Source organism: Amphiura filiformis, chromosome 14, assembly GCF_039555335.1.
Source record: "Amphiura filiformis chromosome 14, Afil_fr2py, whole genome shotgun sequence".
Lineage (NCBI taxonomy): Eukaryota > Metazoa > Echinodermata > Ophiuroidea > Amphilepidida > Amphiuridae > Amphiura > Amphiura filiformis.
Genome location: NC_092641.1, coordinates 22,009,594 through 22,072,719, shown reverse-complemented (window position 1 = coordinate 22,072,719; position 63,126 = coordinate 22,009,594). Strand labels below are relative to the sequence as shown.

The following is a 63,126-nucleotide window of genomic DNA, read 5'->3' as shown; positions in this document are numbered from 1 at the left end:
TTTTGAGACAGCTCTTGATATTTTGAGAAAATGAATTTGGACTTTTCATGTTGAAGCCTATAACCAGCACGCAGAGCATTGAACACTAACACTATAATATGTCACACCACAAAATACAGTCGGTGGAGGACACAATGTTGAATTAGCCATTGGTTAGACTATGCCATAGTCGATATTTAATAAATAGAAAAAGACGTTATTAATCATGATGAGCGCAATCAGTTGAACTCGAATGACCGTACACCACGAATGATCCATAAATATCCTAAATTGTATTCTGAGTTAAAGTGTAAAATGTACATGAAGGTGGTATTCATAGGCAGCGCACTGAATGGTCTATTGTTTTATTGTGTCCGATTTGAGCGCTGACATATTGGAAAATGTTGCCAATCAATATTCATGAGAGTGTACATTCAACGTCCAATTTTCGAAATTGGGTGACTTGTGCTTGGCAGGTGTAAAATACATCTGACTGGGCGTTTTAAATACGTAACGCATAAAGGCATTGACATCATCGAATGGCTGCCTATAGTGCTGTTAGTGTTAGGCCTATGTGGGGGGGCTGTGTTTAGTTTCTATAATAATTATTATAAGGCCTACATTTATTTGTCATTCCTTTCTTTTCCTTTCTCTGTACTTATTCTTTCCTTGCTAAAGTATCACTCCCTCTTTTTATCTCCCTTCCTTTCTCCATCCCCTCATACTTTTTGTCCCTCTTTCTCTCTTCCTCCAGCCCCCTCTCATTCTTCATGTCCCCTCCTCCACCTCTTCCTCCCTCATCCCCTCCCAAGACCTCTCACAAAAGAGCTGCCCCCCCGTCAGTACGCAACTGTTTATGACATTCTCCTTCTTAAAATAAAATAAAATGTCAATTTGTGAAACAACTTTTATATAGGCCTATACCGGTATAGGCTACTTATTATATGTTACATGCATACGTAGCTATTACCATTAGACAGTAATAGACATGCAGACATGGCAGCCTTGATGTTTAATCATTCAGCAAGCGCATTCAATTTATTTAAATGAAGCACCTACAGTCAGTGGGGTGACAACGAACTGCATCAGCGGCTAATGTGTGCCTTTTGAGCTATACGGCTACTCAATTACACCCTTGAGTGGTATGACTACAAAAGGTACTTTTCGTTATAGTAAGCGCTTTCACGCGACTTTCGTTTGATCACTTATTGACAGTAGTCTGCTAGGTAAAGCGTTAATACACTGTCGGGTCAGCTTACCGATTTAATGGTGGAAGCCCTTTGTCCCAAACAAAAGGTACCTTTCGATGAATAGCTTGTCAGATTTCAAATCGGCACAAGCGTACAATGCGTTACATAATCTATTGCCTCTCCATTCTTAATAGCTCCATGTTCATAGGTACCTGAAGTTGGTGCTACGTGTATCTCATTTTGATAGCGCTAGTCACACATTTTATACCAATCAATAATAATATTGGTGAAGAGGATAATGAGCTTCAACCTATGTCTATAGAATTCTTAAATAGCTCTAGCCTTCATTTGCTTTGGCTAAATCCTGTTCAAGCGGTGGGTTACAAAGCATTATATTTTGTCTAGGTATGTATAACCAACAATTAACAATGACAGGACAGTCCTAAACCTCGTTGACTTGGGGATGATTTGATATGACCGCCAATTATGACTGTTTGAGATCAATTACCAGCAATGTGGGAAAAGAGTATACCATGTGGAAAAAGGTATACCATTTTGTTGAAGGAGCCATATGTTCAACAAACCATAACCCCGCTTCTGGATATAGTTTGAAGTCAAATGATATTCCATTTTAAAGCTTATGATATATATTGTCTAAACACGAAATAAAACAAAATTAACCGGGCCGACTTTACGGCTCATTCGTGGTGTACGGCTACAATTATGCAGCTTTTTAATTACCACAAGTAATTTATTCAATAAATGGTCATAAAAATGTTTATACAATTTTGAAATTTTATGTTAAAAATCAAAAAGAGGGGTCTTTGGTGAAAAAGAATATTCGTACTCCCACTTCAGTCAATAATAAAATTGATGTTCCCCCTGTCTTTACAGATATTTTTTATGTGTTCCCCACTCATCTCCTCCATCCCCCCTGGCGTAAATAATGACCCCTCCCAAATACTGCTTTTTGTAGAATAGCAAAGCTAAAACCACACAAGAAAAGTGTGAAAAAAGCGCCAATAAATCAAAGAACTCATCCAAACCCAAGTACATATGACACAGATAAGCAAACCAAATAAGTAATAGCAAACATGGTGCCTACTAAGAATGTAGCACATAGTTCATATTCCTCTTCTTTTGTACAGATAACCAAACCAAATCAGATTGCACAACTGATTTACCTGACTGTTACTTGGGAATCACACCTCGCTCACCAAAGCACGTGGCAGGCTTTTACTATAAAGACGAATGGAATTCATTAGTTTGCAAAAACAGGGTCTTCCAAAGTGCCGAAACTATGAAATGCTTACAGAACAAAACACTTCATTTCTGGGGTGACTCCACATTACGACAATGGTATGAATATTTAGTTGCTGTACTACCCTTCAATGAAACCAAAGGTACGAATGTTAGATTCGGGCCACATATAGCCGTCAATGAAGTGAATAATGTAACGCTATATTATCGACATCATGGATACCCTATCAGGAACTCATGGACACCTGCAGTTGATATATACTATATACCAAATCTAATAGATGCAATACGCGACACTGGTGACGATATAGTCTTGTTAACATTATGGGCTCATTTTACGGCAACAAATTTAAACTATTATCAAAACCGTTGGGAAGCAATCAAACAATCTATTTTACGTTTGAAAACAAGAAAGCCAGGAACACGAGTCATTATCAAGTCAGCAAATACGAGGGAAAAGACATCTCTTGATCATGACAGTTGGTATGCTTGGGAGCTGGATAAACTGATGAGAAAAATAATGTATGGAGTTAGTGACGTCCAAATAATAGATGTATGGGACATGACCTTAGGTCACCGAACTGGATATCGAATACATCCGGTACGAGAGGTTATATCGCAAGAAATAGGAATGCTACTGTCTTTCATATGTCCTGCTGGATCAAATAAAGCACATTAGAAATGGGTACTTTATATATACTTATTTTTCATATCCTGGAAAAACAGTGCACTTTAAGTGTAATTGTATGTGCTTTATATGACTTTAATTATACTTTCTGAATATGTTTGATAAGTATGTGCCATTTTTATGCTTTAAATATACTTTATTTTGACTTAGTTTTTCCCTCTGTCAGTGGGTATACTTTAATTGTACTTATTTTGGACAAATTTTGAAGACCAGTGTGTACTTTAACGCGGCTGTGTACTCTAGCCATTGTTTCTTTCTCAAAATTGAGTTTTTATGATATGTTTGTACCTTGTTATGTTTTTTATAAATACAAGGAATGAAAATCCAGATTTGTAAACTCCAACTGCAATATTTTAAGGATTTTATTTCACTATTCCACTCGTGTTTGAAATTGAAAAGGAAAGAAAATCTTTGTTGTACCAGCAAGGTACACGCGCGCAACAACTCATCGCGTTGCGTATCGCGCAATTTGTTAACGCACAAATACGCGACGCATACGCAACGCTTATCTACATGCGCGGCGCATCTGATGGAAACACCACGGAAGCACTGATTTCACAAAAACCTAGTGGTCAAATGGCTCCGTTTTAGCTGATAAAATGTGGGTTTTTTCAAGTTCTTTCCCCGATTTAAATATCAAGTTATGAATGGATTTCGCTCAAACTTCTCAAGGGGCTGTGGATTAACCCGATGTTCACGTAATATAAGTTTCAAAAACGAAAACTGTCGCATTCTCCTGTGAGATTCGATGAAAGTGCAAAATGTGACCACTTTAAACTTCAACGGCCATTATTTCAATGTTCATTTTCTCGGTAAAATGACGATTTAGGTACACGATAACTCAATAAATACAGCATCTATAGGTAAGCAAATATGATCATCGTAAAAAGCATGATCGACTCAAGAAACGGTTTTCTCATTTTTTATATTTTGGTCTATTTCCGATTTTGGGCATCATTTTGTGCAAATAGGCGTTTTTGAATTTTAAAAGTTCATTTTGATGCCTTATATGGTCAATATCTCAAAAAATAAGGCCAATATCAAAAAAATAAAAAAAAGTTTTTGGAATGGAGCCTCAAGATTGAGCTAAAAACTAAATAAAATATTTTGGAAAGAGTGTTTTTTGTTATGATGTACCTAACAAATATTGCCAAAAACTCACTTTTTGTGATTTTCTTCAAAATTGTTGTTTTTACCCCAAATCTGTATTTGTATTAAGATTTATTGATGTCTTGCCTTCATAAAAATGTATACTTTTATATGTTTTGCGCAAATAATTACAAAGTTATTGCACTTTTACTACATGCATGTCTGAGAGTACACAGCCACCTTAAATATACTTTCTCAGTACTTTATTTATACTTTCCTTGGACTGGCTTTCCCAGTGGTATTGTCAGCAATATAAGAGTACTTAAAATGTGCTTTTCAGTGTACTTTAAATGTACTTTAATGTGGTCCTGTGATGTTTACATGTATAAGTCACATGACTACATTCTTTTAGATTTGAAAAATACCAACGGCCATCTTAATTGTGCAAAGGATTTAATGGACTTCGATAAGCAAATATGGTAAGCTTATAACCTTATGGGTGTATGATGTACCGTTTATGTTGAACCTCTTTAACACAAAATAATATTGTCAGGGCTCAGATTTTAGTGTGTGTTAACAGGATTTTGTGTTATCATGTCTTAATATAATGTATAAAATATTCAGGAGCTTGAATATTAACGTGTTATCAAGAATTGTGTGTTAACAGATTTCGTGTTAAAGAGTTTCCACTGTACATAAATATAATTCGCTGTAGAAGTGACGTCATAATAACGTATTAACTACCATAGCAGTAGATTAATAGAAATTTTGACTATATCGCCCTGCACTTCAAGCAAGTTGCACTCATCACATGTGTATACCGGCAATCATGGATTGAATACAATACCGCTCTTTTCAAAGATACTAAACATACAGGTGCGAGTGATCAACATGATATGGTTCAATGCATAGGTACCGCGTGAACGTTGTAGTGTATGGCGATATAGTCAAACATTGTATCCATCTATTGCTATGGTAGCCTTACGTCACTTCTACAGCGAATATGGATATAAACATTGCATTATACTATTACCATATTCATGGAGGGGCTTGACTAGCTTTAGGTTAGTCAAGCCGACTTAACTAGCTTTAGGTTAGTCAAGCCGGCTTGACTAGATCTAGGTTTGTCGGCTTTCGTAACTTTCATTTCGCAATTGCGCAACCGCTTTGAACAGGCATGTTTATTGTTCAACATTGCTTTGAAATTACTGCCTCAATATGTACCTAGTTGTCTAATAGTTAGATAATAATCGGAATGGGAAGTTTAGGATCGACAACCTGGCACTAGTACTGTTAACAATTCCAAGAGCGATGGTTTTTAACGTATAGGCCAATATTTTGGATATTGACATGCTATTGCAGAGTAAGTAAATATGGTAAGTACAGATAATAAGATTCATAAGTTTTTAAGGACATGTCCACGAAATGGTAAATTAGCTCATATCTCTTATAGTACCCATGTAGAGTTTTGTAGCTTTTACAAGCAAGAACCTCAGACTCTCCACTTTCCATACGATGGCGAAGTTATGGAATAATCGGATTAACTACCATAGCAATAGGTGAAAACAGTTTTTGAATATACCGCGCTGCACTGGTACGTCCACGCGGTACCTCTGCATTGAATTATGTCATGCTGAAACTCGCACCTGTAAGATTAGTATCATTTGAAAAGACCGGTATTGTATTCAATCTACGATTGTAGACATCCACATGTGATGAGTTAAACCGGCTTGTAATGCAGCGCGATATATTCAAAATTGTTTTCACCTATTGCTATGGTAGTTAATCCGATTTTTTACGTAACTTCGCCAGCGTATACCCAGCAAACACAAAACGTTTTCGACATCATTCGCAAAAGCTTATTAAAAAGGTTGTCAGAAAATGTTTAAATATCGGGTTATATAAAGGGTATATTAAGAGTATAAAACGTTTTCATAACATGAAAAAACATTTTTTTGATAATCTATTGCCCAACAAACACAAAATGTTTTAAAGAAAACGTTTAAATGTCGTGTTATATAAAGGGTATAAAAACGTTTTAAGAACATTCCAAAAACATTTTTAAAAACTTGATACCAAACATTCTAAACAAAATGTTATTTTGGGGTTGAGAAAATATTTTGCGAAAAATATTTGCCCAAAATATTTGCAATAACGTTTCAAAAACGTTTTCATGACCTTTATATAACCCGACATTTAAATGTTATTAAAACGTTTTGAAAAAAAAAAAACACATTGTAAGGACATTTCTGTGTTTGCTGGGTGCAAATATTTTAACATAATAGGGAGATTGCGATATCAAAACGTACGTATCGAACGTACGTGGAATCTATTCAAAATATCTCTCCTGTGACGGGCTTTTGAATAGATTTTGAATAGATTCCACGTACGTTCAATGCTACGTTTGGAAATCGCAATCTCTCTAATGTTATTTATAGTGTTGACAAAATATTTGGCAAAAAATGTTTGCAAAAATAGTTTACAATAACATTTTGAACACATTTTAAAAATATTGTTGTAGTGTGTTTTCATACAAAACGTTTTAAAACGTTTTCATGACCTTTATATAACCCGACATTTTAATGCTATTAAAACGTTTTTACCTAAACGAAAAGCCAAAATATAACGTATTTAAAACGTTTTTAAAACGTTATTATGTTTGCTGGGTACACACCAAAATATGGATGTTGTGCGACCGTTGCCGGTTATTCGTTAACTAAACCTCTTTCCCCACCCGTCCCGCTTAACTATACAGCCTTTCTCAGTTGTGCAAGTGAAAAGCGCCCTCTTTGGCAATTAGAAAATACCGTTGTGACATAATGCTTACATCAACGTCAAGGGCGTAGTCTTAAGGCTCTCAAATACCGTATGTTCTGTTCAATTTGCTTGTTTTAATCTCGAGATATGCTTAGTTAACGACGAAAGGGTAAAATCACAATTGTGCCACTTTTACGAGGGAAGAGGGCTTTGCATGTAAATCAGCAATAGCAAGTTTATCAAGAGTTCCTTCGTGAAATCAAAAGAATGCATCAATTACACAAAACATTTTTTTACTGTTTTTACTATTTTATCATGATGCAGGTATAATGATTCTCTTTTTCCACAAAAAAGATAAATACATATTTCACATTCTACTGTAAAATTAAATATAATTATGTGCACGTCAATGATTTTATCATGGTAAATACTTTTCTCTTAGTCACTCAAGACATGTTAAAAGACAAACAAATATTGCACACTAAGGTCCGTATGCACAAAACAGTTAGAGAGGTTATCAAGTTAGATCTGGTCTAACTGGAATTAAGTTCCACCAGGAATTGTTCTTTACTCTTATTTCCTTCCTAGAATAGTTAGCAAATTCTAAAGATTTTAATGCAACGTTCAAAAATAATACAAAATAACTTAAGCAAATGTAAAGGAAAATATCCTTTCTCATGGTACTAAATTCCACTTAGATCAGGTCTAACTTTTGTGCATACGGACCTTATAAGTTTATATTACTTGTTGGGAGAGAAGTTAGACAAAATAATGCACGCGCGCTGATGTTGATGCGAATAATGCGTCTAATGCACGAGCCCGAAGGGAGAGTGCTTTAGACTAGGGATAACCATCAAAATTTCATGTTGACCCTATTGCTACAAAAGATTGTTTTCTGAGTAGAACTAATCAACAGAAGTATTTTGGTGGTTTAATGGTCAAAATCGGTCAAAAACTTTTCGAATTATGAATTATCAAAGTTTCCCATTCTGACCGGTCATTGGAACGAAATAAAATGACAAGGTCCAAAAATAGCAGTTGGGAGCAAAATTGGCATAAGCATATATTTACCTTTATATATTTCTTTATTTTAACATATTTGCAAACATGAAACAAGCATATTGTGAAAGTATCAAAGGGTTTCTTATGAAATGGCACTTAACTAGTCACTGGCATAACTTATTTTTTCAAACCAAGGCATTGAAATCATGCATTTAGAGGACATTTGCCAAAAATCATCCAAGATAGCCGATATGGCACAAAATCAAAATTGCACTAAGTAGGTGAACTTTTTTTTCACAACCAAGAATTTCAATGTTATTGGGTTTAATATGACCAATTAGTAGGTGTATGTAAACAAAATCTTAAGTTTTGAAGGTCATTGACTCATTCACAACAATAGAGATTATCCTCATCATGCTCATGTGTATTCCTGTAGTATTCCTCATTCAAACCAAAGTAGCACTCAATACATTATGAGTATCTTTGTTCAAACCAATTCAATGCTTGACCTCGGAGTTACCTGCATGACTATCGCGGGCTATTTTGAAACAGTTATGGTTGCACATTCAGGTACTTCTTTTGAAAGTCCTAAACAAGGTATAGCCAGCAGCAAGTTGTAGATGTTATAGGCCTAAATATAAGAAAACGTTTAGGGTTAAGATCAGGTGAACAATACATCGAATGAGCACGAAACTTCACATTTATGTTCAGAAAGGTGTCTTCTTAACATGATTTGAAAGGAATATAAAAATTCCAAAGGGAAGCTGGTGATTTAATTTGTAACTCGAGATCTACTTGTTCAATTTTTAACCTTTTTACAGAGGGTATGATAGAGGTATTACTGGCAACTCTGCCAAATTACAGCTCAGTAGGCCACGTTTTTCACCTGATCTTACTGATTTGAATATTTTGTGCCATTCTTGAGCAGTGCTAAACTCAGCCACTGGCAATTAAGCGCACTGTGGCGATGGACCAATTTTGACTCGCACTTACAGAAAAACAAAATAAGTTACGTTGCTGTAATTTGCAAGATAGTTACAAAATATAATTGGCAGTAACTTCCCCAAATTTTACAGAAAAATATTGAAAAATAAAAGAATGAGATCAATTTAGAAATGTATGTGCAAGCAGTGCACAGTTGAGCTCCCTGCATGTCTATGGGCGTGTTCTAATCAAGTTGATGGTTCATTGGTCATCCCTATTTAGACACATCAACATCAGCTATATCATCGAATTTACATGTACAGCTCTCTTCCCTAGTAAAAGTGGCACAATTGTGATTTTACCCTTCATTGTTAAATAAACATATCTCGAGATTAAAACAAGGAAATTGAAAAAACAAACGGCATTTGAGAGCTAAGACTGCGCCCTTGACGTTGACGTAAGCAGAATGTCACAACAGTATTTTCTAATTGCCAAAGAGTGCGCTTTTCACTTGCACAATTTTTTTGAGACAGTCTGTATATGTACAAATGTCCTAACTTATACGAATGGAATCAGCAATTTTGACATAATACCATAATTCATACATTAGATTCCAATATAACTCCATATTACCCGGCCACCCCCCCCCGTATATTTCCATGTAGCGATATGCACACAGATTATACGTCAAGACGGACAGCGCTAACAATGTGTGTATAATCTCGCCGATGGTATTATCATCATGGCAGAGCTACACGCAGCTGATGTGATGTATATACAAACATAAGACGAATAGCGATATTCATACAGTTACTGATTTAATGATTCAATGGTAATCACGCACGGGATGTGCTTATCCAGCACTCGATCAGTGAGCTCAAAATAAAACCGGAGATCTCCGGTTTAATTAGAAATGTTAAATGTTACTGTAATTAAAGCACTTCTGGCTTAGTCTTTCACAGGGCAGTCATGTACAAAAAAATTGAAGGCGTTGCTGTGAAGCAAATCACACATATTGACCCTAGGAACCTATCCGTCTCTACTCAAGTTGAGTATTCTTCCTTGGGATAAGTCGGTAAGATTTGATACATGTTTCTTCATTAGTGCCATTCCCCCTAAACAAAACGGTAGAAAATGATTGAATATCGATCCAACAGAAACACATCGGTATCATGCCGTTGATCAATAGATGGATAGGAGCGTGTGTATTTGCCGACGACTCTTCAGATTTGTTACATATGTTAAATCAGAGTCACAAAGTCATCCAATTCTTCTGGTTGAACACCCTCAGGTAGTAAGCGTCTTGTGAACCTATGGGGAAATCATGATTAATAAAGACAAGTATATATTTATATTAATTGCAGTTCTTGACATTGTAGAGTAACGTTAAAATTGGTAATTTGCTTCGTACCAGTTGTGTTTATAGTGTAATATGTAAACACTATGCGAATAAAACAAAGTGATAGTTTAAGGTGGCACGCAGGCAAATTATTATGCTTGGTTACTAGTATTCAATATTATTTCCGCATTGCTTGCTGTCAATTACGCTTTTTTTTCTACGCGTATGTGTGCCACATTGAGGTAATAAAATATAGAATACAAATATATGGTATAGCACTATCCTTTACACTCAAATAATGTCTCCTCGGCAGTAAAAACGTTTAAATAATGGGTTCGACTGCGCCTCATCAATTATTTACATTTTTATTGCCTCGGAAACGTTATTTTTTGGTGTAAAAGATAATGAATTACCCTTTGTTTCTTAATTAAGGTGTCGTGTTCTAATTTTCATTTCATGTTATACTTCCTCCTGTCTGATTATATTTAAAAAATAATGCTTACATTAACACATGCAGGCAATTCCGACGACTCAGTCTTATCAGCTCCCAAAAGGACACCATGTCTAGATGTATTCCACCAAGATGCAACGTCTTGATATTCCTTGCTTGCTGCATTCCCTCCATGAATATCTCCACACAATCCTCAGGAATCAAATCATTGCAAGAAGAAGATCCTAGTGAAAGCCAGTTCAAGTAAGTACATGATATCAATGCTAGGCCACCGTACTTCACTAAGTCACCTGGATACAAACTGTCTTTGATTAATATATTCTGTAGACGTATGAGTTTACTAGATATTGAGTGCAATAACTCATTGTGCCTACTCTTACTCAGATTATCTACACCGATATACAACTCAGTCAAATTCTGAGTAAGAGTACCCATAAGGTGTGAAGCTACTGCATCGCTCACCATGTTACCTGTAATGCGCAATCCTGTCAGCTGTGATGGTAAGTTCTTTGCCAATAATTCCATATCTTGAGATGGCGCTTCCATGTTATTCAAATACAACGCCTTTAATGCTTCACAATGGCTGAGATTGTTAGCAAGGACCGGGATGCTTCTTCCTGCCTCAGCTTTATTGTATGAGATATCAAGTACACGCAGTAATGGCATCTTGTGAAGGGATGACACAAGTTTTGTGATTTGTTCCTCTGTGGAAGCAATTGACCTCGCACTCATTACCAAGAGTGACTGCATATCACCTTCCTTTATTGATTCTTGCAAGTGATCGAAATTATTTCCAAGTTTGAAGAAATCTACATTTAGTCTTTGTAATTTGATGTACTTCAAGCTGTGTATAATAGGTACAATGTTTGTTTCTGACGCAGACGGTAATCCCTCGTATGCCTGAATGCATGTAATGTAAGATACAGCCTCAGCAGGTGTATACTCACGAATCCAGTTCTCGTGTAAGTCTGAGTTTGACTCAATGAATGACTCCCGTATTTGTTGTATTTTGTCATTAGATAGATATTTCATCCTACGCAAAGCAATGTTGAACATTTTCTCAGATGGTCCAAACCAAACACTTGGATCACAGACGTGTGCGATTGGCTGTAATCTAATGTCAGAGATAGCCTCAGGATCACAGTAACACATGAAGTACGCGAGTGCGATCACAGCCTTCGGTGATATTCCAAGAAATAACACCTTGCCATCCACGAATAAACTTTCAAGAATAGAAACGAACTCATCTTTGGAATCGGCTTCAAAGTTGCATTCTAGGCACAACTCAATAAACTGTTGAACAGGTCCAGAATCGTCTAAGTGCAGTTCTTCGTCGTAATATTTCTGTGCTTGAATTTCAGATTTGAAAATCTTCAACAGTTTTTGCAACACATACTTGGCGGCTATTTTTGATCTAGACGCAAATATCAGGACAGGAGCAATGCTCAAGGCATCTTTGACAGATTTTACGCTTTGCAAATAGATGCTACCTTTCTCAGATCATTTTGAAGATTATTGCCAGCACAAAATTCCTGTCCTGATTTGTGGAAGAATTATTGTAATGTATGTTCTCCTCTCTTACATAAAATTCCCATGCCGCGTGCTTGGTCTAGGTATTTCTGGCCACAAGACTTCTTGACTTCTTCTTCTGTAAATACGATCTTTGTCGTTGTCGGTGTCAATCCACCGACTGCCAATTCTCCGAGATTTGAATATAACACTTCCTGTAACATAATTTATCCAAACATTTTCAGAAATCTTTATTCCTATCATGACTATTGTCTATATCTAGCTCCAGTCAGCGGCACTAGCTTTGAAGTTCAGCGTGTTCTACGTTTGCTTAGAGTTTTTTCTAGCGTGTACATATGCGCCACTTTGATCACGCGAGTAAAAGTATGTACACGCACCAAGTAATGCTAAGCTAACGCAGAACGCGCTGAACTTCAAAGCTGGTGCCGCTGACACTGGAGGTAGATATATAGACTATAAAGAATAAATAGGATATATTTTGACTATGTTATGCTTTAACATATTCAAACTCCCTTATCTCTACAAGGCTGCAAAAAACAACAAAAAATCGAAAGACACTAACGTAATACAACATAATAGGAATAAATTACACAATATTATTAATTATAATTATTATACAGCAACGAGTTCGGGTAGAATAACAAAAGGAGTTCTAAAACTTTCAACAAAAACCAATGAAGGATACATTGCAAATGTTTTCCGTAACGACCTTTTACCGTCTTCAGTCAGTAGTGACTGACCCAATGTCCATTTTTAATTTTAATTATTATCGCTAAGTATATTACGTCATTGATAGCTTAAATATAACTTTTTTCAATTGGAAAGTACCAAGCAATGACCAAATAATCAATTTTTCCATAATAAAAACAAGCCATGCTAACCTTTTGTGACATGTTGTTACTTTTTCTGAATGTTGTTAGTAACAGTCTAGGCGCTGATATAAGAATCGTATCAACTATTGTTTGTAACAGTCCATAAGCTGACGTACGAATCCAGTCAACAAAGCCGGGTTGCAGTTCCTGGTCACTTTCAGCATTCTACAGAAACAGAATAGTCAATTAAAACAAAAGCAACCCTAACATATGTTTCTAATTTGCTGTGCGATATTGCAATGGGTTGTGATGCTAAAGGTATAGTGATTTCAGTTGGATGCACCATTACAAATCAAATAGTGGAGGAATGCACAGTATTAATAATGTGTGAGTCCTTTGGTTCCCAAATGAGAACAATATTCTGCATATTGTTAAGCAGCGTTGTTGTAGTATATAAAGCCTTGATGGTGGTACAACCATCGTTGCTAATGCCAAACCTAATTGTGAATGTATCACACAAGTAAATGAGAAACACGTGGTTTTGGACATGGTTTGGAAACAAGCTCTTCATATCATTACCCACCTGCTGTGTGCCCCAAAATATTCCATAACATTTATTAGACGAAGTTATATAGTTTGTCATCAGACATCTCTATTGGTTTGTACGTGGAATATTCTTCTAGATTCTTCTTCTAAATTCAGTGGAAATGCTTTCTGAAAAATCAAGTGGTGGCTTTATTACAGTAGTCTTCAGGACTAAGACTGAGACTGTGGGAGACCAGGAGTTTTCCTTGGGTAGACAGGATCTTGGACATTACCGGATCTTAGATCAAGAACTGAGACTATCCAAGGAATTGTATCAGAAAGTCAGCCAATCAAGATCTCCAGGCATAGATACTATAGCAAAAGGAAGTCGTTGTAGTAATTTTTAAGTTTAAATCTTGAATGATTTTGAATTGTGATTTGATTGATAGCCATACTGCACGTATAAATAATCATAAGTTGTTCTACTCGTATAATAAACAGTGTGTTTGGTGTTGAGTGAACTCGGTAGCAGGTTATTTTGGGCTGGGTCATTTTAGTGACCTTATCCAACACTAAATGAATAGGATTGCTGACTCAACCCTCGAAGAAAACGACAAAGACAAAATTGATAAATTGTTCGTGCTTCGTGAGCAATTACCCAGTATCACTGAACAAAAACGATGCTTACCGTGGTTTTTGCTGTTTTTGCTGTCTTTACCGTTACCCACATCTGACCATGGCACCTTTGACCATGTAAAATACTTCCCCCCCCCCCGATATTTACAAAGACCACACTGGTCTATATTACTTATGTACTGGCAAGCAATTGTATTTTCAATTAATACCAATCAATTAAATAATAACAAAAACAATAATCCACACCTTCTGTGACATCGGGTTCCTTTTTGTGAGTGTTGTTGGTAACAGTCCAAAAGCTGACGTTAGAATCCTGCCAACAAGGCTTGGTTGCAGCTCTTTGGCACATGAAGCATGCTAAAAATGACAACAGTAAAATAATAGGAAGACATAATAAAATGAAATAAATTCAATTCTTATTAATAATAATATTAAATCGGTCTAAAATTTTAGTGTTCCAGTTTCTGATATTTTTGTATGTTTAACTAAAAATATAAAATAAATAAAGGAATAAATAATAAATAAATAAATAAATAAATAAATAAATAAATAAATAAATAAATAAATAAATAAATAAATGAATAAATAAATAAATAAATAAATAAATAAATAAATAAATAAATAAATAAATAAAATCGTTTCTCTGACCTCATCTGGATTAGATTTCATGAAGCTATCATACATGGTTGTGAATATATCGTCATAGAATTCACTGATTCTGTCTGGTATGCCCTTTTTGCCATTTGTAACAGCCCAGTACCACGAAATTAATAATACCATTAATGGTGTAGAAGTATCCCATAAGAGTTTATTGTCGTCGATATATTGAATTAAACTCTTTCCTAATGCTATTGTTGTCAGATCTGTGGGATTCTGTCCAAAGAGTTTCTTAACGTATGCTCTAACATCAGATCGCTTCATCTTTTGTAACTCTAAGCGTCTATATACAGGAATTTCTGATATGATTTCAGTTTCCCTCCACGGCCTTGTCGTTACAAGGACACAACATTCTCGGAATTGTTTGAATCGAATAATTTGTAAAAGATTCCCGGTGATTTCATATTTGAATAAATCAGGAGGAGCTTCGTCTAACCCGTCTAGTACGATAACAACCCTTTTACCAAGAGCACGAATGGTTTTACCAAGGGTGGATCTATCCACATTCGACGACAGTAACTGCGAACATATAGCATCTTCAATATTGCTTGAATGTTTTAATGTAGCTAACTGTATAATGAATAATAGTTGTACGTCTTTGAGGGGAGACATGCTAGATTTGTGACACCAGTCAAACGCCAATTTCGCGCAGAATGTAGACTTTCCTTGACCTGGACTACCTGTCAGTATAACGGGTATCTTCGTCGCTGTCGAAAATCTTTTGATATGATTTCAAACGCTCTTTTATAGGTCGCATTCCAGGTATCGTAATGTCAATAGTCACTGGTACATAGATGCTATCCAAGTCCACATAATTTCCCGGTTTCCATGGGTACATTTGCTTTTTGCAGTAACTATTGAGGTAGTATTTCCTTAAATCAGCAGCTAGTGATTGCACAAAATCTGAAAACAAGAAGTAAATAAAATAGTAAATAAAATAAACACAGTCTTCCAAAGATACTTGAAAATACACTTAGTGGGTAGGTTGTTGAATGATTACAATACGAGTATATGTTTTGATATTCAAGACGGAGTGATTCTTAAGGGATCTAAAATGAGCGTTTATTGCGTTTCGACAGTATTTTTGTGGGACATGAGAGCACCTCAGACCTATCGAATTGCATTCTGAATACGAAGCATGTCTTTCTGATATCAAATAATTTTCATTTTTGAAAATCACAATTTAATACAAATTTTATGACAAATTAAAAAAAATTGATATTTTTCACATTTTTGATATATAACAGTCCTCGAAGTAAATCATATAAATCTAATGATATATTCTTAAAGTGTATGTAGCAGGGAGAAAAAGCCGACGGTCAATTGAAAATTTTGACCTTTCATATTGAAGATATGGATTTTTTCCCAAAAGACCTAATTTTTTTTGGTGTTTTGGGAAAAAAATCCATATCTTCAATACGAAAGGTCAAAATTGTCAATTGATCGTCGGCTTTTCATCCCACCCACATACACTTTATGTATAAATCATCAGTTTTATAAAGTTTACTCCAAGTACTGTTAAATATCAAAAATATCAATTTTTATTGATTTGCCATAAAATGTGTATTAAATTGCGAATTTCAAAAATCAAAATATTTGATATCAGAATGACATTCTTCGTATTCAGAATGCAATTCGATATGTCTGATGTGCTCTAGTGTCCCAAAATAAACGTTCATACCCCAGCCCTTAATGCACGTTTCAAAACTTACCGTCATAATGTTCTGAAGTGTCGGACAGAGTATGTTCTTTGTCAGACTTAGGAAAATCTTCATTGACATTAGTCTGGTTACCAGACACAATGGGTTCATTTGGAAATTCGGTGTGACGACTGGCAACATCTGGTTTTCCATTCGCATAAGCAGCTAAGATAATATACGGATATAAAATAAATAATAAATAAATAAATAAATAAATAAATAAATAAATAAATAAATAAATAAATAAATAATGTTTAAGACATTTGTTTTTGTACATCAATATAGAATCAAAAATCTTTGAGGACATACTTACATTATGACATCATATTGACGTCATATTAGATGGAAGTTTCTACTTATTTTGTTGGAGCAGCAGAATAATACACTTAATGTGGCCATAGCCATTATTTATTTAGGGGTAGGGGAAGGGGTCAAGGCAAAACAATTTATTCAAAACCTGTCGCGATTTAAAATGCTATTGAGGAACGCGAAATCCATATATTCATGAAAGCTTTGTCATTTTATGTAATTGACCACCAAACATTTGAGACGAGCTACTAACTCAAGCTACATGAACGTTTTTAAACCATTTCATTGCATGTAATATATTGTTCGCTTACAGTCCGCTATACCAAACATAAATAAAGTTTGCTATGCCCAGCAGTGCAGCTATAACACAACATAAATACGGTTCGGTATGTAGAATGCCCGCTATGTCGAATATGAAATAAGGTCCGCTAGGTTGAAAGTCCGCAATTTGGTACCTTGTTCAATGATGTGCTCTTCACATGGAGAATCTGCAACAAAATGCCTTTGACATAGAAACCCCATACAGTCAGGACACGCTACGAATACCTCTTCTGTACAACCATGGACTTGACACAGTTCCACTTCTCCCGGACGGGAAGCTAAAATTAAGCAATTTAGTTCATATCTTAAGCAAGCTTATTAAGAACATCCCAGCAAACACAAAACGTTTTCGACATCATTCGCAAAAGGTTATAAAAGGTTGTCAGAAAACATTTAAATGTCGGGTTATATAAAGGGTATATTAAGAGTTTAAAACGTTTTCATAACCTTAAAAACATTTTTGATAATCTACTGCTCAGCAAACAAAAATGTTTTACAGAAAACGTTTAAATGTCGGGTTATATAAAGGGTATAAAAACGTTTTAATAACATTCCAAAAACATTCTTGAAAACTTGATACAAAACATTCTAAACAGAATGTTATTTTGGGGTTGAAAAAATATTTTGCGAAAATGTTTGCCCAAAATATTTTCAATAATGTTTTAAAAACGTCTTCATGACCTTTGTATAACCCGACATTTAAATGTTATTAAAAGGTTTTAAAAAAACATTTTAAGAACATTTCTGTGTTTGCTGGGTTCAAGCATTTTAACATAACGTTATTTAAGTATTGACACAATATTTGGCAAAAATGTTTGTAAAAATAGTTTACAATAACATTTTTTTTTTACATTAAAAAATATTGTTGTAGTGTGTTTTCATACAAAACGTTTTAAAACGTTATCATGACCTTTATATAACCCGACATTTTAATGTTATTAAAACGTTTTTACCTAAACCAAAAGCCAAAATATAACTTATTTAAAACGTTTTAAAAACGTTTTTGTGTTTGCTGGGATGTTTGTTGACCAACACTTGCTATGTACAACATGATGGTTATATGTACTAGATACCGCGCTTAAAACTCCGTCACTGATGATGTAACCAAGTAAAAATAATGTATTGATTAATGTGTTATGTATTCTTTATTTTCATATTTAATGCTTCAATAATATCGTATTTAACAGTAAATATTTAAACACGAACACGAACCCACGAAATAACAGGTGTATTTACGAAAAGGAGGCTTATTAATCAATAATTGACTGATGCTGCTGGATATCTTCATTCAGTGTTTCTTAATTGATTAGACTAAAAACATTTTGACGCTGATATTTTAAAACCATCATACATGGGTCACATTTTAGGATATTTGGTATATCAATGACAGTTTCTAGACCAATTTTTGTATATGCATGGGTTCTTTTTTAAATGTTCTTAATTATATTGAAGGGACCAATTTTCAAATCCTCAGCCGCATATACTTACCCAAACCATTATATGAGTACCTCCACAATAAAAAATCTCTTTTATGGAAACGGACTACGTGTTTATTTCTTCAAGAACAACATACCTGCTAATGATCCTTTGTTCGTTTGAGGAGATTCTTCCTGCTTCATTTCAAGGACGATGTCTTTCACGAGAGGGCGCACTATATCCTTATCAATATGTGATTGCGTGACATGTGCCTTAATCTAATATTAATAAATCAAGAGAGTGATACAGGATATGTCGTATACATATATCTGGTGTGATCAAGCAAAATCGGTCTGAAGTCGGACATGTTTCTTATAGGATTGCAAACAGTGCAAAGCTACATTTTGCAGAAAAATCCATTGAATTTGGACAACCAGTTCAAAAGATATGAACAGTTAAAGAGTTTCCAAAACAACAGGAAACAAACGGGAATAATTCAAAATCAATATATTTCCGACTTCGACAGATTTTGCTTGATCACATCACATACAGGGTTCAAAAGAAATAACCCCTCCCCCCTAAAACTACAAAACATTTCTTTGCATAACTTGACATACATTTAGTTGATTTAAAAAATTAAAAAACCTGTGAATAGAGGAATCTTTTTGCTACCCTCTCAATTTTCTTCTTTTTGAAAATCATTTTTTGTTGGTCAAAAATTATCACATTTTCCAAAATGATACTTTCAGAAAAAGTTGCACTTTTCAATATCCTATACATGTAATGTACAAAAACCTTTTCGATATCAACGTGATCAATGTTTAGATTGATTTAATTGTTAGTTAATTTTCTTAAATTTTATGTATCCGATTACTCAGTCACCCATGCAATCATCTTTCAGTATAAAACAATGATTCATTGACATTAATTTTGTTTGAAATAAATGGGGCTTTAGTCAGTGTTTCAAATTTGGTAAAATCACTATAGGAGTAAAAATAAGGTTTGTAGTGTGATGCTTATTTCTTTCGTTGACTAGAAGAGATGAAAATTTTACATGCAAATGGTAGACTAAAACAGTTGCAAAGATCTATATCAACGGCTCTCTTGAATAAAGGCGTACATGACAAAGAAGAAATGGCCAACAAAGATTGGAGGTTGGAAGTCATCATCCAGCTAATTAACTGCATGCAGCCAATATCTAGTGGCCGCATCATGAATGTTACATCTTTATCCAAGAAATCCAACATTTTAAATCAAAATGCAAGATGCTTCAACTAACCCACTACAGGTAAATGTTCACCTTTTGGTCAAATTAATGCATGGAGAGCTCATTTCTCCACCCTAGTGATTTTATCATTTTGATTTAAAAAACATCAAAGAAAATCTCATTTTACGCCAAAATTAAGTTCAACAAATCTTTGTTTTCCACTGAATGATGGTTGCATGGATGGCTGAAGCATCAGAGACAGAAAGGTGAAGAAAAAAAAAACAGAATTAAATCAACCTTAACATTAATATCGAGAACGTTTTGTACATAATGTGGTAAAGTGCAACTTTTTCTGAAAGCATCATTTTGGGAATATTAGTTATTAGGTGAAGCGGAGGTATGGTACGGGAAATTATCATGCGCGAAGTGTCATACTGGGTGAAGCCGAAGGCTGAACCCAGTATGACACTGAGCGCACGATAATTTCCCGTACCATATCGACGCTGAACCTAATAACGAATTTATCATACCACTAAGTCATTCTAAATATTGAAATAATTACGTTTTTAAACATTTTAATTGCTGCTAAATTGGAAAAAAAAACATTACAAGAATATTCGTCTCAGCAAGAAATAGATGACTGTTCCGCGTATTACAGATTGCGTGCATTTTACGCGCCCGGTTTACGCGAATCGCCTTTATACGCGTACCTCGCCGTAAACGCGTACCGGGCTTGCGAAATACGCTCTCACTGATTAGATATAAAGCGTAAAATACGCACTCACTGACTAGATACGAAAATATATCAGGTTAGCGGTGTTCTTTGATGTTTCCCTTAGTGGTATGATAAATGTGAAAATATTTGACCAACAAAAAATTATTTTCAAAGAGAAGAAAATTGGGAGGGTAGCAAAAAGATTCCTCTATTCACATGTTTTTAAATTTTTCAAATCAACCAAATGTATGTCAAGTTATGCAAAGAAATGTTTTGTACTTTTATGGGGGGAGTTATTTCTTTTGAACCCTGTATATTAATTTCATAGCAATTCATTAAGGGCTGGGGTATGAACGTTTGGACAGTATTTATTTTGGGACATTAGAGCACATCAGACATATCGAATTGCATTCTGAATACGAAGAATGTCATTCTGATATCAAATAATTTTGATTTTTGAAATTCGCAATATTTATTTAATACACATTTTATGGCAAATCATTAAAAATTGATATTTTTGATATTTAGCAGTACTTGAAGTAAACTTTATAAATCTAATGATATATTCTTAAAGTGTATGTAGGTGGGATGAAAAGCCGACGATTAATTGAAAAATTTGACCTTTTGTATTGAAGATATGGATTTTTTTCCCAAAACACCAAAACAAATTGGGTCTTTTGGGAAAAAAAATCCATATCTTCAATATGAAAGGTCAAAATTTTCAATTGACCGTCGGCTTTTCCTCCTGCTACATACACTTTAAGAATATATCATTAGATTTATATAATTTACTTCGAGGACTGTTATATATCAAAATTTGAAAATATCAAATTTTTATAATTTGTCATAAAATTTGTATTATATTGTGATTTAAAAAAATGAAAATTATTTGATATCACAAAGACATGCTTCGTATTCAGAATGCAATTTGATAGGTCTGAGGTGCTCTCATGTCCCACAAAAAATACTGTCGAAACGCAATAAACGCTCATTTTGGATCCCTTAATAGACTCAATGATTTCAAAGGTTACATTATTTTGTAAGGTTGATGTAGAATCAAAATCCTAAAAAAACCGCAAACTATATACAATTTATGAGAAAAGTTTTTAACACAAGTCTCCACATACATAGACAATTTGTTTGCATATTTTTCACATTTTAATATTTAAGCGCCAGAAATATAAAGTATATCAGGACCGTATGTATTTTTATACATAGAGATTACTTAGAAATAATGTGTGATTTGTTCCACAGCGACGCCCTCATTTTTTGTTGAATTTCTACTTTTTACATGATTGCAATGCCCAATGGTGTACCAAAATACCATGCGAAAGACTAAGACTGAAGTGCTAGAAAATTTAAGATTTTACAATAAGACCCGAGATCTCCGGTTTTATTCAGAGTTCACCAATCGAGTGGTGGCTAAGCACACCGCGTGCGTGCGTTTTATTGAATCATTGAATCAGTGACGTATAAACTGTGTGCATATCGCTATTCGTCTTACGTCTTGACGTATAAACTGCGTACATATCGCTTTTAGAATTACGTCTTGTTTGTTTGTGCTAGATGTGTGAAGCTACGCCAATATTTATGATAATCGATCGGCGAGCTAATACACGCATTGTAGTGGCTGGGATGAAATAGCAGTTTTCTTCGTTTTAACTCATTTGTTTGGTTCGAAAGTAAAAGCGGGCAGCGTGATCAATGAAAACTAACATTTAAATAGCAATTTATTCTTTATGCAAATTACACATAGCTTTAAGTGTTAAACTTAAATTCACCATTATGAAATCTAACAAGTGCCTTCTAACTAACAGTTTCTAACCTATTTCCTAATACAAAAATAACATCAGTCGTACCTCTATCAGCTTTTGACGCAATTCGTCTGCTGTTTGCTGTGTGAAATACTGCCGGCCTAAACTTTGAAGTGCGTCCACGAGATCCGTGATATCTTTCCAAAATGCGTTAAACGCCTGGTCATTAAGCTGTAGCTTGTTTTTTTTTTTTTTTTTATCAAGGATATTCCGAACATTGATTACCTGTAAAGGTATAAAAAGAAGGGCACATAAAACTATTAGAGAGATTGCGATGTTCCAAACGCAGCACGTGGACCGTACGTTTTCGCGTACGTTTTTACGTACATTAATACGGTGTTAAATATTGCTAGTCTCGGTTCCAAACTGGATTGTGCTCATTCGTCACGAAGGAGAACAAGTCGGCTGAAATAAAGACTATAATATTTGATTTGATCTAATCTAATCTAGGTCGATAGAGGGCATAGTGATTGAAGAATTAACAGTAAGGTCCAGGCTACTGATTCACTGCCTAATTCAAACAGCCCGCTTTTGATTTTGACTAAAATTTTGACTTTACATGCTGCTTAAACTTGATTGTATTTTTGTGCTCCCCAAATATTATAGTTGCCAAAAAACATATATTTTGGTAGATTAAAGATCACTACATCCATATACCAAGACTTAAATTTCAAAATGAGACTTTTTCGTCCTGAAAATTGGGCGCGTTGCATGAACTTCGACATGAGGTAAATCAGCATATTTCAACGTAGCATCTGCGTTTTATTCTACGTTGGAATCCAAAATGTGAAATCGCAATGTCATTTTGTTTACGCAAAGTATCACACACATTTCAATGGACAATCTCTGTGTAAGAATATTGCATTTAAATTTAGTCCATTTTGAACACATCGCTGTACCTTTATTATAATGATTCGTTACAAACAAAAAGGATCATAATAATAATAAGACTTTCCTTCGTATGTTCATTATCTTTGACTGTTTTTAGGGGAACTGGAATGAGCGTTTTGAGCGTTTCAACAACATTTGTTGTGGGACATGAGAGCACATCAGACCTATCGAATTGCATTCTGAATACGAAGAATGTCTTTCTGATATCAAATAATTTTCATTTTATGAAATTCACGATATAATACAAATTTTATGACAAGTTATTAAAATTTGATATTTTTCACATTTTGGAGATATAATAGTCCTCGAAGTAAATTTTATAAATTTAATGATATAGTCTTAAAGTGTATGTGTATCTAGCTGGGAGGAAAAGCCGACGATCAATTGAAAATATTGAAGATATGGATTTTTTCCTAAAAATACCTATTTTTTTGGGTGTTTTGGGAAAAAAATCCATATCTTCAATACGAAAGGTCAAAATTTTCAATTGATTGTCGGCTTTTCATCCCACCTACATACACTTTAGGTAGAAATCATCAGATTTATAAAGTTTACTTCGAGTACTGTTAAATATCAAAAATATCAATTTTTAATGATTTGCCATAAAATGTGTATTACATTGCGAATTTCAAAAATCAAAATTATTTGATATCAGAAGGCCATTCTTCGTATTCAGAATGCAATTCGATATGTCTGATGTGCTCTAATGTCCCACAATAAATACTGTCCAAACGTTCATACCCCTTCCCTTAACATATTGTGAAATGGACAAATTTTGTGCATGATTTTCAACGCTGTATCTACGTCGATTTCGCACGTGGAATATCTTCAAAAATAATGTAGCTTAATACGTGACCTCGCTTCGATACAGGAGAGTGGTTTTGAATAGATCAACTTACGTTCGATGCCTACGTTTGGAAATCGCAATGTCTCTATTATGTATCAAATACAAACGTAAATGTATATTATTTCCTTTCTGATTTACTCTTCCTTTGCATTTTTTTTTCAGTCTTTGTTCTTTTTTTCTGAATTTCTTTCTGTATTTCTTTCTGTATTTCTTTCTGAACTTCTCTCTTTCTTAATTTCGGACTTTCTTTCTGAATGTCCGTCTAAATTTCTTTTCTTTTTTTCTCTCTCTATGTAATAAACTCCGGGAATAAACTTAGTCTGGTAACTAGTTAAATATGTATAGCGGATGTGCATGGCGAAATGGGTAGTTTTTCACGTCATTTTTACAGTGTGACATTGTTAGATAAAGGACAGGACGTAGTCTGAGAGAAGCACAATGCTTATGGAACTGTAGCTACAATCACAAATATTTCTTACCTTGGTTATTTTGTCAAATACATATTGATCGCCACCGTGAAATCCTTTGAATTTACTCATAATCATGAGTAGCGAAGCTGCATCAAAATCCGCTAAGAGTGAGAAAGTCTTCTTGGCTGGTTTTCGAAGTACAAACAGTTTGATGACTTCTAAAGGATCTTTGTTGAATAACGTTGGATTGGCATTTGTCCATTGGAGAGATCCAAAAGATGGATACACCTCTGCTTCGATGGCTGCCACCCAGTCAATACATCCTTGACACGCTTTGTTTTTGGTGGAGGGTTTCTTGTTTTGTGGGCATTGGTTAGGAGTGGCACAAGGCGGGATAGTTTGTTTGGTTTGATAATGCCAAGTATCAAGTGCATGTTGAATACTTGGAAGAACATACTCCAGTAAAGTTTGTATTGCAGCTATGCAGGTCACAAAATTGTCACGCGACTTCGATCCCATTTTGTAACCGATGTGTAAATATTATCTACAAAATACAAAAAGAGTATACGAATTAAAGAAAAAGTTTACTTCATTCTTCCTATTTTATCAATCTATAAAGGTGGAGTGGAGCTCATACTTCAACTTCATAATTATGTCCAAGACTCCTTTTTCCATGCTCTTAGCCTTTATTTCTTGTACAATTATTCATTTCAAAGTTACAGTTACGTAATTATGATATCATTAAGACTGTTGTTAGTAAATGCAATATGACTGAAAATAAAAAATATTTATTCTTATGTACATTAGTTACGTTAGTGGCATGTTATAAAGGTGTCTAGTGTTATTTCATAACCTTCAAATAATTCATAAATGTGTGTAAGGCCTCGTATCCATAGGCTGTTCCCTTGTGGCGTGTGCCCTTGTTCCGTGTTTACTTTTTCCCATGTGACCTACCACACAGACAACGAACCGTAGCGGCCACTAAGCAAAACAAAGGTTCGTTGTCTGTGTGGCAGGTCACATGGGAAAAGTAAACACGGAACAAGGACACACGCCACAAGGAACAGCCTATGGATACGAGGCCTAACATTGATTTTGTACTCAGTTTATATCATACTTAGTCACGCAATCTTTGCACAGTATTTTTTATTGGACCTGAGAGCACATTAGCCTACATGTAGATACACCAAATTGCATTCGGAATAAGAGAAATGTCCTGATATCAAATAGTTTTTATTTATTAAAATTCGCGATATAATATAAATTCCATACCAAATTATTAAAAATTAATAATTGTCCTCGAAGTAAATTAGGTAGAATTTATATATCTAATGTTACATACTTAAAGACGCATTCAGTGATCCCAGCGTAAGGGAAACGAAATCAAAATTGTTTATCATTACGTTTTGTTAGCTGGAGAGATTTGATCATGTCTCACCTCCTATTTCAACCAAATCGACTTTAATAACTTTTGTAGTGAGGGATCAACATTTAACCACTAATTGTCTCAGGCAAAAAACTCACTTCCTGAGAACCAAATACCACACAAGGTCATTTTTATGTAACTTATTGACCCATGTGTGTCATATACTGCCTCTAGCTATACTGACAGCCTGATATGGTCAACTCATTGACAGATACCAAACTCAGGAGGGAATTCAATTTTTTTTTTTTCAATTCTCTTCAGGTAGTGAAATGTAATGGTAAATTGCCTAAAAGATAAGGATATAAGTCATCACAAATTTGGTACAAAAAAAACACACAATTACAACAGCAGTATTGACAAAGATGAAGCCCCATTCAAATCCATGTAGATTTAGAGAAATTACAGATTCGTATAAAATGTCACTGAATAGGTAGGCCTATATAAAACAATAATGTGTGATTTGCCCCACAGAGACGCCCTCAATTTTGCCCTCGAATTTTGCATGATTGTATTGTCTAATGGTGTACTAAAATACTAGTAGCACATGAAAGACTAAGCCTGAAATGCTCTAATTACAGTAAAATTTTAATTTGTATATTAAATCCGCAGATCTCGGGGTTTATTCCGAGTTCACCGATCGAGTGTTGGCAAACACATCGCGTAAATGTGTATCATTGAATCATAGAATCAGTAACGATTACAATTATGTGCATATTCGTTTTACGTGTTGACGTATAACCTATTTGAACGTCCCAGCTGCGTAACGCTACGCCGCGCCAATCGCCTAATCATGATAATAATACGATCGGTGAGCTATTCACGCATTGTAGGCACTATAATGAAACATCAATTTTCTTCGTTTGACCTCATTTCTTTGGCTCAAAATTAAAAGGGGGAAAATATGATCATTTAAATAGGAAGATTTTCTTTATGCAAATCACACATTATTGCTTTAAGTAAACATGGTAAATGAACCTTAAAAGTCAGTACAGTCTCGCGCATACAGTGTTGCTCCACCCCGGGATCCACTCACTACGAACAGTCATATTAACCGTCCCATATGTAATGCACGTATGGCAACGGAAGATGATTTCTATACACATATATATGGATAGCAATATATCTGGCCGCCATCCTGCACGTGTATTAAATCACTGATGCCGAGAACAAGAACTAATGATTTTTTTGTTTTTTGCATTTGGCATCATATTCATCATAACTATTCTCTTCATAAAACATGTGTAATGACTAAAATATCGCTAATTTTGGAGATCAAAGATAAATGAATTAACATCATTATCTGCTTCATGAACGTGCCATTAATTTCTTTCATTTGGCAGATAAACACACTGTAACACAGTATACGGAATACGCGTATAGCGGCTGGGCTGGTGGGGTTTTCCGGCCTAATATAAATAATTATGACTCACGCCCATACCATGACAAAACGTGTATTATGCCACGTATCAGTCTGAGGACAAAGTTCAAAGTGAAACTGGTGATCTGTATCATTTATTGACATCGGTTTTTGTATAGAGTAGCAAAACCGACACAAAGTTCAAACCTTAGTGGTAGTTACGCTAATTACAATAAAATTTCGCATTACTGAAACCAAAAGCAAATGAAGAGAATGGATTAAAATTGTTTTTAAAATGGGCAACACTAAAGGTATGGCTGCTGTGGATCAGATTTACGCACATGTCTTCTGTCTTAAGGGCTCTGGTTACAACGTCTGCACAGTATTTTCTGTGGGACATGAGAACACATCAGACATATGGAATTACATTCTGAATACAAAGAATATCCTTCTGATATCAAATAATTTAGATTTTTATAAAATTCGCGATATGATATAAATTTGATAAATCTAATGATATTTACTTAAAGTGCATGTAGCTGGGAGAAAAAGCCGACGATCATTGAAAATTTTTATCTTTCGTATTGAAAATTTACGTCTTTTTGGAAAAAAAATGTGTATCTTTAATACAATATGTTAAAGTTTTCAAATGATCGTCTGCTTTACCTCCCATCTACTTACACTTATAAGCATATACATATCATTAGATTTATAATTTTTACTTCCAGGACGGTTAAATATGAAAAATAAGAAAAATATTAATTTTTGATAATTTTCCATAAAATTTGTATTAAATCGTCAATTTCAAAAATCTAAAATTACTTAACATCAGAAGGACATTTCTCGTATTCAGAATACAGTTCAATATGTCTGATGTGCTCTCATGTCCAACAAAACATATTGTGCAAACGTTGCTATCCGAGCCCTTAATATTTTTGGTTTCTTTTTTAGAACATGGGGGGGTCGAAAAAAAATAGACCATATAAAGGGAGTACAAAATAATTCCACCCTTTTTAAGTTGAATCAAACAAATTTATGTCCATACAAATTTTGTCTAGAGTTTTATCATCAAATGCAATAAAGTAATGCACAAACGTACATATTCTTTTATTTCAGGAAGCTTTATTGTAAATTTGGCAAAATTGGAAACAAACTCAAACTTTTTTGCACTGAGTCAAAATGTTCTACACAACCTCCTCTTTTTTATTTGTTTATATCCAATGATAAATATATTCACGCATTGTAGGCACTATAATGAAACATCAATTTTCTTCGTTTGACCTCATTTCTTTGGCTCAAAATTAAAAGGGGAAAATATGATCATTTAAATAGGAAGATTTTCTTTATGCAAATCACACATTATTGCTTTAAGTAAACATGGTAAATGAACCTTAAAAGTCAGTACAGTCTCGCGCATACAGTGTTGCTCCACTCCCGGGATCCACTCACTACGAACAGTCATATTAACCGTCCCATATGTAATGCACGTATGGCAACGGAAGATGATTTCTATACACATATATATGGATAGCAATATATCTGGCCGCCATCCTGCACGTGTATTAAATCACTGATGCCGAGAACAAGAACTAATGATTTTTTTGTTTTTTGCATTTGGCATCATATTCATCATAACTATTCTCTTCATAAAACATGTGTAATGACTAAAATATCGCTAATTTTGGAGATCAAAGATAAATGAATTAACATCATTATCTGCTTCATGAACGTGCCATTAATTTCTTTCATTTGGCAGATAAACACACTGTAACACAGTATACGGAATACGCGTATAGCGGCTGGGCTGGTGGGGTTTTCCGGCCTAATATAAATAATTATGACTCACGCCCATACCATGACAAAACGTGTATTATGCCACGTATCAGTCTGAGGACAAAGTTCAAAGTGAAACTGGTGATCTGTATCATTTATTGACATCGGTTTTTGTATAGAGTAGCAAAACCGACACAAAGTTCAAACCTTAGTGGTAGTTACGCTAATTACAATAAAATTTCGCATTACTGAAACCAAAAGCAAATGAAGAGAATGGATTAAAATTGTTTTTAAAATGGGCAACACTAAAGGTATGGCTGCTGTGGATCAGATTTACGCACATGTCTTCTGTCTTAAGGGCTCTGGTTACAACGTCTGCACAGTATTTTCTGTGGGACATGAGAACACATCAGACATATGGAATTACATTCTGAATACAAAGAATATCCTTCTGATATCAAATAATTTAGATTTTTATAAAATTCGCGATATGATATAAATTTGATAAATCTAATGATATTTACTTAAAGTGCATGTAGCTGGGAGAAAAAGCCGACGATCATTGAAAATTTTTATCTTTCGTATTGAAAATTTACGTCTTTTTGGAAAAAATGTGTATCTTTAATACAATATGTTAAAGTTTTCAAATGATCGTCTGCTTTACCTCCCATCTACTTACACTTATAAGCATATACATATCATTAGATTTATAATTTTTACTTCCAGGACGGTTAAATATGAAAATAAGAAAAATATTAATTTTTGATAATTTTCCATAAAATTTGTATTAAATCGTCAATTTCAAAAATCTAAAATTACTTAACATCAGAAGGACATTTCTCGTATTCAGAATACAGTTCAATATGTCTGATGTGCTCTCATGTCCAACAAAACATATTGTGCAAACGTTGCTATCCGAGCCCTTAATATTTTTGGTTTCTTTTTTTTAAAAAATGGGGGGAAAAAAAAAAAAAAAAATAGACCATATAAAGGGAGTACAAAATAATTCCACCCTTTTTAAGTTGAATCAAACAAATTTATGTCCATACAAATTTTGTCTAGAGTTTTATCATCAAATGCAATAAAGTAATGCACAAACGTACATATTCTTTTATTTCAGGAAGCTTTATTGTAAATTTGGCAAAATTGGAAACAAACTCAAACTTTTTTGCACTGAGTCAAAATGTTCTACACAACCTCCTCTTTTTTATTTGTTTATATCCAATGACCACCCCCCCCACCTCTTGTTAACGATATGCCTCTACTTCCCGACGCAGGTACGCACATACCCGCCACTCTAAGGTGTGAGTGCCTCCCGGAAGGCGTCAAGGTTTTATATATTCCTTGGTGGAACTGAAACCCTATGGAAGTTTCAAAATGCAATAAAATAATGGATATTGCTGCAATTCCCATAAATAAAACAGCACAAAATGTTCGAATATCACGTATTCCCTTGAAACACACTGGTATTATGACGTTGATCAACAGATGCATAAGAGAGTGTGTATTTACCGACGACTCATCAAACTTGCTACAGGCTAAATAAGAGTCACAAAGTCGTCCAATTCTTCTGGTTGAACACCCTCAGGTAGTAAGCGTCTTGTGAAACTGTAAATATAGGTAAATAATTACGTTTATACAAATATGTTATTTAGATAAGATCAGGATAAAACAAGTTACAACATATATTAATTAAATATCTTGACATCTGAATATTGTAGCGATAAAACTGATTATTATATTTGTTTCCTACCGGATTTTGATTATATTAATAGGTAAACACTCTATAAACAATGATAAATATAAAGTACAAAAATCCGAGTGGTGAGCTAAAAGATTATTTGTATAAATTTTAAATAAATCCAATAGGGAAACTAAAGAATACTTAATAGAATAGAAAAAAGTGTGAAATAAAAAATGGGACTCATTTTTTAATAAAACTATACTTTTATTCAATTTATTTCATGTTACACTTTCTCCTGTCTTGATTAAAGAAATAATTCTTACATTAACAGATGCAGGCATTTCCGACGACTCAGTCTTATCAGCTTCAAAAGGACACCCTGTCTAGACGTATTCCACGTAGATGCAACGTCTTAAGATTCCTTGCTTGCCGCATTCCCTTCAGGAATATTGTCACACAATCCTCAAGAATCAAATCATAGGAAAAAGAGTGCAGTAAGAGCCAATTAAGGTCAGTGCATGATGATATCAATCGACCACCGTGTTTCACTAACTCACCAGGATATTCACTGCCGTCGACACGCAGTTTCTGTAGACATGTGAGTTTGCTATCAATTGAGTGCAACAACTCATTGTGCTTACTCTTACTTAGAGTAGTCACACTGATTTCCAGGAGTGTCAAATGCCGAGGTAGTGTAACCATAAGATGTGAAGCTAATGCATCACTCATCTCATTACCACAAATATGCAATCCTGTTAGTTGTGATGGTAAATTCTGCACCAATAATTTCAAATCATATGATGATGCATGCATGTTGTACAAAATCAACTTCTTCAATGCTTTACATTGGTTTAGTTTGTTAGCAAGGACTGGGAAAGTTTTTCCTGCCTCAGCTTTATTTTCTGAGATATCAAGTACGCGCAGTAGTGGCATCTTGTGAAGGGATGACACAAGTTTTTTGTGATTTGTTGCTGTGTGGAGGCAGTTGATCTTGCATACATCACCAGCAGTGATTGCATATTACCTTCTTCTATTGATACTAGTAAATCATCGAAATTACTACCAAGTTTGAAATAGTTTACATTTAGTTTTTTTAATCTGATATTCTTGAAGCTGTGTATAAGATGTACAATGTTTCTTTCAGATGCAGACGGTAATCCCTCATATGCCTGGATGCATGGGATGTATGCAGCTAGCTCTGTAGCAGAATGCCCAAGAATCCACTTCTCGTGCAAGTCTGGGTTGGACGCAACAAATGAATCCCGTATTTGTTGTATTTTGTTATGAGAAAGATATTTCATTCTACGCAAAGTATTGTCGAACATGTTCATAGATGGACCATAGCCAACAGTTTGATCACTGACGTCCGCAACGGGCCGTAAAGTTATATCAGAGATAGCCTTAGAATCACAGTAATTCATGAAATATGCGAGTGCGATTGCAGTTTTCGATGAAATCCCATGAAATAAGACCTTGCCATTGACGAATAAACCCCTGTGAATTGAAACGAACTCAGCCTTGGCATCAGCTTCAAAGTTGCATTCTAGACACAACTCGATATACTTTTGAATACATCGCAAATCGTCGAAGGGTAGTTCTTCATCATTATATTTCTGAGCTGGAATTTTTGACTTGAAAATTTTCAACAGTTTATGCACAATCATTTTGGCAGCAATTTTTGATCTAGACGCAAATATCAGGACAGGACTTATGCTTAAGGCATCTTTGAGAGTTTTTACACTTTGTAGATAGGATGCTAGCTTACTGAGATTATTTTGAAGATAATAGCCAGCAAAAAACTCCTGTCCTGATTTGTGGAAGAAATGTAATGTATGTTCACCCCTCCTGCATAAGATTCCCATGCCGCGTGCTTGGTCTAGGTATTTCTGACCGCACGATTTCTTGACTTCTTCTTCTGTAAATACGATCTTTGTTATTGTCGGTGTCAATCCATCGACAGCCAATTCTCCCAGATTGAAATATGTGATTTTCTGCAACATAATTATTTACAAAACGGTAATTTAAGAAGGTATCATTTTATGATGAAACAATATGTGGCATTTATGTCGTGTTTTAAAATGTGGCAATTAAAGTAATGAAAGTTGTCTTGTGACCCATGTATGAGTAGTATACTAGTCTTTAGAGCCTACTTAATATTCATGAGGTCACGAGGTCAAAGGTCAACCTAGGTCAAAGGTCAACTTGGGTTACTTCCGGGTCACGAGGTCAAAGGTCAACCCTGGTCAAAGATCAACAGGAAGTGGTCAAAGGTCAACCGGAAATACCGCCATGTTGAAAAGGTCAACCGGAAGTGCCGCCATTTTGAAAGGTCAACCGCAAGTGGTCAAAGGTCAACCGGAAGTACCGCCATTTTGAAAAAGTCAACCGGAAGTTCCGCCATTTTGAAAAATATCAAAATCAAAATTTCGAAAAAAAATTTTGAAAAAAATTGTGAAAAAAATTTTGGAAAAAAATTTTGAAAAAAATTTCAAAAAAAAATTTTAAAAAAATTTTTAAAAAAAAAAAAAATTTCCAAAAAAAAATTTTGAAAAAAAAAAAAAAAATTTAAAAAAAAAAAATTTTAAAAAAAAAAATTCAAAAAAAAAAAACTTTGAAAAAAAAAAAAATCAAAATAAAAAAAACACAGAAGAATATGAATGAGCGAATGTATATAAAATACAGCCATTTTGAACCGAGAGAGTTGATTTTTTACCAGCGTTCATATTTAGGTACGGAAGCATATTAGTGCCAAAAAAAAAAAAAAAAAAATAGAAATATTATTGCGAATATTCGCAATAATTATTGCGAATATTCGCAATGTTATTGCGAATATTCGCAATAACATTGCGAATATTCGCAATAAATTGCGAATATTCGCAATGTTATTGCGAATATTCGCAATAACATTGCGAATATTCGCAATAATTATTGCGAATATTCGCACATAATTATTGCGAATATTCGCAATAATTATTGAGTATAAAACTATCGACAGTATATAGCTGGTGCAAAGTGTGAACATACCACTATCTAGAGTAGATAGTGTGTGAGTAAAAACCTTTCTAAAGTAGATAGCAAAGTATGAATAAAACTATCAACAGTAGATATCAGGTTATAAGTATGACAGTAGGCCTATATATAGCAGATATCAGTGTGTGGGAATAAAAGTATCTTCAGTAGATAGTAGGTGTGATTATAAAACTATCTAGAGTAGATAGCAAAGTGTGAGTATAAAAGTATATTCAGAAGATAGCAGGGTATGAGTGTAAAACGAGCTAAAGTAGATGGCAGGGTGTGCGTATAAAAGAATCTTAAGTAGATGACAAGGTGTCCGTGTAAATATATATACAGTAGACAGCAAAGCATGAGTATAAAAATATGTAGAGTAGATAGCAGGGTGTGAGTACAAAACGTTCTAAAGTAGATTTCAAAGGGTGAATAAAACTCCCAACAAGTAAAAATCGGGGTGTGAGTATTTATAGTAGATATTAGAGTTTGAGAATAAAAGTATCTTCAGTAGTAGGCTGTGAGTATAAAAGTATCTTCAGTAGATTAGAGGGCGTAATTATAAAACTATCTAGAGTAGATAGCAAAGTTTGCGAATATTCGCAATAATTATTGCGAATATTCGCAATAACATTGCGAATATTCGCAATAACATTGCGAATATTCGCAATAATTATTGCGAATATTCGCAATAATATTGCGAATATTCGCAATAATTATTGCGAATATTCGCAATAATTATTGCGAATATTCGCAATAATCACACCACCAGTTTGATTATGTAGGCCTACTTATTAATGCAATCGGTGTTTCATGCTTCGGCGTCACGGTTCTATAACTTTATAGATAGTTTGATACTCACACTTTATTACCTACTGAAGATAGTTTTATACTTGCATGTTGCAATCTACTGAAGATACTTTTATTCTCAAACCCTGATATCTACTCTAGATATGTCATCTACATCAGATTCTTTAATACGCATACCCTGTCATCTATACTTTAGCTCGTTTTACACTCATACCCTGCTATCTACTGAAGATACATTTATACTCAAACTTTGCTATCTACTCTAGATAGTTTTATAATTACGCCCTCTAATCTACTGAAGATAATTTTATACTCACAGCCTACTACTGAAGATACTTTTATTCTCAAACTCTAATATCTACTATAAATACTCACACCCCGATTTTTACTTGTTGGGAGTTTTATTCACCCTTTGAAATCTACTTTAGAACGTTTTGTACTCACACCCTGCTATCTACTCTACATATTTTTATACTCATGATTTGCTGTCTACTGTAGATATATTTACACGGACACCTTGTCATCTACTTAAGATTCTTTTATACGCACACCCTGCCATCTACTTTAGCTCGTTTTACACTCATACCCTGCTATCTTCTGAATATACTTTTATACTCACACTTTGCTATCTACTCTAGATAGTTTTATAATCACACCTACTATCTACTGAAGATACTTTTATTCCCACACACTGATATCTGCTATATATAGGCCTACCGTCATACTCATAACCTGATATCTACTGTTGATAGTTTTATTCACACTTTGCTATCTACTTTAGAAAGGTTTTTACTCACACACTATCTACTCTAGATAGTCTTATGTTCACACTTTGCACCAGCTATCTACTGTCGATAGTTTTATACTCAATTATTATTGCGAATATTCGCAATAATTATTGCGAATATTCGCAATAATTATTGCGAATATTCGCAATAACATTGCGAATATTCGCAATAACATTGCGAATATTCGCAATAATTATTGCGTATATTCGCAATAATTATTGCGAATATTCGCAATGTTATTGCGAATATTGGCAATGGTATTGCGAATATTCGCAATAATTATTGCGAATATTCGCAATAATTATTGCGAATATTCGCAATAATTGTGCGAATATTCGCAATAATTATTGCGAATATTCGCAATAATCACACCACCAGTTTGATTATGTAGGCCTACTTATTAATGCAATCGGTGTTTCATGCTTCGGCGTCACGGTTCTATAACTTTATAGATAGTTTGATACTCACACTTTATTACCTACTGAAGATAGTTTTATACTTGCATGTTGCAATCTACTGAAGATACTTTTATTCTCAAACCCTGATATCTACTCTAGATATGTCATCTACATCAGATTCTTTAATACGCATACCCTGTCATCTATACTTTAGCTCGTTTTACACTCATACCCTGCTATCTACTGAAGATACATTTATACTCAAACTTTGCTATCTACTCTAGATAGTTTTATAATTACGCCCTCTAATCTACTGAAGATAATTTTATACTCACAGCCTACTACTGAAGATACTTTTATTCTCAAACTCTAATATCTACTATAAATACTCACACCCCGATTTTTACTTGTTGGGAGTTTTATTCACCCTTTGAAATCTACTTTAGAACGTTTTGTACTCACACCCTGCTATCTACTCTACATATTTTTATACTCATGATTTGCTGTCTACTGTAGATATATTTACACGGACACCTTGTCATCTACTTAATTGGGATTCCAGGTAAAAACCACATGTGCCTGCTCACGGTCAAAATTTTTTTATTGCATGAGGCGAAGGGGCTTTGGTAGTAGGTTACAAAAAGTCACATCAAAAATTCATCCGGAGCTTGTTGCCATAGCAACGGTAGATTTTATGATTTTAGCGGTTTTTGCTTATTTTGGGGTGAAAATAAGAGAAAATATACACTTTTCTGAATTGCTCTTGACTTAAAATTTGAGGTCAAATTAAAAAAGCAACCTTATCACCATAAAGTACCATCTTTGCACTTTTCAGAGGTGTAAAAATATTTCAATAACATTTCCCCATGTGCAATTTTAGGGATGGGCAACATAGACATTTTTGCACTTTTGAAAAAATGACATTTTTACCCTATCTTTGAAGTCAAAAAACTAATTTTGCTTGAGCACCCAGAATTATTTTCTCTTTGGTGGTACTTGAGCAGACATTGCCCCTTCCAAATCTGGTAAAAAAACTCTGGGGCTATTTGTCCTGTAAAGCCAGTGTTGCCAGCAAGTTTACCAATTTTCAAAAAAATGCATTTTTCGAAATAATGCATTTTCTACATATTTTCTCATATAACTTTTTATACGACCAACTTAATTGAAATATTGACCCTTTGCGTACAAGATTTGACACACAACTGCTTCCGGAAGCAACACTTAGAGGATGCAGAAGAGTGTTCTGCAAAAACCGGTATTGCCAGAAAATCCGACTTTTTAAATCTATAGATATTTCCAATAACCGCATTTACTACAGGCTCTAGGGAGGAGTTCGTGTACATGACTCTTTTACATGAGCATTTTCATGTTATATAAAGTATGCAAAGACCTTCAAAAATTTTGAGTAAGAAAATCAGATCAAGTGCAATCAAAAATGGCGTCCAAAATGGCCGCCAAATAGGGATTTTCCATCAAAACACACTATAGCAACATACAAATGATCTAATGATGAAAAAATATTGATACAATATGTTTCTAATCAACGGAAATACATAATATGCCCATTTTGTTTCATTCGGATTTTTAGAATTCAAAATGGCGTCCAAAATGGCCGCCGGAATAGCCTATTTCCATTGAAATACACTACAGCAACATGAAGTTGATATAATAATAAAGTATTCTCAGTGGAATTAATTTTTATAACCAAAGGAAATAAATATGCACACAATTTGTTTCATTGGTATCTCTCAAATTCAGTGTTGCCAGAAGTTTCCCAATTTTTAAACTGCATTTTTCAAAATAATGCATTTTCTACATATTTACTCATATAACTTTTTACACGACCAACTTAATTGGAATATTTACCCTTTGCATACAAGATTTGACACCGACGGCAACTGCATCCGGAAGCAACACTTAAAGGCTGCAGAAGAGTCGTATTCTGCAAAAACCGGTATTGCCAGAAAAGCTGACTTTTTAAATCTATATTGCCAATAAGTGCCTTTTACATAATTAAATTTATTTAATTATTTTAACTGTTACCGTTATTTTATCTAGCTTTATCTGTACATATGCTAGCACGATCTCATACAGGTTTTGAAACTTGGGCTTGGTGTTGCCAGATAGTATGAAAAACTGCTGTCACCCAAAGACCCCTGAATTTTCCTTTCAATTTGTCACCCAAATACCCTTATATATCCATTTGAACAGCTAGCAACCAGTCACATATCACTGATTTTGTTACTTCTTTTGAAATAACAAAGCCATCAAAACCATTTGAAGCCATTTAGAACTAGTTTTTTACATTTAATTTGACTTTTTCTTTTGTCTTTTCAGTTCGGTGAAAAGTATGGAGAGTGCAGAGGTGTAGCCTAGTCAACCTCCGTAGCATAGCCGTATAGTCTAGTCAAAGTTCCTATATAGCCTTTTCCTAGTTAACTTTATAGCTATAATAGCCTAGTTAACTTTTTCAACATAGCTGTAGCCTATTAAACTTTTGTAACGTAACTGTAGCCGACTCCACTTTCCTAACATATTACTACTAGTAGTACTTACAATCGTTTTGCAAGGATGGATTATGTATTACTAATAAAGCCATGACCATGCATGTTACCAAGAAGCTGGTTGATGAAGACACATTTATCACGGTGACTAATCAATGTCAAGAAGTATACCATGAAATCCATTCTAGAAATAATATCAAAACGGAATCCTAAGACTCAAGACCAAAAAGCATCTCAGTAGAACAACATAGGTGTTACAAAACCCAGTTATCCGACATCCGCCTAGAACAGTTTAATTGTCTCTAGACATTGCTAGAATGGATTTTAGGCTATTATTTCTGATACATTGATTAGTCATATGATAAAATAAACGTGTCTCAATCAACTAGCATTGGCCTCTTGGTAACATGTCATTATGTATTTCACCGACTTTGGCATTCCTTTACCATTGCTGGTACTTGTAACATTGCTGGTGCTTAGTGTTATCACCAGTTACCCAAAAAAATACCCTGTATTTGGACATAGACCCTATAAACTCATATCTAGGGTATATGGTGTGGACCGCGCATACGAAAGTAGAGTTCTGAAAGACTCCTGATTTTGATAATTTCAGCTGTAAAAGACCCTAAATTGGTCATTCCTTACATTATCTAGGTTATTCCAGACGATTTTCAACCAGAAAGTTAAGAAAGACCCTTGATTCTAACCGTTTGCAGGTCCGAAAGGCCCCCGTTTGAAGTCAAATGATATACCATTTTTAAGTTTATGATGTTTATTTTTTAAACACGAAATAAAACAAAATTGACCGGGGGAGGAATTTACGGCTCATTCGCCGTGGACGGTCACTATTAGCCAGAATCCATCCTTGCAAACAGATTTTAGGTACTAGCACTCAGAAGTTGGGAAAATTGACTCTGCTACATACCAGCTACGTTACGAAAGTTGAATAGGCTACAGCTATGTTGAGAAAAGTTAACTGGGCTATAGCTATAATAGGAACGTTGACTAGACTACAACTACTAAAGTTCACTATGCTACAGCTTTGTACTCTCCAAATAAGTAATCAGGGCATCACACTGCTTATTCCATTTGGCTCACGAATCGGAAATATGAAAAATTTGTATTTAATTATTACTGGAAATATCCTCATTTGGCGGCCATTTTGGATTCCATCTTGAATTGCAGAGATTCAAATGAAACAAATTGTGTGCATATTTATTTCTTTTAGTTATAAAAATTAACTCCATTGAAAATACTTTATTATTATATCAATTTCATGTTGCTCTAGTGTATTTCAATGGAAATATGCTATTCTGGCGGCCATTTTGGACGCCATTTTGAATTTTAAAATCTGAAACAAAATGGGCACATATTTATTTCCGTTGATTAGAAACATCAATTGCATCGATATTTTTTCATCATTAGATCATTTGCATGTTGCTATAGTGTGTTTTAATGGAAACTCCTATTTGGCGGCCATTTTGGACGCCATCTTTAATTGCACTTGATCTGATCTTCTTACCCAAACTTTTTTTGAAGGTCTTTGCATATATAACATGAAAATGCAAGGTAAATTTCTGAAAAAGTCATGTACACAAACTCCCCCCTAGAGCCTGTAGTATGCGCTTATTGGAAATATAGATTTAAAAAGTCAGATTTTCTGGCAATACCGGTTTTTGCAGAACACGACTCTTCTGCAGCCTTTCAGTGTTGCTTCCGGAAGCAGTTGTGTGTCAAATCTTGTACGCAAAGGGTCAATATTTCAATTAAGTTGGTCGTATAAAAAGTTATATGAGTAAATATGTAGAAAATGCATTATTTCGAAAAATGCATTTTTTTGAAAATTGGCAAACTTTCTGGCAACACTGGCTTTACAGGACAAATAGCCCCAGAGTTTTTTCACCAGATTTGAAAGGGGCAATGTCTGCTCAAGTACCAGCAAAGAGAAACTAATTCTGAGTGCTCAAGCAAAATTAGATTTTTGACTTCAAAGATAGGGTAAAAATGTCATTTTTTCAAAAGTACTAAATTGTCAATGTTGCCCATCCCTAAAATTGCACATGGGGAAATATTATTGAAATATTTTTTGCACCTGGGAAAAGTGCAAAGATGGTACTTTATGGTGATAAGGTTGCTTTTTTGATGTGACCTCAAATTTTAAGTCAAGAGCAATTCAGAAAAGTGTATATTTTCTCTTATTTTCACCCCAAAATAAGCAAAAACCACTAAAATCATAAAATCTGCCGTTGCTATGGCAACAAGCTCCGGAGGAATTTTTGATGTGACTTTTTGTAACTTACTACCAAAGCCCTTTCGCCTCATGCAATAAAAAATTTTTTGACCGTGAGCAGACACATGTGGTTTTTACCTGGAATCCCAATTAAGATTCTTTTATACGCACACCCTGCCATCTACTTTAGCTCGTTTTACACTCATACCCTGCTATCTTCTGAATATACTTTTATACTCACACTTTGCTATCTACTCTAGATAGTTTTATAATCACACCTACTATCTACTGAAGATACTTTTATTCCCACACACTGATATCTGCTATATATAGGCCTACCGTCATACTCATAACCTGATATCTACTGTTGATAGTTTTATTCACACTTTGCTATCTACTTTAGAAAGGTTTTTACTCACACACTATCTACTCTAGATAGTCTTATGTTCACACTTTGCACCAGCTATCTACTGTCGATAGTTTTATACTCAATTATTGCGAATATTCGCAATAACATTGCGAATATTCGCAATAACATTGCGAATATTCGCAATAATTATTGCGAATATTCGCAATAATATTGCGAATATTCGCAATGTTATTGCGAATATTCGCAATAACATTGCGAATATTCGCAATAATTATTGCGAATATTCGCAATAATATTTCTAATTTTTTTTTTTTTTTTTTTTTGGGCACTAATATGCTTCCGTATTTAGGGACGTATTTAGGGATGTTAATATTTAGGGACGGTGATATGAGTCAATGAGCATTGAAATGAGCGAATGAGCATTGAAATGAGCAAAATGAGCATTGAAATGAGCAAATGAGCAGGAAAATGAGCAAATGAGCATGGAAATGAGCAAATGAGCATCGAAATGCGCGGGGAAATGAGCAAATGAGCATCGAAATGAGCAAATGAGCATGGAAATGAGCAAATGAGCGGGAAAATGAGCAAATGAGCGGCGAAATGAGTCAATGAGGAGTGAAATGCGTCAATGAGCATGTCATTGAGTAAATGAGCATTTAAATGAGTAAATGATCAGGGAAATGAGCCAACGAGCTGTGAAATGAGCGGGGTAATGCTATATCATAGAACCGGATAAAACCGGTTCTCCTCTCCCCTCCCATCACCTCCAAATATACAACAAAATGCACAAATGCGTCTAAATGCGTCAATTGCGTAACAACATGCGTCAAAGCGTTACGAATCACGTCAAAAATGCGTCATTTCGTGAGTCAATGAGCAGTGAAATGAGTAAATGAGCGTGTGAAATGAGCGGTGAATTGAGCAAATGAGCTGTGAAATTAGTCAATGATGAGTGAAATGAGTCGATGAGCATGTCAATGAGCGTGTAAATGAGTAAATGATCAGGGAAATGAGCCAACGAGCTGTGAAATAAGCGGAGTAATGCTATATCATAGAACTGGATAAAACCGGTTAGAACCGGTTCTGCTCTCCCCTCCCATCACCACCAAATATACAACAAAATGCACAAATGCTGCAAAATGCGTCGATTGCGTAACAAAATGCGTCAAAGCGTAACGAATCGCGTCAAAAATGCGTCATTGCGTCGTGAAATGCGTCAAAGCGTTGAAGATTGCGTCACCAAATGCGTCATTGCGTCGTAATTTGCGTCAAAGCGTAACGAATCGCGTAAAAATGCGTCATTGCGTCGTGGTCAAAGCGTAACGAATTGCGTCCAAAATGCACCATTGCGTCGTAATTTACGTCAAAGCGCAACTAATTGCGTCGATTACGCGACGAAATGCGTCAAAGCGTTATAGATTGCGTCAAAATGCGTAAATTGCGTCGTAAACAGCGTCGATCGCGCAAGAAATGCGTAACGCAAAAGGGAGGTTAAAGGTTTAAAATTTGAGTAATAACGAGTAAAAGAGCCAATTGTATTTTGTTTCTCTACTTTATTATCGTGAGTATTAGCGGGTTAATCATCGCCGCCTTCATCCGTGGCAGACTCCTCAACGTTATCATCTTCGTCGTACTGGAACAGCCCGTCAAATTTAGACCGATGTTTGGCCATCGTTCTCTTCACGGCTTTGTCCACGTCGACCCCTTTTCCAGTTTGTCCTCGAGATCGTCCGTGATCTCCGTATAAAAAATTTCAAAAAAAAATTTCAAAAAAAAATTTGAAGAAAAATTTAAAAAAAAAAAAATTTCAAAAAAAAAATTTTGAAAAAAAAAAAAATTTTGAAAAAAAAATTTTTGAAAAAAAAAAATTCAAAAAAAAAAACTTTGAAAAAAAAAAATTCAAAATAAAATGGCCACAGATGAATATGAATGAGCGAATGTATATAAAATACAGCCATTTTGAACCGAGAAGTTGATTTTTTTACCAGCGTTCATATTTAGGGACGTATTTAGGGATGTTAATATTTAGGGACGGTGATATGAGTCAATGAGCATTGAAATGAGCGAATGAGCATTGAAAGCTGCACAGTGGATTAATTGAGGACATTTACGGCTCATTCGTGGTGTACGGTCACATTTATGAATATTAATGAGCTTATTTGCATATTTTGCCTACATTTTGCAGCTACATTTTCATTAATTCACTCTGCAGCTTAAACGCAATAACCGATCAACTTCAAACTTGGTGATTGGATATGGTGGCCTGGTGTGCTGTATAGTTTGTGTCATGTTATTTGTATATCAATGAATATTAATTAGCTTATTTGCATATTTTGCCTAAATTTTCATTCATCCACTCTGCAGCTTAAACGCAATAACCGATAAATTTCAAACTCGGTTTGGTGATTGGATATGGTGGCCTGATAAGCTGTATAGTTTTGTGATATTTATGAATATTGATGAGCTGATTTGCATATTTTGCTTACATTTTCATCAATCCACTCTACAGGTTAAACGCAACAACCGATCATCTTCTAACTTGGTCTTGCGATACATGTAGTATATGGTGGCCTGATGTGCTGGATAGTTTTGTGTCATGTTATTTGCGTATATTTTATTGATATTAATGAGCTTATTAACATATTGCATATTATTTGTTGTTTACACACCTTTGGGTGGGGGCCACCTTAATTATGAACCGCGTTAGTATTATTAACAATCTGGCCTAATTACCTTTGATCTATAATAACCGTTTGGTCTATTAACCGTATGGTCTAATAACCAGTTATAATCTAATACTATGTCGTGTATTTGCCAATTCATCAAAAAAAATCGTCTACAACTGGTTCTGTAAATATATGTAAATGAGACGGGCATGTGTATAAACATACTACATTCATCAAATATAGTGTACCCAAAAAATTAAGAAGAAGACATATGCGGCCTGCATGTATTGAAAGTGACATTTTGCCGGGCTATTTGTTCTTCTTTTCCGGTCTTTACATGGTATATAAATAATATAACCGGTATAGGCTCATCATGCATCACCGGGGGTGCCACAGGCATGGGACATGGGCCAGTATGAGTTATCTGTCACTCCAAACTTTAAAACGAAATAGGTTTCTATGGGTTGACCCATAATTTTCATGTCAAAAAGGGGCCTTTGAGGTCTGTAAAGGGTGGCCCTGAAACCGAAATTTTTTTTCGCGATTTGCATCAGCCCCCCACCCACAAGTGTTTGTGAACGGTCCCTAGACTATTGGGTTTTGGTCTAAATGGTAAATAGGACCAAATGGTTATTGTACCAAATGGTAATGGGACCAAGTGGATGCAGTAAAATCTAACACATTCTCACGCATCATCAAATTTAATTTAGGGATTCATTCATGAAAACCACGCTTATACCAGAACATTTTGTGATACTATACTATTTCTTCATCATATACCATTATTTCTCCAACTGAAATCCCTACGCAGATCAGCCGGTCCTAAACGCTGGGCCATATCGCCGTTGTTTAGTCTCAAACAATCAAGCGCGCCGTTAGGTAGCGCCATGTATGTAGACATATATGAATGTAAATTATTGACCAAATACAGCCAAAAATGGGATATTTGGACATTAAAAAGTCACTTCTAGGTAAAAACTTGCATTATTAATAATCTACATACTGATGTTATATAATATTTTCTTTCTGATTAATACAGATTGTACATAGTATTTGACAATATTAATATGCTCATTTTGATTTTGTTGATTTACGAACTAATGCAAAATGCAATATTTTAAAGACCCCTCATAATAAATTGGAAAAAGATCCCACAATAAAAAAAGCATTTTCCTATAGTCAAAGGATGGGAAATGTTTATCTAAAAGGTCATATCAAACTCAGCCTGAATAAAGGCAATAATTAAGTTAGAAATTAGGTAAAATTTGCATTTTTTCTCATTTTCGACATTTTGAAAATATGGCTATATTGAGTTTACGAAAAATCCACCTTAATGAAATTGCTGGCTTCTGCAAATTTGTGAGGAGATTCACCAATATATGTATTTTCAATGCCAATTTGTTTGGGACCTGTTGAATTATGGAGTTTCTTACAATATTTCCTTGAAATGCGATGAAAACTGCTTTTTAAAAACATATTTTAGGTGATTTTGGAGCGATTTTTAGGGGGTGGTCATATTTTTTAATGGGGGGCTCCAGAGAATTTTTTAGTGTCGTGATTGAAAAGTGTTATCAAAACCTATCAATGTCCCAAAATATTATTGATGGCGGCCGACCTTCATCTTTCACGTCTGCAGGAAATTAGAAAATATGCCACTTAAATGCTCATTTACTCAATGACATGCTCATTGACGCATTTCACTCCTCATTGACTCATTTCGCCGCTCATTTGCTCATTTTCCCGCTCATTTGCTCATTTCCATGCTCATTTGCTCATTTCCCTGCTCATTTCGATGCTCATTTGCTCATTTCCCCGCGCATTTCGATGCTCATTTGCTCATTTCCATGCTCATTTGCTCATTTTCCTGCTCATTTGCTCATTTTCCTGCTCATTTCAATGCTCAATATGCTCATTTCAATGCTCATTCGCTCATTTCAATGCTCATTCGCTCATTTCAATGCTCATTGACTCATATCACCGTCCCTAAATATTAACATCCCTAAATACGTCCCTAAATATGAACGCTGGTAAAAAAATCAACTTCTCGGTTCAAAATGGCTGTATTTTATATACATTCGCTCATTCATATTCATCTGTGGCCATTTTATTTTGAATTTTTTTTTTTTCAAAGTTTTTTTTTTTTTTAATTTTTTTTTCCAAAATTTTTTTTCAAAATTTTTTTTTTTTTTGAAATTTTTTCAAATTTTTTTTGAAATTTTTTTTCAAAATTTTTTTTCAAAATTTTTTTTTTCGAAATTTTGATTTTGATATTTTTCAAAATGGCGGCACTTCCGGTTGACCTTTTCAAAATGGTGGTACTTCCGGTTGACCTTTGACCACTTGCGGTTGACCTTTCAAAATGGCGGCACTTCCGGTTGATCTTTTCAACATGGCGGTATTTCGGTTGACCTTTGACCACTTCCTGTTGATCTTTGACCAGGGTTGACCTTTGACCTCGTGACCCGGAAGTAACCCAAGTTGACCTTTGACCTGGGTTGACCTTTGACCTCGTGACCTCATGAATATTAAGGAGGCTCTAAAGACTAGTATACTACTTATTATCAAGGCATTTCTCAATGATCACATAAACATTGTACCTTTGTCTTTCAAACAACATATGTAAAATCTATATCGCACACTTCGTCGGCCGCATCACATACTGACGTATTCGACATTTTTAACATTTTTGAGAAAATTGGTAAATTAGTTTGTTATGTTCTACTCTATATATTCACCAAAAACCATGTCTCAAAGTGGCTTAATTACTAAGATATTAATTAATTTAATTTTGACGTATTTACAAAACCCTGAAATGTCTGTATCACATAACGACGTATTTGCCGATCACCTATACTGCGCAAGCTCAGTATATCGTATCTGCAATTTGAAGAATTTGCCGTTTCACATACTGACGTATTTGCGCGACGTATTTGCGCGACTTTGTCACAACATCGCTGTTTTGTCCTTTTCACATACTGACGTATTTGCGCAACTGTTTCACATACTGACGTATTTGCGCGACGTATTTGTCATTTGAACAGCGAAATTGTCATTAGTCCTTTTCACATAGTGACGTATTTTATTTAATATTGTTTTTTTGCAGAATAAGTTATGCTCTGATAGCAATAAGTGAATTATATTGAAAATATAGTATATTCGCGTTACTGCTAACCTGGTTTTAATCGCCAATAATGTTTTAATCAAGATTATGAAGCAAATGAAAATCTCTAAATTTTCAAGTTCAATTTTCTCGAAATGCGTATTTTGCAAATACGTCAGTATGTGATGCGGCCGACGACTTGATTTATACGTAACAGCATTAGCATAAAAACAACTGTCTACAGTCACTGGCTGAAAATGAATCGATGTATTAAGGGAAATAAGCTGCTGAAATTAGGTGTTGTATATTTTACATTTTCTCGATAGTTAAAGAATGGAGCTGCCTTTTGAAATAGTAGTATAAGAACAGAAACTTCCAGCTCATAAAATAACCTTTGTCGAGCTGTAAAGATTTTAGTTTATTTAATATAATGTGTGGTCAAATCACATGAATTATTAAATTTCTATTTACATAGCATTTTTAATATTTTGAGCCATATTTACATGAAATTTTGCAGCATGTTGTATCGATCATCCCACCTATGCATGCGCACATTGTTGTTTCATTTGCATCATTTAACATCGTACTAAGTGCCAGCTCTCACGCGAGACCAATCATTATAGCTTCCTTGTTGAAGTTCAAAGACGGCCCAATATACATTTTAAAAAATCTTTTTTAAATTATCCAGAGCCCGAAACATTAAAAGTCCTTGATCCAATCGACAGCCTAATCCCCCATTCTTCTTCATCAAAATTCAGTTTTCTTACGATTGTAGTCACAAAATTCCAAGACCTGGTGCAAGTCTAAGCATTCAAAATCTTGAGTATAGGCTAAGAGTTATGTCACAACTTTTATATTTTATGTTACTTTTTAATAATTGGTTATGAGAAAGATCGGAAAATGTATTTTCCAAAAATTAAAATGCATAACTTGATATTAGTTTTTGTATAGGTCTTCGGGCTTGATAGCCATAGCATACAAAAACGCCATTAAAACGCATGTTATGGGCCCTTATTTCTAAAAATTGACAAAATATTTATATTTTACGTTCATCACCACTTAGAACCAACTAAAGGATTAAGATTTAGCCATGTTTCATTTGGCAAAACAGTGTGATATTTTTTAATCCAAGAAAATTAGTGATGCATTTTTTTCGGAATAGGGAGTATAGCGAGGTTGTATTATATTCTTTGTAATCTTTGCAATAATGGAGAAAAATTTGTATTTATCTTTGGCATAAATTGTCTTATATTCGAAATTAGAAAAAACGTTATTGTCTTATACGTAAATTGAAGACATAATAAATGTAAATAATAATAATAATAATAATAATAAGAAGAAGAAGAAGAAGAAGAAGAAGAAGAAGAAGAAGAAGAAGAAGAAGAAGAAGAAGAAGAAGAAGAAGAAGAAGAAGAAGAAGAAGAAGAAGAAGAAGAAGAAGAAGAAGAAGAAGAAGAAGAAGAAGAAGAAGAAGAAGAAGAAGAGATGAAGATGAAGAAGAAGAAGAAGAAGAAGATGAAGAAGAAGATGAAGAAGAAGAAGAAGAAGATGATGAAGATGATGAAGATGAAGATGAAGATGATGAAGATGAAGATGAAGATGAAGATGATGAAGATGAAGAAGAAGAAGAATAATAACGTATATTAAGATTAATAAATGAATATATACATCTATATCGATAATTATAGGTCAACACTTTTGATCATTAGCGATAAACCTTTAATGTCATTGACAGCGAAATTAGAATATATTTTCAATTGATACCAAAAATCATATAAAATAGTTCTCCATAAAACGGCAAACAATTCACACCTACCTTCTGTGACATAAGGTTCCCGTTTCTAAATTTTGTTGTTAAAAGTCTAAAAGCTGACGTCAACATCCTCTCAACAAGACCTGGTTCCAGCTCTCGTGTACTCTGAGGATTCTAAAATCAAGATAATATGAATTTAAAGATATAAAAAGTAATTAATTGATATTTAATTACTACTCCTAATACTTTAAATGTTCCAGTTTCCCCAAAGATTTAATTTTTAATTATAATTAAAGAAATATAAGAGCTTGTTTCCAAAGGGTATTAAATCCAGTGGCTACCTTGTGTTACATTTTTGGTAGCATATCTATGTACTGCCGGTCTAACAAAATAAATAGAAACTATATCAATTATGATAGAAACTATATCAATTATGATATTTTAAGAGGTTTGTATGACATTAAACGATTGAAATGGATTATATATGTTTGTAACGTTAGCCTATTTTCTAATTATTTTCAACATTATTTTGTCCCTACAAATTCTCCAATGCAACGGTTAAGAAATGGCTGCCATTGGAACAAAATAAATATTTTATTTTATTTTTTTCGCACGTAGGAGGTTAAAAAGATGTGCAATTATTTTTAAAGATAACTAAAAACTTGGTATAACTATTCTAGTGTTCGAATGTTATTAGATCGGCAAAGCTACTGCTACTCTTAGGAATATCTTCAAATGAATTCTACACTAAGCCTTTGGCGTAAGCGCCTTTTGGAACCAAACCCTTCAAGTATACATTCTCTTGCCTCATCTGCATCAGATTTCATGAAGTTATCATACATGATGGTTACTATATCGTCATAGAATTCACCGACTCTCTCTGGTATGCCTCTTCTGCCATTCGTTGCAGCCCAGTACCACGAAATCAACAATACCATTAATGGAGTAGAAGTATCCAATAAGAGTTTGTTTTCGTCTATATATTCAAGTAAACTCTTTCCTAATGCTATTGTTGTTAAATCTATTGGATTCAGTCCGAAAATTTTCTCAACGTATGCTCTAACGTCAGATCGCTTCATTTTTTGCAACTCCAATCGTCTATATACAGGAGTCTTTGATATTATTTCCATTTCCTCCAAGGCCTTGTCGTCACAAGGACACAACATTCACGATGTTGTTTGAATCTTATGATCTCTACAAGATTCTCGGTGATTTCGTGTTTTAATAAATCAACAGGAGCTTCGTCTAGCCCGTCAAGTACGATAACAACCTTTTTACCAAGAGCATGAATGACTTTCCCAAGGGTAGATCTATTCGTATTCGACGACAGCAACTGCGAACATATAGCATCTTCAATACTGCTAGAATGTTTTAATGTAGCTAATTGAATAATGAATAACAGTTGTACGTCTTTAAGGGGAGACACCTTAGATTTATGACACCAGTCAAAGGCCAACTTGGCGCAGAATGTGGACTTTCCTTGACCCGGATTCCCTGTCAGTATATAACGTGTATCGTCTTCAGTTTCGAAAATCTCTTGATATGATTTCAAACGCTCTTTTATCGGTCGCATTCCAGGTATTGTAATGTCAATAGTCACTGGTACATAGATGCTATCCAAGTCAACGTAATTTCCAGTTCTCCAGGGATACATTTGCTTTTTGCAGTAACTATTCAAGTAGTACTTCTTTAAATCTGCAGCTATTGATTGCACCAAGTCTGGAAACAAGAACACAATTTAAGTAAACGTTACTCTTCACTGAAATTAAATCTATAGACCAATACAAATTCTATGCCCAAGAATACTAACTAGCCGGCCTTTCTTTCTTTCTTTCTTTCTTTCTTTCTTTCTTTCTTTCTTTCTTTCTTTCTTTCTTTCTTTCTTTCTTTCTTTCTTTCTTTCTTTCTTTCTTTCTTTCTTTCTTTCTTTCTTTCTTTCTTTCTTTCTGTTACGTAGTGTATATGTGGTCTTTTTGTTTGGGGTCAAGGGTCATTAAGTGGTCACTTCCGGTCTAAAACCAAATACTTTCAACAATTTTCATTAGCCAAGAAAAACATACCACAGATACAGTATCTTCACATATGAATTATTGTTATCAAGTGTACATGTGACATTTTATTTGGGGTCAGAGGTCATGAAGGGGTCACTTCCGGTCTAAAACCAAACGCCGTCAACAATTTTTATTAGCCAGGAAAACATACTAGAGAGCCGGTATGTTCACCCATGAATTACTGTTACCCAGTGTATGTGGTATTCTTGCCGGCCGGCATATTCTTGTTGTATATGCAGCACTAGTTTAAATATTACAATTTAAGGGGTAGGTTTTTGAATGACTACGATATCTGCCTTGATATTCAAGAAAGAATGATGTCGTGTGATAAATGAGCCGATAGATGCTCAAAAAAATAATAACTTTATTCTTATTCTTAAACACTTCAATTCAAATGTGCGTACAAATATCGCGTTGACCTGCACGCTCAGAAACGTGTTATATCGTGTCATATCACACAGCTAAAAACCAATAAGGTTGCAGGAACTCTCATAAGTGTTTAGGAATGATTTTTAATGCAAGATTTTTAGACTTACCGTCGTAATGTTCTGGAGCATTGGGCGAGATTATCTGTTCTTTATCAGGCTCACGAATGTCATTGACATGAGTTAGCTTTCCAGACACAAGGTTTTCATTTGGAAATTCGGTGTGAGGACTGGCATCATATGGTCGTCCAGCGGTATGACCAGCTAAGATAATTATACGAATATAAAATAAATAAATAAATAAATAAATAAATAAATAAATAAATAAATAAATAAATAAATAAATAAATAAATAAATAAATAAATAAATAAATAAATAATACATACGTGTACTATGACATAATGCTGACGTCATAATTGATATAGTTTCTATTTATTTTGTTAGAGCAGCAGTACAGAGATATGCTACAAGAACGTTACGAAAATCAGTTTCATTACATTTTGGTTCAGTTGATGCCTGCTATATCGAAGGCTCGATATGTCGAAGGTTTGATATGTCAACTTTATGAAATGGGGTCCGCTTTATCTAAGGTCCGCCATTTTGAAAATGAAACAATGGTTGTTATGACCAAGGTCAGTTATGTCGAATATGAAATAAGGTACACTATGTCCAAGGTACATATGCTATTTATTTTCCATTTATTTTTATTTCCCACATCGAAACCCTAAGTTTATTTCAGAAAATAAAAGATTAAATTACCATAAAAAAGAAACAGTAATCTCTGGCGGAGTTCCATGTAATTTTTACGTAGATTTCTCACGATCTATTCACTAAATTCAAAAAATATTTTGGCGTATATAAAATTGAGATAAAATTCTCTGACTCCTAAACGACATCAACTGTACCACAATTGGGTATCGTGGATGCAGTTAATATTCATAATTATATTCTTTTATACATAGGATGGTTCAGTTTTGACATAAAAATATTTCAGTGAAAACCCTCCCACTCGGCGATTTCAAAAAGGTAATCAGGCTTCCTTACCATGTGCAATAAATTACCATTAAAAACAAGTTGGACTCGAACACATTCTAGAAACTCTTGCAGTAGGGCGTGAGCCGCAGTGTCTCTGCATTGAACCATATCATGCTGATCATTCGCACATGTAAGATTACGATATTTGAAAAGAGCGGTATTGTATTCAATTCTATGATTGCATACATACACAAGTGGTGAGTGAAACCTGCTTGTAGTGCAGCGCGATGTATTCAAAATTGTTTTCAACTATTACTATGGGTAGTTAATCCGATTGATTACGTCACTTCGCCAGCGAATAGCGAGACTTCGACAAAGCAACCCGTCGACATAGTGGGCGCACACCTTATTGCTCTACACTGATGTCCTCAATTCAAACTGACACCTCGATTTTCTTTGATGATGACATTCAGAACGCCACTGACCACCCTCTATTGTTATGCATAGTCGTGCTGGAAGTCGATCGATACATGTTGAGACCAAAAATGTTCTGAGATACACCATATTACTTTGAAATTCATTTTATCAGTCAATAAAAATAATAATTGTACTTTTTTCAGTAATGTTAGGTAAAACTACAGTGCTTTGCTTTTCCTTTTTATAAATCCTGGTGTTAAATTTAGGCATAAAATTGCGCCTTTTAATGTAAGATTTTTAATTTTTTTCATCCCTTAATTTCGCCTGTTAACTTTTTAGCGTTTCAAACTAACATAGTTCGCTGAAGAAAGATATTTCCCACCTCTGTAAACACACCGTGTGGGCCTATATATTATAGTTTTGTCAGGATTTCCGTTTTGATTTCACCTTTTTTCACTTAAAACTGCTGAAATGTCTAACAGTCCATGCCAAAATTGTTACTACACCTTTACATTTCATCGAATCTCTTTTTGATGTCTGTCATTTTGAACATCATACTTGAAAGATGTATGCTATGTAGAAACTTTATTTTGCAATTTCATAATTTGCATATTATTAGCATATTTGCAAGAAAAACATGAAAATCAATAAATACCTATATTTTTCACAATTTCAATATTTTATTAGAAATTAAGCATGTAGGCCGTTTGTTATGACTTGATGAATGAAACTGTTAGACAGATTTTGATATTTTTGCTTATTTTTCCTTTTTTGCCCCAAAATGTGTAAAAATCACAATTTTTTGGAATACCTATATTTTCTTTGAATATTTATCAAATTTCTTAATTTAGGTATAATACAGTGCAGAAAAAGATGTCAAAAAAATCTGTTAAAACAGATTTCAATAAATTGTTCCATTTTCATTTTTGGGTTAAATACTCAATTTTCATGCGCGGGATATTTGAAACATAAAATGAAAACATGTCCATTGCACTTTTTCCTCGAGATGTACTATAATATCAAGGTTACGGATTATTATAATCCCTTCTTATCTTCACTGATCCATCAGATACCTATTGTTATGAATGATCAATGAAAAGGTTCAGAACTGGGCTACTAATGGTCTTGTCAAGTATCTATAGTTATTTTCATGAATGTGTCAACTCAAAAATCATTCAAGGTCGAATGTAGGAAAAGTATGATCAGTTGAGCTGTAGTGTCTAATTAAATGATTGAGTGGGCCTTGTATAAGAATAGCCAGCAACTGACTAACGTAATGAGTGGCTTTTACGGCAACTTATCTGGCTAATTTACGTACCTTGTACAATGGTGTGCTCATCACAAGGAGAATCTTCAACAAAATGCATTTGACATAGAAACCCCATACAGTCAGGACACGCTACGAACACTTCTTCGGTGCATCCATGGACTTGACACAGTTCCACTTCTCCCTGACGGGAATCTAATTTTAAACAATTTTGTTCATATAGGTGTAAGATCATGAATAGAGGTTATCCACTTTACTCATGTGTGACTTCTAACAAAAGGTGCTGGTTCCCGTACTATTCCTCATTCAAACCAATGCAATGCACGACCTCGGAGTTACCTGCATGACTTTGGCGGGCTATTTTGAAGCAGTCATGGTTGCACATGCAGGTACTTCTTTTGAAAGTCCTAAACAAGATATAGCAGTCGCTGATAGGAATTACAGCTTATAGAACACGGATAACCTCTATTAATCAATGTTGTGATGGTTAGAGTTCGACTGTTAATGTAACCACAAAAATACAAAAGTATATGCTATGGTTCATTATTGTATTCTTATTTGAACTATGAAGTGTTTATGTAATAATTTCAACTGTTGCAATAATGACGTATTTGAAAGTAACTAAGACTTCAAAAATATTATTATCTGTCAATTAGAACCTGGAATTTTTCTGCCCACGAAATAAAATGTGTACTTAAAAAGGTAGCTGATTATAAATAATTGATTTTTGTTACTCTTCATTTAGTGTTTTGTAATTAAAGCCATATTATAACATTTGCTGAGGAAGACGCCCTCACTGAATTTTAAAATTCCTTTTTTACACGATTAAATTGTACTTTATTAAACCAATATACCCTGCAAAAATCAAGACTCTAGGTGCTGTAGTTTTGTCAAAATCCGAGATTTTGAATAAAACGCCGGAACCAACGCTTTATTATTACGATGGAATTATTAGTCGAACGCATACACGATGTTCATAACACACAGTACGTACACGGCGTGCGGGACGGTAATATACACAACAAATGGTCGTACCACAACATAACCGAAGGAGTGGTGCGTTATGGCGACATGTGCGCTGGTAGTAAATTCCAATTTTCTTTGCTTTGCCGTAGTTGTTCGGCTAAAAAAAGGGGATATATCTGACGGTAAAAGCTAACATTTTATGGCAAAGAAATGCTAATCTATTTTGTTTGAAAATGTTATAATATGGCTTTAACTAGACTAATTGCTCTCTTTTTCAGAAAAGGATTGACATTGTTATTTAAAAAAAATAAATTTGTTTGATATCTTCATAGGCATAAAGTACAAAAGAAAACAATATGGTGTGATTTCCTAAAAGTCCAATTTTGCCTCCTTGTAGTCAACATTGCCTAAATTTGCCGAAAGTTTTGGGAAATTTACAGCCCTATATTGATATGTGTCCATGTCCTGGGTTTTGTGGAAACGGACCACGTGTTTATTGGGCTATTCAGATGTATTCCGCACCCCCCTATGGAAGACACTTCCGGAATTCGGGGCTAAATTGACAGCCGGAATTCACATGTCAGGAAAACCCCATGGAAGACCCTGCCGGAATTGTGGTAATATGGCCAGCCGGAATTCAAGTAAATGTAAATGTCTTCCATAGGGTTCCAGCTGGAATTAGAACATTTTTTCAGTTTCCAGCCAGAATTCAAGTAAATTGTAAATGTCATTCATAGGTTAATCAAGATGGCGATCATAAGTGAAGATCCTGCCGGAATTGGAGCATTTTTGACCATTTTCCAGCCGGAATATTAAGAAATATGAATGTCTTCCATAGGCACATCATGGCCTTTCACAATCCCCACTCTTGTTTTTTGTTAATTTTAGCAGCCGGAATTTCACCTAATCTCAATGTCTTCCATACCCTCCAGCCGGAATCTGTGTTAAAAATGACTGCTGGAATTCTAGACACATCTCAATTCCAGCTGGAATTATATTTTTTTTAATGTCTTCCATAGGGGGGTGCGGAATACATCTGGAATAGCCCATTTCTTCAACAAGTTCAAGAACAACATACCTGCTAATGATCCTTTGTTCGTTTGAAGAGATTCTTCCTGCTTCATTTCATGGACGATGTCTTTCACGAGAGGGCGCACTGTATCCTTGTCAATATGTACTTGACTGAGATGTGTTTTAATCTGATAATAATAAATATCGCATAGAAATGTCATGAGAGTGATACAGGAAATGTCATATTACTCTATTAAATTTATTTATATAGACTAATTTCATAGCAATTAAATAATGGACAACATGATCGGGTTTTTTTATTATTATTTCAACGGTCACATTATTTTAAAGCATGGTAAGACTGATGCAGGATCAAATTCCTCAAATACCAACCAAAGGGAACTTTCATGAAAGTTCATCTGTGAACTTTGTTTGCATACAATGGTATCTAGTTTTAATTTATCATGTAAAATCTAACATACACGTTATGCTAAACAGTTCTAACTGTATTCCTATTACTTAACGTGAGACGTACCTCTATCAACTTTTTGCGCAGTTCATCTGCTGTTTGCTGTGTGAAATACTGAAGTCCTAAACCTTGAAGTCCGTCAACGAGATCTGTGATGTCTTTCCAAATTGCAATGAATGTATGGTCATTGAGCTGTAGATTTTTCTTAATCTCCAAATGAGCAAGACTATTACGAATTCTGAACACCTGTGGATGTATTTAAATGAAACATTGTACTTTCTTCTTTTCATTACATTCCCTGAAACATGTGAAAGGTGGAATCTCAGGTTCCCTCGTTTGTTAAGGGATGGCTTCTTCACTATTTCCCAAATCGCTTCTCGAACTCCCCACTCAAATCAATTCTCCTCACGATCTAAAATTATTAAATCCTCCGTATCATTTAGGTGTCCGGTGTGTTTTTTCGTGGGGGGGGGGGCTGAGATTCCGCCTTTCACATGCATTGATACGTGACCAGTCTCCGATAACGATCAATACTGGTGCATCTTTGCAGTTGCCAGATGAAGACTAATGAGATTGGATGAAAATTCGCAAAATTCAAAAGGTCGGTCCAGTATTTTATTTATAATTTACGTTCTGATTCTACGACTAGATGATTCATACTATACATCAACACAATTACAAACAGTTTTGTTTTTACCTTTGTTATTTCTTCAAATACAGATTGATTCCCACCATGAAATCCTTTGAATTTACTCATAATCATGAGTAATGAAGCTGCATCAAAATCCGTCAAATTTGAGAAAGTCTTCTTAGCTGGTATCCGAAGCACAAACAGTTTGATGACTTCCAAAGGATCTTTGCTGAATAACGTTGGGTTGACATTGTTCCACTGGAGAGATCCAAACGATGGGTATACCTGAGCCTCGATGTCTGCCACCCAGTCAATACATCCCTGACATGCTTTATTTTTTATGGAGGGCTTCTTGTTTTGTGGACATTGGTTAGGAGTGGCACAGGGCTGAATAGTTTGCTTGGTTTGATAATGCCAAGTATCAATTGCATGTTGAAGACTTGGAAGAACATGCTCCAATAGTACCTGAATTGCAGATGCTGGTCATGAAATTGTCACAAGACTTTGAACCCATTTTGTTACCGATGCACAAATATTATCTATATAAAATACAACAACAAAAAATCTTCGAATTAAAAGAAAGTGTATTTCAATGTTCCTAATTTACCAATCTATAACAGTAAAGTGGGCTCAAACTTTCACGTGATCATTTCCCAGTTATACAATACGATTCAGTTGTGATATCATTAATGAATATAATATTCATACAAGCTGTATGAAAATGGTTGTTACCCACCAGTTTTCATTAATAATAGATGAGTCAGACGCATCAAAATTGAACAAAGATCCAAATACTAAATAGATAATAGATTAATTGTGTAACAAGTCATAAACTATTACATTCTGCACATTTCAAGAGTATCCAATGTTGCATTCGGAGAGGCAGGCTTTTCAATTAACATCAAAATTGATGAGTACCAATCATTTAGATACAGCTTGGGAGTGGTGCAATAATTATGTGCAATTTTTTGGCAGGTCGGGGGGGGGGGGGGGCAACCAATTATTGGCACAAATGTTTGGGTACCATTTTTCGCCCTGATAAAAGGTGTTGACAAACGTTATATATTATTCAAAATTTCCTGCTTGCTGCGCTTGCATTGGGAAAGCCAATGATTTTTTGGAACGTCAAAAGTGGAGACAAAGGTTTGTTTGCACGTCATTCAATCATTTCAGATGCAGTGACGTAAGTGGCATTTATGTAAGTGTTGCATTCCAACGTTTCAGATGCAGTTGACCAAAATGGCACATAACGTCATTTTTCACTTTTTATTTTTTACTTTTTCTTTTTTTGCAGCGTTGTTCCACTCACTATGAACAGCCATATTAAAGCGTTTCATATGTAATGCACGAATGGTACTGGAAGATGACTTCTATAAACAGATAATCGATACCTATATAAATAGTTGTGAATCATTATTATAATTATTCTATATGCCGGAAAATGAAACCAGCTGCTGTATATTACATGCATTGTATGTATTCCGTATATTGTACTATAGTTATAGTGTGCATGACATTGGCTGCCATATGAAACAATGGAACATTACTTGCTATATAGTGTTTCATGAAACAGGTACGATTTTAATTCATTTATCTTTTGGTCATATACATGTTATATGAAGCAAACAAAAGTCAAACATTTTATACACCTGCAACATGTTATATTATAATAATGATTCACAACCACATAGTTGAATAAATTTTGGTCAACATCGTGCAAATTATGTTAAATTTGCCATATTTGGCAGGGGAGTGGAAGTATCCACCACGTGTTCCTGACCACGTGACTGCTGAGAAAAAAAATGAAAGCTACCTGAGAAAACAAGACAGTCCACCACAGATTGTTTTTTTGAATTTTGAATTAGTATTACATATCTCAATACATTGCAGAGACGGTTTCCGTTCGTATATTAATTCGGAAGGTGAGATATTAGCCCAACACAATATGCAATTAAATGATCAACATTTTGTGTTTGGTAGGCATACCACGTGGTAAGGAAAAAAGTACTGTATGCACTGAATGTGAAGGGGAATGTCCACCTTGTGTTTTCGCATGCCGATTAATTACCCCCAAACTGGTGGGCTTATTATGCAAAATAGTGACCTTTAAACGCGGTAAAACTACTGACAAGAAGCATGTTTATTTTTATTTTATTCATCATTTTCTATCCCGGTATCCAAAGATTTTCGTCTCATATCAAACTCGTGCATAGCACATTCACGTGTATCGATCCCGGGTATTGATTTTAGTATCTCTGCTGACAAAGTAATTATTAGCCAGGCGATGTCGGTGTGTGACTCTCACACGGTCACACCCACATGAATCTCTTCAGTCGTAATTATGACTCACCCTCATAGCAGCAGACGAGATCCAGCTACGTGCCCGGGGCGATTAAGTCCTGTTTTATAAACACGAAACTACCGATATGCGACAGTAGGGGTGGAGGGTGGACGGGGGACACGTCCCCCTCCTACATTTTTGCAAGGGGTCGAGTCCCCCACTAAAACTCAAAACAGGGAAAACTAAAGCAATAATTGCCCTGTACATTTGCCTTTTTAGTACCAAAAAAAACGCGTTTTGGGCCCAAATATGTTAATTATTTTACTATTTGACGAGCTAGCTTTGCGGGCACTGGCTCACAAATGAGCAAAATTGGCAAGGCAACTTTCAAGCAAGGCAAACTTCAATGAAAATGGTCCAAAATGGGCTAAAAGGTCAGAATATCTTAATTATCAGGGAGCCCAGCATCCCACAGGAGGTAAGGGGGAAAGACTTCTCTCGAGGGGGGGGGGGGGGACTACACCACTCATACACAACTCTAATCCTAACTCATCATTCATCATATCACTCATCGTGTGTAGTTTCTCATGTATACTTTGTACCGTGTTGGCGTACAGTATTGTAGTATGTTGTTTACATTTTTATGATGATCAGATCAAATAAAACTGAAATGAAATGAACTGAGCTTTTGCACTAACCCTAGCCAGACCCTGTCCCTATGTAGTTTTTTTTTAATTTTAATTTTCGTAAGTCCGAGGATCTGGTCAAATGTTTTACATTTTGACGCCGGGGACAAATGCCAAACACCTTCATATACATGTCATATGAACTTAAGAAAAAAATTGAAGAGCTTATTTACAAACCGTGTTAAGTCCACAACTACATGTTTCTCATTTACTTGTTTGATATAATCACAATTACTTTGAAAGTTTGACATTAGCAACAATGAGTTGTACCGTCAACAAGCCATTATTTACCATAACAATGCTGCATAACAATATGCAGACTATTTTTCTCATTTGGGAACCAAAGGCCTCACACAGTATTGTTACACTGTGCTTCCAGCAACTGGTTTCTTTGTAATGATACATCCTACTTAAATTATAATACCTATAGCATCACAAACAATAATTGCAATATCATACAGATAAATCAGAAACATGTGTTTGTGGACTTTTAAAACACGGTTTGCAAATAAGCTCTTTATAGACCCTACACTAACTCATAATTTTGTCTCTCCATTTGCTACATATGGCGTGTTAATGATCTGTAAAATAACAGCATGTAATTTGATATTATGATGATAATAAAGACACGCATTGATTAAACAACACACCTCTTTTTAAACAAAACAAATAATCAAGACTTGCAAACATCAATTTCCTTATACAAATTTCAAGAAGACGAGAAATAAAGCCAATTTAAATTTTAAGCTGAGAATCTATTATTATATCACTTATTCCATTAACATTCTAACATTCATACCGACTACTATCATCACAGTACAAACCAATCGTACGCATACATGTGACATAGGCAAAAATGGTGACATAAATTAGCATACTATTACCATGACTACAGACATCTGCGGCTGAATACATGCTTCCCACTGCACAAACAAGTATCGCATGATATATAGTAATTATTGATTGTGTTTAAGGTAAGCACAGTTTGTTGAATTTGATATCTTTTTTTTTTTGATAAGCATAAGAGACAAACGAGGTTTTACACTGAAAGTCCATTTACCATTCCCAAGTAATTTTTTATCTCTATTTTATAGGCTAGTATGATTTAAAGAGTCTTCATATTTTGTGTTAAAACTCTCGAAATATGTACTTTTATTTAATGTTAGTGAGATGGTAGAGATATTTACTCTCTAATAAGAACAAATAAAAAACTTGGAATTGGCATGTTTGATTTTATTCTTTTAAAGCCAGACTTTTTTTTTTTTTTTTTTTCCATTTGTATTCACCTGTACTTGGTCCTGGTGGAAGGGAAAAAGAACATACAGACATGGTCCACCAGACCCCAACTTAATTACGGTAACCAAGATAGATATGCAAAGATACAATCAGATTATGACAATGAGATTTAAATAATACTCGTATAGGGCAACATGTATTTTCAAGTTCATACAGATGTACCTACATGGACCCAACAAATTCATATTTGGTTTATTTAGATGCTCAAAAGAGTATTAGATGAAAAATTATATGTAGTGAGCAAATATAACCCACTAATTTTTTTGTGTCACTCAAATATATATTTATGGAAAAATAAAGCGTGATGTATATGGAGGAGCAATAGAATACAGGTTAAAGTTTACAGCAGATTGTGTTCATTTTTATTCAAATAATGCCGAAAGTTTGTAAGTTTTGCACATTTGCTAAGCAAAGTCCGCCATAGACTTGAATTTATACATCCTTTGCGTGTAAAATGGCAATTTCCTAAATGGTGCTGCTTTCACCAATCACTTACTCTCCATGAAACAGGCTTTTTTCTGCACTGATCCACTTTATTGACAGATTCGGATGTTAGATAAACCAGTCTCGATCAAGTCGTGTGGAAGAGCACTTTCGAGTAATCGAAATCTCCGTCCGTTATTGTTCTATTAATAGCCCATAATTGGTTATGCAAAATGACAACAACTCTCTTCATATAATCTCCAATGAAAATATCTTGCTCTTACCTTTTATACAATGTTATACCAAAACAGTAAAACTGTACATTTCCCAGCTTTATTCTTTATGTCACTTTCATCTTATTACAGCTACAGGGACTTACGCATCATACAATACAATGTTCACATTAAGCCATATGGGAATTTCCAAGATTATGAAGATATTTTAAAATAGATAATAACCAAGGATTTTCCCCGAAATTGTCCTTACACACGAATGATCAAATTAAATTATTCATGGCATATCACAAATGAAAGTGGAACGAAGGAATGAAAAGGGGAAAGGATAGGATATAAGGAGTAAAGAAAGAAGGGAAGCGAAATGAGATAAAAAGAAAAGTAAAAGGTGAACAAAAAGGGTCAAGAGGGTAGGAAAGGCAACAGACAGCAAAGAGGGATGGGGAAGGAATAAAATATGAGAAGAAGGGTATAGGGAGAGGGCATTTGAATCCTTGTCCGGCATTGTCCATATGTTGTCGATTGGTCTGGGACTTTTGTTTTCACTTTTAGACCATTTTAGGTGTGTTTTGCTATTTTGTGCGTGAATGCGCGCGCCAGCACAAATTTGAAATTTTACACTCTTTGGGCCCAAAACATGGTGATTTTCGTAGTAAAAGGCATATGTACAGGGCAATTAAGGCTTTATTTTTCTTCTGTTATGATTTTAGGGGTAGACACTCTCCTTGCAAACATAGAGGAAACACTGCACTCGATACGCTCGCTTTGTTCATTTCTTTTCTCACATTAGGAAATTTTTTCTAACCATACCCAGTCTAGCTGCATGGCTACGCCCTTGACTAAGCTACGACGTATGTCATTTTAGAATAATGGATGTTAGCTGTTGGCGTTCAAGCCACCATATGGACAATCTATAGCTTCACGTACTGAGCAGCAGTCGCTCAAATTGCAGGCAGCCTAGCAACATGCATCGATCCCGATACTGTTGATGGCCACCACGGCTCCAAAAATACTGACAAATTAGAAAAAATACTTATGAATTAGGAAATCAAAATATAATGAAAATCTTACCTTCTCTGCTGCCACGCTAAAAGATGTATTAATGTTTCCATTTGGCTGCCAATATCACGCGCTCAGACATTGAACACGGAATGATATTGGTAGGAGTTCCCAATACGCAAACGTAGCGTAGAAAGATCGTCCTTTGTGTAAATAATATATGTATTACATTTCGACACGTTTCAAATTATTGCAAAAAGAGAAAAATTCCCACAAGCTTTTCATGATGTCATTCCTATATTAGTTTGGAGTGGTGTCGTATACCAGATGTTTCTACCCTCATATAATTGGCCGTCATTATTTAGTTACAACTAGCCAACCTTTTAGCAAAAATTTATTACAGGTAGCAGTCAGTCCATAGATAATCAAGGGAGCAGTGGCCCAGCGCTATAGTTTTAACATCATGGTCGCAGGTTCAAACCCCATCGGTGCCACAATATGTTGTGCACTTAACTTAGCCTTAAAGGGGACTCCGGCAATCATAACATTATGCCTTATATGTTAGAAAAATAATTATCAAGCACGAATCACATTGTTTTATTTAAAACAAACTCATATTACCCATAAAAACGAATAAAAACCGTCGGCTCTCAACACGCGA

General features: G+C 34.7%; 4 protein-coding genes across 8 annotated transcripts in view; 1 reads left to right on the top strand and 3 right to left on the bottom strand.

The window, feature by feature from the left end:
• The window catches only part of LOC140169283 (NXPE family member 3-like), a 10,846-nt gene extending 7,738 nt beyond the window's left edge, over positions 1-3,108 (top strand). The window contains exon 4 of the mRNA XM_072192539.1: positions 2,318-3,108. Within this exon, the coding sequence (XP_072048640.1) occupies positions 2,318-3,108 (791 nt within the window). The remainder of the gene's footprint in view (positions 1-2,317) is intronic.
• Positions 3,109-9,559: 6,451 nt separating this feature from the next.
• Positions 9,560-12,228, bottom strand: LOC140169832 (uncharacterized). The gene is made up of 2 exons (XM_072193136.1): positions 10,732-12,228; positions 9,560-10,200 (listed from the first exon to the last, which is right to left on the bottom strand). Exons 1-2 carry the CDS (start codon positions 11,829-11,831, stop codon positions 10,131-10,133), a joined length of 1,170 nt encoding a protein of 389 aa, XP_072049237.1. The 5' UTR covers positions 11,832-12,228; the 3' UTR covers positions 9,560-10,130.
• A 3,157-nt stretch (positions 12,229-15,385) lies between these two features.
• On the bottom strand, positions 15,386-24,988 carry LOC140169282 (uncharacterized). Its single transcript, XM_072192538.1, has 6 exons — positions 24,539-24,988; positions 22,367-22,546; positions 18,743-18,863; positions 17,304-17,447; positions 16,552-16,704; positions 15,386-15,742 (listed from the first exon to the last, which is right to left on the bottom strand). Exons 1-6 carry the CDS (start codon positions 24,986-24,988, stop codon positions 15,516-15,518), a joined length of 1,275 nt encoding a protein of 424 aa, XP_072048639.1. The 3' UTR covers positions 15,386-15,515.
• LOC140169830 (uncharacterized) lies at positions 22,522-62,665 on the bottom strand. Of its 5 annotated transcripts, XM_072193134.1 has the most exons (11): positions 62,538-62,665; positions 56,614-57,086; positions 55,983-56,162; positions 55,515-55,635; positions 53,522-53,665; positions 50,922-51,074; positions 49,141-50,053; positions 48,398-48,508; positions 32,475-32,700; positions 31,033-31,171; positions 30,257-30,633 (listed from the first exon to the last, which is right to left on the bottom strand). In XM_072193134.1, the coding sequence occupies exons 2-7, from the start codon at positions 56,677-56,679 to the stop codon at positions 49,455-49,457; spliced, it is 1,263 nt and encodes a 420-aa protein (XP_072049235.1). In that variant the 5' UTR covers positions 56,680-57,086; positions 62,538-62,665; the 3' UTR covers positions 30,257-30,633; positions 31,033-31,171; positions 32,475-32,700; positions 48,398-48,508; positions 49,141-49,454. The 5 variants fall into 5 exon arrangements, with proteins under 5 accessions (XP_072049233.1, XP_072049235.1, XP_072049234.1 ...); XM_072193133.1 differs by having other exon boundaries at positions 31,033-32,700; XM_072193135.1 differs by lacking the exon at positions 32,475-32,700.
• Between the last annotated feature and the right edge of the window lie 461 nt (positions 62,666-63,126).

Bases quoted from the DNA above. Each gene is read 5' to 3' on its own strand.
- LOC140169830 (XM_072193132.1), bottom strand. From the start codon at position 49,413: ATGAAGCGATCTGACGTTAGAGCATACGTTGAGAAAATTTTCGGACTG. The intron at 48,509-49,140 runs GCAAGAGAATGT...TCTTGATTTTAG, and splicing joins TGAAATCTGATGCAGATGAG to AATCCTCAGAGTACACGAGA. The intron at 32,701-48,397 runs GTAGGTGTGAAT...ATTATGTTGCAG, and splicing joins GGAACCTTATGTCACAGAAG to AAAATCACATATTTCAATCT.
- LOC140169832 (XM_072193136.1), bottom strand. From the start codon at position 11,831: ATGTGTTACTGTGATCCTGAGGCTATCTCTGACATTAGATTACAGCCA. The intron at 10,201-10,731 runs GTAAGCATTATT...ATTTCCCCATAG, and splicing joins AATTGCCTGCATGTGTTAAT to GTTCACAAGACGCTTACTAC.
- LOC140169282 (XM_072192538.1), bottom strand. From the start codon at position 24,988: ATGGGATCGAAGTCGCGTGACAATTTTGTGACCTGCATAGCTGCAATA. The intron at 18,864-22,366 runs GTACGACTGATG...TATTAATATTAG, and splicing joins TGCGTCAAAAGCTGATAGAG to ATTAAGGCACATGTCACGCA. The intron at 17,448-18,742 runs GTATGTTGTTCT...GCTTAATTTTAG, and splicing joins GAACAAAGGATCATTAGCAG to CTTCCCGTCCGGGAGAAGTG.